Source organism: Sceloporus undulatus, chromosome 4 (assembly GCF_019175285.1).
Source record: "Sceloporus undulatus isolate JIND9_A2432 ecotype Alabama chromosome 4, SceUnd_v1.1, whole genome shotgun sequence".
NCBI classification, from domain to species: domain Eukaryota; kingdom Metazoa; phylum Chordata; class Lepidosauria; order Squamata; family Phrynosomatidae; genus Sceloporus; species Sceloporus undulatus.
The window spans coordinates 32,260,604-32,332,692 of record NC_056525.1 but is presented as its reverse complement, the minus strand read 5'-3'; the positions used below and the strand labels follow the sequence as shown (position 1 = coordinate 32,332,692).

At 41.7% G+C, this 72,089-nt stretch overlaps 1 protein-coding gene across 2 annotated transcripts; it reads left to right on the top strand.

Annotated features, from left to right (window-relative positions):
* Nucleotides 1-16,224: 16,224 nt before the first annotated feature.
* On the top strand, nucleotides 16,225-46,919 carry SDC4 (syndecan 4). 2 transcript variants are annotated; one of them, XM_042462963.1, is made up of 5 exons: nucleotides 16,225-16,479; nucleotides 39,208-39,343; nucleotides 40,774-40,823; nucleotides 41,729-41,918; nucleotides 44,104-46,919. In XM_042462963.1, exons 1-5 carry the CDS (start codon nucleotides 16,420-16,422, stop codon nucleotides 44,253-44,255), a joined length of 588 nt encoding a protein of 195 aa, XP_042318897.1. In that variant the 5' UTR covers nucleotides 16,225-16,419; the 3' UTR covers nucleotides 44,256-46,919. The 2 variants fall into 2 exon arrangements, with proteins under 2 accessions (XP_042318897.1, XP_042318898.1); XM_042462964.1 differs by lacking the exon at nucleotides 16,225-16,479 and adding an exon at nucleotides 18,884-18,989.
* The last annotated feature ends 25,170 nt before the right edge of the window (nucleotides 46,920-72,089 follow it).

Genomic DNA, 72,089 nt, shown 5'->3' with positions numbered 1-72,089 from the left:
AGGATATTTTCAGTAACAGGTGTCTGTAAAATAAGGGACACAGCTATCACCATAGCTGCAGGCTGTTCAACATAATAGCGACTAGCTTAAACACATAATGTGGTGTTTGTCTCTGAATTTGCATAATTTTAAATGTTTAACCAATAATAGGAGTTTTGAGAAGGGCCCAACATATTTGCTTCTATTTATTTTTCCAAACAGTAATCTATGGGCTTAATAGGATCAGTGTGATATATTTTTTGGATAGGAAGCTCCAGCATGAAGTGTGATTTTTTTTAAATGTACTGACATAACTCTTTTCTTTCTATACCCATTTATTATCTTGCTTTCTATGACATCCACAAAAGATTTCTACAGGAAGCAAAAATATTGAGGTTTTTGAGGGAACATTTCAAAAAACAGCTTCTCTGTGTGCCAGAAAAGTGGTAACTAGGCTGTGAATTTTGTAGCCACATGGTAGGAATCAACATAACCCTGACAGCTCTTGTTTTAGATCTAATCATGGTGAGAAAAAACCTGTTAGAGTATGTTCAGGAAATGTTACTTATTTCGTGCAAATATTTCAAGGGGGGAAAATACACCCAAACCAGTTGAATCCATTTTTCCTTTCATGTATTGCTCACTGACCTCAAGACAGGGATCTTTATTTATTTATTTATTTATTTATTTATTTATTTATTTTGGTAATAGACCTGATTTTGGTAATAAATGATTTACCTGCATTTTTCAAATGAAGGTTTTGTGAATGTATTCATGACAAAAATAAAGATATTACAATTCAAAGCTGACTATGGAATTGCAGTCATGCTGACTGGAAGATGTGGCCCATTTACCAACACTCCACTTTTAGTAGAGTTGTGGTTTTATTTCTATTTTATACTAACAATAATGCTGCCTTTCTAAGTGTCCTTAGCCAATCAGTCAGTCAGTCAACCTTTATTAGGCATAGAAAAACAACATGCATTTACAATAAAAAATTACAATAAAATTTACAGTAAACTTCAGGATCATTATTCAAATTTAAGCCATAGTCTTGTTGCCTCCACCAGAAAATTGGCCATTAACCTGGTTATATGTGGGTTCCAATTTTCCAATAGGTATTTCACTGATAACCCATTTAAAGAGATATTCCTTTCCAATAACCTTCTTAACAACTTTTCCCTCAGAATTATATACAGTGGACAAAGCAATATAATGTGACGGAGAACGTCTGGAGCTTGATCACAGTGACATACACGATTCAGAAATGGGGTCTGCAGATATCTGCCCCTGTTCACATTTGATGGGTGGACATTCAGTCTTGCAAACAAAAAGGCCTTCCTCGACACCAGCTGTGAACGGGTTTGAAAATAGTCCGGTATCTTACCCTGCAAGGGGGGGATACTGAGCATCGCTGGAGAACACACTCTGGGAGGAGCTGGATATGTCAGTTGATGTTCTCTCTCTGCAAGGCAGACCCTAATAGATTCAAGACATTCCCTTTCGGTTAATAAAAGGAGAGATTCCAAATTTAAACCTACAGAAATTAGTTTATTTTCATAAAATTTTGCCCATCTGCCATAGTAAACGTCAGATAGTAGGAACCATAAAAGACTGGATCTATTAGGCCTGAAATGTATCTTAAACCAAAACCTATAAGTCATCAACCAGGCTTCAGTTTCAAGAGCATTCAATCCCACTTCTGCATAGAGAGTCAGATGGTGTACACATGGCGGTACAGATTATAGTCTCCTGAAAAAATGTGTCTGCAAACGTTCAATCTCCTTATTAAAGGCTGGAATCCAGGTGAATATGCTGTAAAGTAATTGTGGTCTTAATTTGGCTTTGTAAATTTTTAAGGCTGCTAGAATATCCTGGCCCTTAGCAATACTGCTATTTGTCTCAGATCAAGCCTCAAGTCCCCTGTAACATTTTAACTTTATTACCTCTGGTTTACTGACTTGTTCAATACTATCTCAAAGCAGAAATGTAGACGTGAAGGCAACACTGTCACTTCTCTTCCATTTCCAATTGTTTTTTTTCCCCTTTCTTTCTCCTGCTTGGTTTGTAACATCTTGCCTGATGAAGAAACCCATGGAGCTTCAAAAGCTTGCAACAAGTATATGTTGCATTTTCGGTTGGCCAATAAAGATATCACTGATACTGATACTTTGTACTTCTCTTCCCTGAGTGTTATTTTACCATTTTGCCTGATGAAGAAGCTTGTTAGCTTCAAAAAGTAGCATAATGTATTTTGCTCCTTTTGGTAATGTTACTCAAAGAAAGGTGGGGGACTGGGTCGGGTCTCCGCCACATACGACAATATTACTTTAATTGTTGGAGAAATTAGCTTTGCAAGAGGCTGGGTAATCTTTAGGGCCATTTGCACATCTTTATATCAATAATAACTGAGGAGAACTCCAGGTTTTGGGAGTGAATTTAGATTTTATTTAGAAAATATACAGAATGCAATCACACACACACAATAGCAATTCATGCAGACACAACATTCAGAGCTAACAGAAATGGAAATATAGAAACAGATAGTAGAGTTTGAGGGATCTGCAGGAAGGTGATAATTACCTGTCCAGTGAGTAGACCATGGAAAGCTGGAATGGCTCAAACTGGGAGGTCTAAGGGCAGCACAGAACATACACAAAGTGCAGAAGTTCATGTCAGGTATGTGTGCAATGGTTTGGTTTGGGAGCCAATATTTACACCTAAAATATAGTTCTTGCCATGTAAAGAAGGCTGGATGTCCTTTTCCAGGAACTAACAATGAGATTCCGGACTGGTTTATGGCTTTAACTTTAGTGTGACAAAAACAGTACTGTAATTGGATTAAGATATGCCCAGGATAGATAGGCAGTGACGTTTGGCAGGGTACATAACAGAGGGTAGGCAGGAGGATTGGCTTACTGCTTTGGATGCAAGGAGGTCCTTTGTCCCATTACCTGGATGTACACATGCTCCTTTTCTCCTGAGAACCTGGCCAAGTGTTCCTGAAAGGTCATTGATCTCTCAAATACATGTCTCTAGATAGGAGATATGAAACATGAGGACCTCAAAATACAGCACAGGATAGACAGGGTGTGTGAACAGTATCGCCAATAATCTTTATTGAGAAATCTTTTTGAAACTGACACCTATGAGTTGGGCCCCTGTACCACACTCTTATAGGAAGACAAAGGCAAAACCTTTCAGAACAAATTTTGCCTTAGGGTTGCCATAATTTGTAAACAACTTGAAGAAATACCACCACAATGTTTTCTCTCTCCTTAGTATTTGCTGCTACCACACATATAGTGTAGTCACTTAAAAGGCATTTCTGTGTGAAACAAAACAGTATTTTCTTTACACTAAGCATAGGATTACAATGTACAGGTATACCTCAAAGCCTCTGACAAAGAAGCTCCCTTTTACAAATTATTTTTAGAATTAGATTCTACTCTCGGAGATCCTTCTGCAGCTGAGCTTATATGCAACAGGCAAGGTAAATTGCTTACTGAAAATGTGTGAAGAGCAAAACAAAATTGCTCCAGAATTGCTTACTGAACATGTGTGAAGAGCAAAACAAAAAAGGGTATGAAACTTAACCTTGGGCAAGTCACACTCTCTCAGCTTCAGAGGACAGCAGTGGCAAACTTCCTCTGACCCAATCTTGCCAAGAAAACCCCATGATATTAGGGTTGCCATAAGTTGGAGATGACTTGAAGGCACGCAACTACAACAAATAAAACATTAGTCTGCCTCACCAGCTACCCTGATGTTGAAAAAAACCTATAAATCTGTAAGTTTCTCAACCAAAATGGAAATCATAAGAAAAGTGGAAGCTGTCTGAAGAAAAAAATAATCCTGGAATATATTTTGGAAAAAGCTTTAATGTGTTCTTTAGAAGATTCAAAATGTTTTTGTTTGCTTATGCAAAGCTTCCTGACCTAGTTATTTCATTTCACATGTGAACAATATTATTATTTTTTTGGGGGGGCGGGGGAATCCTGAAAACATGTTGACCTCTGACTTGTTTTTTGTTTTTTTTTTTTTTTTTTTTTTGCATTATAGGAACCTATTTGTATTACCAAAGTTTTTGTTAAAGATATAAAGCCCAGGAACATATCTACTTTACTGCATTAACTGAAAGAGCCCATTACCTCAGTTAATCCTAACTCTGGTTTGTTGAAGTAAAACCAGCTTCATAAACAACAATTTGAAGTTGGCTTCTTTCAAAAATACCATATTTAAGATTAACCACAGTTTGCCATGTTTAAATGACACTCAACTCAGGGAGAGGAGAGGAAGGTAAGTTCGAGCAAGAGCAAACTGCTGCAGCCTTTCCTAGCTTGTCTGTTCTTCCTCATTAATAACTTTTGCCATCTTGACCATGCTCTGATGTTGTTTGGTCACATGGGTGGGATACAGACCACCAAAAAAGGGCGGTCTATCCGTGCCTTGTTTTGCTGCGCGAGGGAGCCACAGTGGACAAACCACGCAGCTCCCTCGCGCAGCAAAAACAACCCTTAAAAAGTGGGTTCTTCTTGCGGCACATTTGTGACACCTCAGTGCACCAATGGTGCACTTGCAGCGTCATGATGCCAGGACGTGCGGACGCTAAGCGTCCGTCATGTCAAAATGGTGGCGCCCATGTGTACATGGCACCGCCATTTTGATGCTCCCGTCACATGCTAGGGGTGAGACCAATATGGGCGGTGCGCCTTCGGCCAACCCCTAGCACGTGACAGGGGCACACTTTAGGCCCGTCTGGAGAGGGCCATGTGTCCCGTATTTTTGTCTGTGAATTGTTGGAGGGTATGAAATGAGGACCTTATTCCTCAAAACCACTGAATAATTAAGTTTTAACTTACTTAATAGTGACACGAGCACAGCAGATAAAAGGAATTCATTAGTGACAAGAGGAGGGTACAAGTATTACTACATTTCTGATAATGCATAAATGCTGCAAACCCTAAATAAGATTTGATTGCTAATATTTATTTAGCTTTTAATACTAGTAAAGATAAAAGCTCAGAGGTAGAACACGTCTGCATGCAGAAGATCTCAAGTTGAAACCATGGCATCACCAAGAAGGACTGGGAAACTTCTCTAAAATCCTGAAGAGCTAGTGCCAATCAGTGTTAGTAGTAATACTGGACTATATGGATCAAAGAGCTGACTCACCATCAAGGCAGCTTCCTGTGTTCCTGTGTTGCCTTTCAATATTTTTCACTTTTGAAATTTCATTGCAGATTACTCACTATTAGTTTAAAAGATGTATTGTGTTATTGTTCACTGTTTTATTGTAAATTTATTGTAAATTCCTTCGGTTATTAATTCAGTAGAAAAGTGAATTATAAGTAACCAATAAAGTAAAAGTAATCTAAACACCACAGCTGCTTTTAGTTATGAGCTGTGGTTTAGCTTTTGGTAAATGAGGCCATGTCCTTTAAAAAGGAAACAAAAAATGATTATCTCTGTCTCTCCTCATATCATCTTAAAGTAATTGGGCTCTCTTAGGAGATTACTACATGTGGTTTTTAAACTGCAATTAGAGATGGAAAAAAGTGGCTTTGACAATATTTATCGCACAACAACCTGTAATTGTGGTGTTCCCTCAGATACAGTTAAAGAATCCCTTTTCATTGACAGTGGAAACCCATCAATGACCTCCCAATTGCATTAGTCCCCAGGTGTGAAACACTGCTGCTGGGGCAGTTGCAATATTGACAGTCATGTGGTGTCAGTGTTTGCTCCTCTTCTCCTATCCTTCCTCCTCCTTGCTATTCCCAAACAGTCTGATTCCTTTAAAAAAATTTCAGTTTCTTCTTTTAAAGTTTTTTTTTAAAAAAACTTCACATTAACAGAGCTCCAGAATTGTCAGGAAAAGTTAAAATAAAAATTAAATTAAAAGACTGAAAGGCATGCTAGGTAGCATAGGGCAGAAAGGTGGATGTATGGAGGAGTCAGGAAGAAAGTGTGATGATGGCAGCAGCCCCAGTTATGTGATTGTGAAGATGTGCAATAATGGCTGCTCTGAAACTGCTGTTTCCAAAATTTTTTAATTGATGCAATTGCTACAAGAACAGGATTTGTGTGGTAATATGGTTAGCCATTGATGTCTGTTTCCCGTTATCTGTGACGTATTGATCCTATTTGGATCAATGAATTTGTATTCTGCATTTTGCTTTGTGCTGTAGTGATTTGCATGTTAGACTATGACCAGGGTTCGAATCCCCATTCAGCCATGGAAGCTCACTGGGTGACCTTGAGTAAGCCAGAGCCTCAGAGAAAGGCAAATGTAAACCCACTCTGAACAAATCTTGCAAAACAAACAAACAAACAAAAACCATGATAGGTTCAGAAATGACTTGAAGGCATACAGCAACAACAGTTTGGTTCATGTGATGGTGCATTGTAATTTTTCAAAGTGCTTTTTCGGTCTTTGGGTGAAAACACAGTATCAAATACGGAATTTACTTTGAATAATGTGCTCTTCTTTTTATTCAATGATCACATCACTGCTCCATGACTGGGACTGTAGCACAAGCAGAGAAATACAAGGTAAAAGTACTGCTGGACATTGCTTCTTTAAACAGAAATTTTGGTACCAGAGGCAGAAATAAAATGGAAACAGTAGGGATAGGTTCCTACACTACACAAAAAAGAGTAGTTCAACACTTTTCTGCAAACTTTTTATTCAAAACTAATAACATGCACACATGAAATGAAGCAGCAGGTATACCTTCCTATGCAACAAGAGATTTTTTTCGCTTTCTTACCAGCATTCACTTTGCTTCCATTTTGGGTGGCAAAATTTAAATATTTATATTTTTTTCAAATACGTATGCTGAGGGTAGTTGGTGAAGCAGGCTTATTTGCTTTCCCCTTTTCTCTGTTTTGCTGTTCACTCGCTGTCAGTAAGGTACTCTGGTGGTTGTTGCTGTTTTCCTTGCCTCTTCTAGGCAGATGCACACAGCTACTTTTGGATCAGTTAAAGTCCGGTTCTTTCTCAGCTCAAGCTTTATTACATTGTTTACTGTAGAAAGAATGCTGAATGTTTCTCCAGCCCTCTTTCACCATTCACCCACTGTTAATGTTGCTAAAAAATTTCAGCTAGACAGGAGAAGAAGGAGAGGTGATGGGCTGGGTATGCATAAGAAGTCTTTGTAAAGAGGAGTTTCTTTGTTAGAAGGTTTGTTAACTGTACTATGCCTGTTCCTCCTAGCATACTATATTTTACTCCATTGTTTGGAACATCCTTTGGGAAAGAAATGGCAGGAGACAAACTATTCGCAAGTAATGGCACAGTTAACCAGTTACCTCTGCTTTCTTGATGTCAGCGAAGTTTCCTATGACATTAAGCTCCAGATAAGAATCACAGCAGGGGAACTTTCAAGCCATTCTTTTATTTATTTAGTTTTCATTTGTGTTATCTTGAAAGGTCAGAGAAAATGTGTTTTTACTTAGGCTGCTGAAGATGCAACCCCCCCCCCATATGTGGATGTCAACTAGCTCTGCCAATAAGGCTTCTGCTTTTGTGTTATATATTTTTCTGATTCTTTTCTGCCTGTACTTACGATGTTTTGCCTGTGCCAGGGTTTTGGATGAGATGTATTTCATGTCCCCTTTCAGTTGGATTGTATTCTTTGCCAACCAGCTGGCTACTTGCAATGTGAAATGGTAGCTCCAGTTGCTTGATAACTTCAGTTGCATAGATTCCATGTGTCTAATCCTTTAGGGGTCATTCAGACACCATTTTTTTAGTGTGACTATGCAAACAATCTCATTCAGGCATTCCGGGTTTGTTGTTTACACTATGGAAGCATATCTATGATCATCTCTGCGAGTTCAGGGGCTGATATGTGCCAGTACTCTAATAAAGATGGAGTTGATGATGCAAATGTATTCAAAACATGTTCAAGGCCTGCAGAGTTTTATCCCAGTTTATCCTAATTCTATTCGCATCAGTTATTCATACTGCTGATGATACGAATCATTTAAAAAATACTCAGGAAAAAAACTGATATCGATTATACCCAGTGAAGTAGGTCATTTGGCAGCCCTCTCCCAATACTTAAATCGGATACATCAGAAATGCATTTGAACAACAAAGATTCAACCCAGATTATTTTCACTGTCTGGATAATCCCTTAGAGAGATGAATCAGGAACTTAGATCCAAAATTCTGCCACTGAGGGTGCATCTACATTGTAGAAATAATGCCGTTGGACACCACTTTAAGTGCTGCTATCAATGCTGTTACAATAATACCACAAAAAGTGCAAAGCTATCACTTCTTAAATTACAGTTATTATGTAAAGTAGCTATACCTTTGTGACTGGAGCAAGAAAGTAATTACAAGTAACATTTCCTAAATGACTTGCAAATAATTATTTCCAACTTCTTGTTAGTGACAAAACTGGAACTAATTATGGCATAGGATGCCATATTCTCTAAATAACTGGTCTATTAAGGGCCCAGTTCTAAACAGCTGCAATTTCCTGGCATTTTGGAGCTGAAATAGCCATGGGAAAGCCTTAAACACAACATGTTAGTGGAATTTATTAACATCTGCAGCACCAGGTGTCAATTCTCAATAGACATTGGAGCCATGCTGCAAAATATTAAAACAGCATCAACCAAAATAAGAAAGTAGAAAGAAGAAAGCAAAGTGAACCAATTCAGGGTGGAGGAGGAAACAAACAAACAAAAAGATGTAGCCAAAAAGACTAGAGAGGAACAAGAAAATAAAAGTGACAAGAGATAACATAACTTTTGAGTGAGATTTGCATGCCAATTATTGAACATGAGAGATTAACAAGACATGCCTCTGAAACTGGAAGCTTTCTGTCAGCACTGGCTGGCAATGATGGGGGTTGCAGACTGCATCCAAAGGGTGGTAGTCTGGAGAATGGTGCCCAAAATTTATAGATGAACAACAATAGCATTAATAAACAGCAGTGTACACTCTCAGTTATCTGGACTATATTGTGCAAAATTAAGTGCTTGAAGAGAGGCACTGTGCTGTGTTTTCTTCATTTTCTGGTTGTTGTTTTTCTTTATTGAGCTTCCCATTCCCTCTCAACTCCTATCTACATTAACTCCAGCTCACCATTTTCAGTATTACTTGATTATTACTTGTTTACTGGAAACAAACTGTGCAAAATACCACAAATACACTGACAGACTTAACATGGAAATAGTCACAGCAGGGAAGAAAGTAGAAAGGGTAGGCTTATGGAAATAAAGAGGAGGGGAGAGGAAGAGAGATAGGAGCATTTCGGTACAATTGGCCTTTTGACTGTAAGTATTCATTTGTTACTCATTTGGATATGCACCATTTGCATATCTTCTCTTGAGAATCTGCTTGTGAGGAAACTGCATTTTCCAAGCACAGGATTTTGTACTTCAGAAAAGATAACACTTCTATGAGATTACACTGTCATGGAATATGGTTCAGGAGGTGTCAGGCTGCATCTGCACTTCAGGAATAATCCAATTTGACAACACTTTAACTGCCATGGCTCAATGCTGTGGGATGTGTAGTTTGTTGTGGCACCAGAGCTCTTTGACAGGGAAGGCCAAATATCTCACAAAATTACAAATCCCAGAATTCCATAGCATTGAGCCATGGCAGTTAAAGTGGTTTAAAACTGCATGCAGCCATGGACACTGGATGATGCTTCCTCTAATGTGATTGACAATATTTAAGCTTCCTGCCACAGTGTCACGTACAGGAACACTTAAGTTCAAAAATCCTGGCTTTTAGTAGTGTTGTCTTGTGTTCTCAGGACTGAAAGCTCACCGTTATTACAGGAAAGTTAACGCATCATAATTCAAATTTTGATTGGGCTAGCATTTCATTTGGCCATAAATCCAAACCGTTGTCTTTCTTCTTCTTTCATCCAGTCCCATCTCATCTCATGGGACTGACCTTGGATCTCCAGACACAGTCCTTCCTCCCTTTTTCTCTTCTGCTCATTAACCACCAGAAGAATGTGAGTGATAGCCCTACTAATTAATTTAGGATTACTCTGTCCCATTATCCATATCAATACTGCATAACATGTTATAAACAAGCAAAGCAATGATAGCAAACATGACTCTATTGGTCCTGGCATGTAAGCTCCTGATATTCTACCATTTTGTGAACTTCCTTGCTTCTCCATTCAACTTTGTATTCTTTTAATTTTGAAATTTCCTATTGGTTGAGCCCACTGGTGTTGTAAAACTGCATTCCTGATATATGTGTTCAGGACCACGTTTTATGTGTTAAAAAGGAGCTCATTTTGTGAACCCTTTAAAAACTATTTTCTTCAAATGTGGGGAAGTACGTTTGTTCACCTTTATCATGTTTCTTTTACAGTGGTGGTTCTCCTCCTACACTCTTTGCTTTGCATATGGGAAATCCACCCATCCTTTGGAAACTTTCCCATGTACAGAGAAGTGTATATGTAGTAGTCACTTTCTCCCACAGAAAAGGGGATATTATTTAAAAATCAGGGTGAAAACACCATAGCTATCAGTAAGGTTATCTCACATTCAGTATTGTTTTTGGAAAAGCGGCAGACTGTGTTCATAATGGGTTATCCAAATCATGAAAGTATCTATTGTGAGTTGCAACCAGTGACAATTATTAGTCACTCTGGAGTTAGGGGTTCAGGACTCCCATGAAAGTGGAAAAACAAAAAACAAAACAAAACAAAAACCCACTATATTTTTACCTTACAGTACACTTATTTAGGAAACTCTAGATCCTCTAGTGCAACTCTGGGGTCAGCATCCACTGGAAATTCGAAATCAGCCCTGGTCCATGGACGACCACATTGAGTAGCACTGGTCAAAACATTTGGACCTCAATATACAGGACTACCAGCTGAGCCTCCATCTCTGCCACAGTCCTGACACAATCTATATCAATACAACCGTTGTTGTTGTTGTTGTTGTTGTTGTGTGCCTACCTGTTGCTTCTGATTTATGGCAACCCTATCATGGGACATACTTGGCAAGGTTTGTTCAGAAACATTCTGAACTCTTCCAACCTGCTACCTTTCCTCTTGATCCAATTCCTACTCGTCTTCTAATCTCTATAGCTCCCTCCTTTCTGCCTCGCTCCTCCATATCTTCAATCTCTCTCTCTCTACAGGCTCCTTCCCGGTCGGACTTCAAACATGCTCTCATTCCCCAATCTGAAAAAACCTTCTCTTGACCCCTCCTCTCTGTCTAGCTATCGTCCTATTCTCTTCTCCCCTTTCTTCTAAGGTTTTGAACGGGTTGTCTATTGCGCTGTCTTGAGTTTCTTGAAGCCAATTCCATCCTTGATCCCTTTCAGTCTGGCTTCCCCCAAGGCATTCTACAGAGACAGCTCTCACTAAGATCTCGAATGACCTTTTACAGGCCAAGGATAAGGCCTTACATCTGTTCTCATTCTTCTCGATCTGTCTGCAGCCTTTGACACTGTGATCACTGTCTTCTAGTTGACATACTCCCTGACCTTGGTTCTCAGGACTCTGTTCTCGACTGGTTTTTGCTCTACTTGTCTGGCAGCTCTTTGCAGTAGTTGCAGGGGGTCCGACTTCTTCTCCTTTCCCTTATCTGTTGGAGTTCCCCAGGGCTCTGTTCTGGGTCCCCTTCTGGTTTCTCTCTACACACTGTCTTAGGAAACTCATTCGCTCTTTTGGCTTTTCCTACCATCTGTATGCCGATGACACCCACGGATCTTTCTGCCCCTGACCTTTTCTCCAAGCTTGAACAGCAAGTCTCATCTTGCCTTACAGCTGTCTCGCCGTGGATGCACCATCGGCGTTTGAAGCTCCAACATGTTCAAGCGGAGCTTCTGTCTTTCCTCCTAAGCCCAACCTTACACTCCTTTTCTGTCTCTGTGGACAACTTTCCATTCAACCAGTCCAGCAAGCCCGCGTCTTGGCTTTATCTTTGTCTTTCTCTGTCGTGTATCCCTCAGATCCAGACCACAGCCAAGGCTTGTAGATTCTTTTTGTACACATATTGCCAAAATCCGACCATATCTCACTGCCTCTCTGCCAGATCTGGTCCATGCCTCGTGATCTACGACTTGATTACGGTAACGTCCTCCTGGCTGGGCTTCTCTTTCTCACCTCCATCCTTTAATCTCTGTCCAGCATTCCGCTGCACGCATTATCACTTTCCACCCACCGCTCTGACCACATTCTCCTGTGTTGGCATCCCTTCACTTGCTCCCTCCCCTTTCCGCATTCAGTATAAGCTCCTGCTGTTCGACATTCAAAGCCCTCCCTGGACTGGCCCCTCCTTACTTATCCGACTTCTTTCTCTTCACTTCCCCACCGGGCCTCCGTTCTTGTCGTAAGGGTTCCTGTCTCAGCCCAGGATTTCCTCTGCCCCATCCCGGATTCGCCCTTTTCACTTGCTGCCCCTCACTCCTGAACCTTCTCCCCACACGCAGAGCCATCACTTCTTTAACCAGCTTCAAAACGGAGCTGATGAAACCATCCTATTCAAGAGAAGCCTTCCCAGCATCGCATATTCGTGCTTACTATTGATGTTCTGTTGTTGGCTGTTTATCGATCCATTTCCTGTATTCTATGTTACTGTATATGTTATCCTACTTGTGATTATGTATTTTCCTGGATAATGATTAACCATCCATATGAAGCCTTTGCCCTCCCTCCAGTCCATCTGCCTTGGTCCAGGCTCGGAGGTGCGAGGAACTGCTGGACCTCTCTTACCCTTTCTCGGTCCCCACTCCTTCTCCTTCTGTATCATGTCTTTTTAGATTGTAGCCTGAGGGCAGGGAAACCGTCTAAACTAAAAAGATTGCATGTTCAGCGCTGTGTAAATTTACAGCGCTTCCTAAATAAAGATTATTATAATATAAATAGGTTTGGCCTTGTCTTCCCACAGGCTGAGAGCATATGAATTACCCCCGCTCACCAGTAGGTTTCATGGCCAAGCTGGGAATTGAACACTAGTCTCCAGAATCCTCATTCCAGCCACTCAAACCACTACACCACACGGCTGCCGATACAAGATTATGATATTTATTTCTTTTTAACTTTTGTCAAACTCATGTTTTTACTGGCCTTTTAACAATTATTGTAAGTTCCCTTGAATTTTGGCATTTGGTGGGAGGATATACCTTCAAATAAGGAAGGAAGAAAGAAAAAAAAAGGAAAGAAAGAAAGTCACTTTTCTCAAGATTTGGTCTCACTGCTGGGACAGCTACAGAAATCCATCCTAAGCATCTGCCAGGGATTATGGCACAGGAATGCGACCTGTTACAAATCCCAAACTGGAAAACTCTGGTTATGTCTTGCTTTACGTTCTAGATGAATTCAAAAAACACTGCAATTTGGACAGGCGTCCCAAAAGGGAAGCTGCCCTGTGAGCCGCCTGCAGCCAAGGCTACATTTGCATTAGGAGTCCTAATTCTCTCTTCTTCAATGTAGGGAGGCAGGGAGGCAGTGTGCAGCAGCAAAGCAGGTAGAAAGTAATAGTAAAGCTTTCCCCTAGCACTGCAGGGTGATGACTACATTAGTTAAAAATTCTGCTTGTTTCACAACTAAAGGCAGGCAAGGCTCACTGGAGTTCATCACAATCATACTGGAGAATTCCCCATGAGTCAAGCTGGGGAATCTCAACTGGCATGATGGAAAGTTGTATTTCATATTATATGTTTTATATTTATACATTTAATGTTGTACTGATTTTAAATTGTATTGTTTTTTAATTTGCTGTTAGCCGTTTTGATACCCCTATGTTGGGAGAAAGGCCGAATATGCAATGGTGTCACTTGGTTGGTGTCACCCAGTGCTGTAAATCATAGTGTCACCCCCCCCACCCATTAACCCCTCTCCATTTCACACCCTCCGAATCCTTAGTAAGCTTTTTTGTATTATGTTGCTCATTAAACTGTAATTCCCATGTTACCACTGATGTAATGCTATAGTTGTGATAAAACAACCAGACAAATTAAATTTACCTTCAAATTCAATCCATATGCATATGTACATATACGCCTAAATAATATTTTTACATATACACATGAAGATTTGTTAAAATGTGATGTTTTTAAAAACTATTTTAAAAGGATAAAAAATCCTTTTTTAATTAAAAATTGACATTTTGAAAATTTGAAATTTTAATTTTAAAAAAATCTGGGGCCTCTCCTTCTTCTCGCATTGGCTTTGCCCCTCCCCCCACTCTTAAAGCATTTATAGGGAGCAGATGAATACTACAGCCCGTTTGTGCCAAAGTAGGTGTCTGAGGAGCAGTCATCCCCTCTTAGGGTGTCCCCTTGGTGCGTCTGCATATCCCCGCCTCCCCTTAGCGATTGCCTCTGCCTATATCACTTGAGTCTAGGTTATTCAAAGGGCCGTGCTCCTCGTCACTCCAGATCAGGTAAATGCGATGGTCAGGAGTGTTCTTTTATCAGCTTCGGTTGATACGCCGCTGCGTCCTTTCCTGCAATCGGAGGACCTCGAAATACATCACTGGTAACCTCATGACTCAATTCTGTAATGCGCTTTACATGGGGTTTACCCTTGTACCTCTTCTGGAAACTTCATTAGTCCAAAATATGGCAGCCAGGCTAGTACTGGGATCAGTAGAGATGCCCATATAACACCTATCTTGAAATCTCTACACTGGCTGCCTATTAGTTTCTGGGCACAGTACAAGGTGTGTGTGATGACCTTTAAAGCCCTTCAGAGCTTGGGTTCCAACCTATTTTTGGGGCCTTCTTCCTATAATCCACCCCATGCATTTAGATCCTCTGGGAACAACCTACTACACCCATAAAGACAGATTGCCGTGGTCACCACAGAGGGCCTTTTCATCTGCAGCTCCCAAAACTATGGAACGCCTGTTGGAGAGATCCAGAAACATTACCAACCTTACAGCTCTAAAAAAGGCTGTCAGATGGGATCTCTTCTAACAGGCCTTCCCTGAGTAACTCACCTGGCTGCCCACTATTATGGACTGTCTCTCCCAGGATGCCCATCTCTTCAGCATTTTGATTGTTTAATTAATTTTTTATTAAGAACCTCCAAGGGCATCCAGTCTAACCTCATTCTGCCATGCAGGAACTCTCAATCAAAGCATCCCTGACAGATGGCCATCCAGCCCTCTGTTAAAGACCTCTAAGGAAGAGATTCCACTACACTCCGAGGGAGTTTGTTCCACTGTCAAACAGCTCTTACTGCAGGAAGTTTCTCCTAATGTTCAGGTGGAATCTCTCAGGGTGTAGCTAGGATATTTGGGAAGGGGGGGGGTCCAGACTAAGTGCCACCATTATAATGGGGCTGGGTGTGGCGGCGCGCCAGCACACCACCATTCATTTTTCTAATGGAAGGGGGCTTCTGGACCCCAAGAAACACCCCCCCCCCAACTTGGCTACGTCCCTGAATCTCTTTTCCTGGAGCTTGCATCCATTGCTCTGGGTCCTAGTCTCTGGAGCAGCTGAAAACAAGCTTGCTCCCTCCTCATGTGACATCCCTTCACTACTTAACCAGGGCTCTCCTTCAGCGGCCGGGTGAGTTACTCAGGGAAGGCCTGTTAGAAGAGATCCATCTTCACAACCTTTTTATAACTGTCAAGGTTGGTAATGTTCTGGATCTCCTCCGACAGGCCATTCCATAGTTTGGGAGCTGCAGATGAAAAGGCCCTCAGGGTGACCACTGCCAATCTTGTCTTTATTGGTTGTAATAGGTTCTTTCCAGAGGATCTAAATGCATGGGGTGGATTATAAGGAAGAAGGCAATCCCACAAATAGGTTGAACCCAAGCTCTTAACCTTCTCTTCTCCAGGCTAAACATCCCCAGCTCCCTAAGTCTCTCCTCGTATAAGGCATGGTTTCCAGACCCTTCACCATTTTGGTTGCCCTCCTTTGGACATGATCCAGCTTCTCAACGTCCTTTTTGAATAATATCTATTTTGTTATGGTTTGTGAATTCTGGGTTGTAGCTGGAGGGGGGGGGATAACGGCTTTTCATGGGTTGTTGCATTTCATTCCCTCTTATTTTTATTGCTGCATTTGACTGTTTTGGGGTCTTCTTGTGTCGTGTTGCAAGCCGCCTCGGTCCTGCGGGAGAGGCAGGGTACAAATAACATGTCTATCCTATTCCATTCTAAATAATAATAATAATAATAATAATACTAAAGGCATGCTAAGCTGTGTTCCCAAGGCCTTGGCAACCAGGGCCCTCCTTGGCCAGCTAGAGGGCGGTGGCGAGGAAGGAAGGGCCAGGGCCTCCTCTCTTTGGGAAGCGAAAGGCTGGCGGCCTCCCTCCTCTTTCTCTTTCCCCTCCTCCTCCTCCTCCTCCTCCGCTTCTTCTCCTTCTTCCAAGGGCCAGGCCTCTCTATAAGAAGCCTGGGCACCTCCAGCGGGAGAAACTCACTCTCCAGCCGGTGCTCCTGGTGCGCAATCCCCAGCTCTCCCCAAAAGTCGCCATGCAGCCCTCCTTCTGGCTCCTTCTCGTCCTCCTCGCCTCGGGCGTCGCTTCGGAGTCGGTGAGTAGTGGGTCCCAGCCTCGGGAGGGAAATGGGGGGAAGAAGGAGGAGGCACGGAAGGGTCAGGGGGAGCCTCTTCGCCTTGCCTTCTCAAGAAGAGGCGCTTTTGTGTTTCTCCCTTCCCTCAGGACAGGATTGGGGGAAACAGTGGCTTCCCTTCTTGGCTTCCTTGGCTTTGGGGAAAGGAGGAGGCTTGGGCTCCCCTAAAAACAGAACCCCCATTTTGGGGATCTGCCTGCCTGCTTCCCTGGCAGCTGCTTTTGGGGGGAACTCAGTAGGCATCTTAAGGGGGTTCCTCACACGGTCCTTTTGCACTTTTTTCATGGGCTTGTGCTGCAAGAGAGGGCCAGGCCAACACACACACACACACACACACACACACACACGGAGAGCAATAGTCCTGAGGGAAAAGGGACCCTCTTTCAGGGCATTGAGGGGAAGGAAGGAGGGGGAGAAACAACCTCTTGTCCTCCTCCTTTTTGTAACTTTGTACAACCCAGTGTAACTTCTCTGTAACTGTTGCCCCCTTTTCCCCCCCCCGAGAACTTGGGGGAGCGAGGATTATTATTGTTATTGTTAATTTTTCCCGCCCAAGCTGAGGGAGGCAAGGAAACGGAGTTGGAATTCGCCTTCCTGGCTGCATCCACACTGGAGAGATAACCCGGTTTGGTAGCACTTTAACTCTTTTTCTGGCTCAATGCTATGAAATTCTGGGAGTCGGAGCGGAGCTCTGGGCCCACAACAAACTCCCAGAATTCCATAGCAAAGAGTCAGACGAAGAGTTAAAGTGCTGCCAAACCGGGTTATCTCTGCAGTGTGGCTGGGACCTGAGCATCCACGGATTTTGGGCCTCCATGGGGACTCTTTGAGCCCAACCCCAGGGGAGATAGCAAGGGCCCCTCTGGCCTCCCCAAAGCCCTGCCCCAACACCAGCAGCGCCTTTGGCATCCCGAGCGAGGGCTGTGCAGGGGTGCTGCTGCTGCTGCCTTCTGGAGCAGCACTTCCTCCAGCTCATAGCTGTGGAATGAGTAACCGCTGACCTCCCAAAGCCTGGCTCTGTTGCAATTCCCGAACGTCACGGGGCATTGCGCTTGAAGTGAAATCCCCAGGGCTCTGGCACGTTCCAGTTCCGGGGCTTGTCCTGTAAGGCTGGGGTTGAGGGCTGGCTCAGGATCAAGTTCCCTCTCTTGCTCCTCAGATGCATACGGAGCTCAAGTAGGCTCAAGCCTGCAAAAACCTATGCTACCAGCCACTTTGTTGCAGCTCACCTCAAAGGGGCTACAATATCCCTTTGCATACTGATTTTCCACATTAACACAGACTAACGTATTTCTGAATTCTGCCTCTCTGAGAACAGGAATCCCTGGAAGTCCTTTGCCCTTCAGCTCCACCTCTTCCTCCCCCCTTTCCTCATACACCTTTGAGTTGTTTGTACAGGTAGTTATTTCGGTGGTAAACACCCTTTTGCCTTGACGACCTTTGACCATGCCAAACAGTTTTTCTTTGCCCGTGTTGTTGATCTACATGCCAAGAAAGACTGTTTGGCATGGGGTATTGTTGCTCTAAGAGAGCTGGTGTGGCGTGGTGCTTTGAGTGTTGGACTAGGACCCTGGGAGGCCAGGGTTCAAAGACAAGTCACACTCTCTCAGCCTCAGAGGAAGGCAAAAAGAAACCACCCCTCTGAACAAATATTGACAAGAAATCCCCATGATAGGTACACTATAAGCCAGAAAGGACTTGAAGGTGACAGTTGTCAATTGTGGAAAGCCAGGGGTGTGGGAGAGAGTGTGGCTTATGATTTTTTTTTAATATACTGGCAGCAGGGTCTGAGGTGCCAGTAGGAAGGGAAAAAGTTGAGAAAGTACATGGAGGATAAAGGAATACTGTAATGCTGGTAGAATTAGGATCCTCAGTAGCCTGCCCCAGGGAGGATGTTTTGATGTTCCAGAGGTTGTAATAAGAACTTTCTGTGCCCTTCTTGACTTGGCAGTTTGTTAAAAAGGGAGTATGCGGTGGTGGTAAGGTGTGACATTTAACTCATCCTCTCTGGTTTGTTTCACCTCTGCCCATGCTCTCTTCTTGCCAGTCCTTCTCATAGCTGAGGTTGCTCTTACCTGATTGTATTTGGATGTGGATGAGAGTAGTCAACAGGGAAGAGAACTGCCCTTAGTGTGTTGCTTTTGGTTGATGCTTCATATATTGATAAATGGTGTTGGAATGAACTTTCTTGTCGTTGATGGTGGCATGTATGAACTCATCTTCTTTCTATGAAGCAATATTGTATTGTTCCTTTGTCATAGATTGCGACAGAAGCTAGCTAACTAATGATTAAACAAACCCCCTTGGGATGCACATTCCTGATTTGATAGCCTTGAGTGAAGGAGTCTGAGGAAATCTCTAGAAATCTGGATAATTTTGAAACTAGCCTTTATCAGCAGCTCTTACATCAGGGACTGGTCCTATCCTCTTCGACATTCCTGAAATTCTGTCATCAGTCAGGAGTGCTGTTGGTGAGCTTGTTATCAACATATCTCTTTGTCTTCACGCTTTTTAGCAGAAGACCTATTAACCTGCTGTCCTGAAGTGGATGGTGTGACCAACTACATAGGAACATCTTTTCTTGAAGTTGCCCCATGTAGCCAGGATAGTCATACCACTCCAGTCATTTGGGGGCACATTTAGTAGCAGGTGGGAGCTTTTGAAATAGTCAAATACTTTCTTTGAGTTAACTACTTAGTATTTTTTAAAATGTCATACATTACAATATATTTAGCTCAGATATATGATTTCATAAGATATGAACTGAAATTGCTATAGTAGTACAAAGTAGTCTTTTTCAATTACGATACCCAGATTAACTTGGTGTCTGCTCTTGGCTCCTTCTCTCAACCTTCTATCATCTATTGAAGACTGTTTAATCTTGTCCTATTTATGTTGAGGTACTGGTATTCCATTTTTGTAAGCCACTCTGTAAGTAAAAAGGTGGAGTATAACTTTAAACATGTCTTAGTGTTGTTTCTATTGCTGTGCATAGATAAAGCCTTGCCATGGAGAATTAAATCAGTCTCCTATGTTGCAATAGCAAAGGAACCTGAGTGTAACATGCCAGTTTGGCTTTCCTCCTCAGTGTTCATGCAGTGTTAAAACAGTAGTAGAATTTCCCAAAATATAAGTATCTGGCTGACCTTATTGTTTTGAAAAGTGGTGGAGCATTATTAATGAACAAACCGGTTTGTCCTGTCCTGCAGCCATGAATCCCTCAGGCTTGTTCTTTCTACTCTTGCCTGGTTTTCTCTCCTGTCTCTCTCAATCAAATCATCATTGTTAACCTGAATATATAACTTTATTTTCAGTCTCTATCATATGATTTGGACAGGTTCAGACAAAGCTCAGGTGTGCCCTCATTTGGCTGATGTGATATAACTGCCTGTTCTGGAAAGACTAGGAATGGGCCTTAAATACTATTCAGGTGTTCTTCATGAGGTCATTACTTTCCTCCAAGTATCTACAGCTAATTTAGTCAGTAAATGACCAAGGTTCTGTGGTTCTTCTTTTATCTGTCTATCAAGTGGTTGCTAGTTAGAATCAAGATACCCTGAACTCCTCACTTCTAGAGTTTCTAGCCCTCATGGCAGGCAAGATGTTTAATAGATGGCTGAAAATGCTAAAGGACTGTAACTTGGTGTTAGGTCAACACCCAGTTTTGTTCTTAATTAATTATGGGATTATCCGACAACACTGGATGTATCTTCAACACTCAGGGGGAAAAACCTGGAATAAAGTTAATATGATTGTTTGAAATTACTGAACTTGTGGATGTATTACAAGCAATTAAGTGAACTGCAAGCCACATCCCTTGAGTAAATGACCATATTTCTCATAGAAACATAAAAAAGGCTTCTTTCTGTCATATCAAAATTCTATCTAGTCCCTCAATTTCCAACCAAACATCTATGGAAAAGCTACAACTAGGACACCTTTATAGAGATTTGCAGTAGAACCATGGTGGCAAATAAACTATCTGTTCTTGAGGAAGAGAACAAACTTCAGGTAGTGTAGATAAATCTGAGAAAAGGGTCCACAAGATTGTGAGGTTGAGAAAACATGGTCCAATTAGTCCATTAAAAAAAAATCCTGGGCTTACTGAACAGTATGCATACAGACCTCAAGCTATAGATGTTGTACCTGATGTCTCTGGTGCAACCCTTGCCCACAGTGCTAGGACACATTGTTGTGATGCACTAGGGAAGGGGCTAGTCCCACAGAACCCTCTCTCCTGGCCAGCTTCCACTATCAGCAGTGCATGTGAGCCATGCCTTGAACTAGATGGGATGTGCAGAATTTTTAAGGTCTAGACAAGAGAGACCCAAGCCTAATTCCAGTTAAGTTCTAGCTAGAATAGGCACACAAAATCAGTGGAGATTGCATAAGTATTAGAAACTTTCCACTGATTCCTTGAGTCTGCTTTATTGCATCCATTGCATTTAGACACAAGAGAAAAAGTTGTAGCTTAGCAGCCATCTCCTGGCATTCTTTAATGCCGTGGGCTACTTGGCTGTGAAACCCTTTCTCTTTCATAGCTGGGGGAAGAAAGTTTGGGTGGGGGGGTTGCTGGTTTTTTTTTTTTTAAGGATTAATGCCTTTAAGGACATGTTAGGCTTGAGGGTATATATCAAAACTGCAGAGCATCATAGGTATGATAAATTGTTTCAGAATATTAATATTGTGGTGTTCTAGGTCAGCGTTCCATTTGTTATCGGCTCCACCTGCTTTAAAAAAAAGGCTAACGAGAAACCTCATTTTTTGTATTAGCTAATCTAACTGAGAGGAAGGAGTTGAACGATTGTATTGCACAAGCCATGTCCTGCAGCATATTCTTAGTGTATCCAACTGTGGTATCAAGAATATGATGCTTTTATAAAATGCATCTTCAAAAAGGAATAGATAGAGGACTGAAATAATTACCATGCAGTCAGCTTGACATTAATACCAGGAAAGATTCAAGAGCAGATGATAAAACAGACAGCTGTAAGCAGTTAGAAAAGGATGCTATAACCACTAAAAATCAACATGGGTTTCTCAAAACCAAGTCATGCCAGACTAATCTTATCTCTTATTTGACAGAGTTTCAAGCTTTATAGATGAGGGGAAAGATGTGGATGTAATGTATCTTGATTTCAGTAAAGCCTTTGACAAGGCTCCCCATGATATTCTTGCAAAACAGCTAGTAAAAGGTGGGCTAGACAATGCTACTGTTAGGTGGATTTGTAATTGGTTAATTGATTGAATCCAAAGGGTGCTCAGCAATGGCTCCTCTTCATCCTGGAGAGAAGTGACCAGGGCCCTGTCCTGGGCCCTGCTATTCAACATCTTTATCAGTAACTTGGATGATGGAATAGGGGACTTGCCTATCAAATTTGAAGATGGCACAGGATAAAAATTCAGAATTACCATAACAGATAAGAGAGTTGGGCCAGAACTAACCAAATGTGTTTTAACAGGGAGAAAAGGTACCACACCGAGGCAGAAAAAAAATGAAGTACACAGATATAGAATGGGTGACAGACACCTGGATTGACAGCAGTATATGGAAAATGGATCTAGAAGTCTTACTAGACCACAAGCTAAGCATGAGTCAGTCAGTAGTGTGATGCGGTAGCTAAAAACCCCAATATGATTTTAGGCTGTATCAATAGGACTGTACTGTCAAGATTGATGGAAGTAATAGTACAGTGTGCCTGCATCATACGTGGACGCACCATACGCAGCTTTGGATCAGAACGGATTCCCACGTAAAAAAAAGGACACACTGTACCACTCTCTTCTGTTTTGGTCACACTTCACCTAGAATGCTGTGTCCAGTTCTGGGCACCACAATTCAAGAGGGACATTGACATGTTGGAGTGTGTCCAAAGGAAGCAACCCAAATGGTGAAAGATCTGGAAAGCATGCCCTATGAGGAGCAGCTTAGGATGCTTGGTATGTTTAACTTGGAGAAAAGGAGGATAAGAGGTGTCATGATAGCCATCTTCAATGATTTGAAGGGATGTCATATTGAGGATGGAACAAGCTTGTTTTCTGCTGCTCCAGAGAATAGGAAATGGACCAATGGATTCTACAGGAAAAGGGCTTCTACCTAAATATTAGGAAGAATTTCTTGATGTAAGAGCTGTTTGACAGTGGAACATGCTGCCGCTATGGTGAAGTCTACTTCTTTGGAGGCTTTTAAACAGAGGCTGGATGGACATATGTTGGAAGTGTTTTGAGTGTGTATTCCTGTGTGGCAGGGGGTTGGACTGGGTGGTTCTTGTGGTTTCTTTCAACTCTGTACAGCTGTTTATGGTCATCACTTATGGTGTGTGCTGCTATGGCACATCTTAAATTTAAATTAAATGTTCAGAGTTCCTGAGTCTACATGTGTAGTTGTGCTTTTGCAAAGCATAATGGCAGCTGGAATGGCAGCTTAAGCCAAAGTGGCTGGTTGCTGCGCAGGGAAAACTCCCTGGTTCAGTCCGATTATATCTGGCTGTCCTTGCCTTGTATGTCAAACCAAGCTGGGAAAGATTAAGCATGTGGAAACAGTATGACACACTACTGTGGCTTGGTACTTTTGGCAAGTTGTTACATGAGGTGGAAGATGAGCTAGTGGAAACTTACTCTTGGGGATGGAGACTACTGCCAAGCATTGTACTTATTTCACAGAGGTGTGTGTGTCTGGGGGTGGATGGAAGCACCACTGCAAAATCATTGGTAATGGGAACTGACAAAGAATACATACTGTGTTTGTAGTTCTTCTAGTCATTGTGGCGTGGAAGAGGAGGGCTAATCTATTTGGGCTAAAGCAACAAACTGTAGTAAGAAGACATTGTGAGTGATCAGGAAAGACTATATGCAGTCAGGATGTACCCAAGAAAACCTAAGGCTTCTTTACCTCTTTATTTCTTGAATTACTATGAATTGTAGCAAGTAAATTTTCCTGAGTGAGCCCAACCTATTAACATTTGTTGTTCCTCACATGTTACTTTCTTATGTGGACTTTGGAATAAAGCAAACCTTGGAGGCAGAAACTTTGAATGGTTTGGCCTAAAATGGGTGAGAGGAAGCCCGGTAGAGTTCAGCTTCTCTGAACAAAGCCAGGGGCATGCAGCCCCCACTAATAAGTAGCCATAGTTATTGTGTTCTTAAGGTTTATCATACAACTTGAAGGTATTACTGCACAGTTCAGAAAGCTAGTTCAAAATTATGTAGGTGATGAAATGACATTTTCTTCATGTTACAAATGGCCCAAATGTATTTTTAAGTCAAAAGCAAGTACCTAGGTTTGCTGTTTCATAACGAGTTGCATAAATATTTGTTGATATACTTGTTGGGGACTAGTAGAGTCTGAACATCATCAAGCAATTGGACAGTTAGATGTAGGTGCTAGTTACCTGTTGCCAGTAACTAGTAAATTTGGTAGTATAAAAATGTAAAATAAGCAAAGCTGGGTATAATAATATGCAGGTCCAGATCTACTGTGAACAGGAATAATGGAGGACAGAAGCATTTGGAATGTGTAGGACAAAATAGAGGGATGTGATCAGTGGAACAGAAGAAATACTTGTACAGGAATATTGGAAGGAGATATATTTGTGTCTGCAAGTGGACAGTGTGCATTTGGTAGATTTCCCCTCAGTAAACCTGTAAATTGCTAAGGATCACACAGTGCTCTCTTTTTCCAGGAATACTTAGTAATGGTAGCAGTTCTGAAGCTTGACTCAAACTTCTGAGAATGTGGAAAGGAAAAAAAATCTCTTTGATTCAGCAGTTACATTGAGCATGTGAATGAATGTACTTTTCACATGCAAGTGGCACTGATTCATCTTTCACTGGAATGGCAATTGTGGTTATAGTCAAAGAAGATGAATATATGCAAGAGGAAAAATGGCAGATGAAAGGTTACCAGATCTTTTACTGCATTGATCACAAGCTGCTTTATCCCATTTTGTATTCTGGCCATCCAGCCAATAAGATGCTAAGTCTTGTTGTCTGTCACTTCTGGCCTTGTTTGTATACTCTAAAATAATGCATACAGTATATTCCGAAATTAGACTCTTCTCCCATATCTCAACTCCATAGTGTCCTATTATTAATAAAATACTAAATAAAATAGCACTGTCAGTGTGCATAGAGCATGACAGAGCAACAGAAGCAAAATGTTAGGTATCTGTCCCAAAAAGCTTGCATTCTATACTGTTTAATACTGAAAACAGTGAAGCTCGATAGAGGGAGATATGCAAGTGCTTGAGTTTTGTTTTGGTCAGGGTGAAGATTGAATTAAGCCAGAGGCAAGAAACCTTAAAATTTTTTGGCCTACTGTTTGCATCAGCTCCACCAAACATGACTTATGGTAAAAGACAGGTGCTGTGGACCAAAACTTCTAGAGGGCCAAAGCTTTCCTATAGAAAAAAATAGATGGGGGACAACATGAGACATTTGGGTGCCTGAAAGTACAGTGTTACCCCGGGATACGAATGCGCCGCCTTACGAAATTTCCGGGTTACGAAAAAATCCAATTGAAAAAAACTGTTCCGGGTTACGAAGGTTATTTCGGGTTACGAAAGAAATTTTGGTGCTTTTCGGCGCTTTTTCGCACCAAATCGCGGCTTTTCCCCATTAGCGCCTTTGGGGTTTCGGCTTGCGAAAGCCTTTCGGGTTACGAAAGCGGCGGCGGAACGAATTATTTTCGTAACCCGGGGTAACACTGTACCCTACTTGAGAAAACATTGATCTGAAGTGTTTCAGTAAAAGCTGAAGTGTTCTGGGAGACCAGAAGAACTAGGCTGCTTGCTTCTGAAATAGTAAAATCCAAGGGGATTAATGCCATCACCTTTGGGAGTTGAAAGGGAGGGAAAGGAGGACTACTTTAGATGGTATCAGAAAAAAATGCTTGGCAGTTGTTCATGTTTTTTGTTGTTAATGTGCCTTCTACTCTGACTTAATAGATTTTCTTGATAAGATGTATTCAGAGGAGGTTTACCATTAGCCTTCCTCTAAGAATAAAAAAGTGTTATTTGCCCAAGGTCACCAGGTGGGTTTCCATGACTGAGTGTGAATCATACCCTGGTCTCTTGGAATTCTAGTTCAGCACTCAAACCACTACACTACAGTGGCTTTCTTTTCCTATTTGTGTGACTGTACATTCAGGTTGCCTGTTGACTTATGGTGACCCCATGGATTTATAAATTTTTCTTAGGCAAGGAATAATCAGGAGTGGTTTTGCCAGTTCCTTCCACTGGAATATAGCCTACAGCTAGATGGCCATCTCCCATCCAAGTTCTAATCAGGGCTGACCCTGCTTAGCTTTCAAGATTAGATGGAATCTGGTGCCTTTATGTATTTAGACCTTCCTATTCCTGTTTACCATAGATTAAACATCTATGCAATATCTTACTTAATGGTGCAGCTTTACTCATATGCAATAAAAAATTGGACATTAAAAATTTGCAGTTCCATGTCTCTAATGATACAAAATATGGAGAGAATGCATATTTACCAGTACAGTAGGAATGGATAGCTCTGGTGAGCTGGGAGCCAGTTCTCTGTTTCTAGAGGCCACAGAGACTGCCAGAAATACTAAAAAATCTGGAAATAGCAAGAATTGCTGGTTCTCAAATACATGTATACTTTTGTAATAGATTTTGCACAGTGGAGTCCCTACCACCTATTAAAAGGGTAACTTGCTGCTCCTCAAGACTTACAAAAGAGGCAGTTCACTCTTTTTGATTAGAAAAAGGATGTTATGAGGGGTTTGGACTGGTTAAGGGGCAAAAAAAAATGCGTTGAAGCCATTTGCAGCTCCACTTTTGCCCCACTCTGCAGTACAATGAAATATGAGACATTTTAATTCTTCACTCCAAAGTAGCTAACCAGGTGTGATGTGAGATAAATTTATTATTAGTATTATTAGTATTAGTATCCCACTCTTTCCCCAGAACTGGGACTCAGAGCGGCTCAGAGACATAGCCATGTTACTCTGGAAAACCAGTATGCAAGGGGATCTTGCAGCACCTTTGAGACTAACTGAAAGACAGAAGTTCTTTCATGAAAGCATGAACTTTCATTTAAGCTTACTTCCTCAGACACATGTGGTAGAGTGGAATGAGGTGTGACATGGGGTAACTGCTCCTCTTTGGGAAAGAGATAACTTGAGCATTATTTAAAAGTATTGTTTAAAAGTCTTAGGCTGAGATGGTCACTTTGCTTTTCCTTAATCAGCATTTTATGATTGCCCAACTGATATTATGGATGACTAACATTCTGACTCATTAAGTTTAGCTGCTGTTGCTACTTTTATGCAGACAAATAAGTCTAGGAAGAAGAGGCATATATAATATGTGATATGCTGAAGCATGTTAACATGGTGACTTTAGGTCAGGGTACGATTTTTCTTCACACTAGATGTCCTGAGCCGTTCTGAGAGTATTTGCTGTTGGTCAGCATCTCCCATCCAGCCTTCCAGTATAATTAATTTATTGTGATTACATTTCTGAAGTTACTGTGATTCCATTACTGAATGTAATGACAGGAAAGAGCTGTGCATACACAAATTGGCATAAGACAATATTGTGGATGAATATTGTGTGTATAGTGGCATAAAGTTCTTGATATGTTAGAGAAATTTGCCTATACTATTTTTATTATTGGCTATTGATTCTAACTAAAACAAGAGGGCCTGAACAGACAGGCCAAAATAAAGCTGCTTTGGGTCACTTTGGAGGTATGCTGTTTAAATGACACATGCATCTTAAGAGGCTAGAAGCGGCGCCAAAGCTGTGTTCAGTCCTTAGGACTGGAGTGTGGCTTTGGTGCGGTGTCTGGCCTCTTAGGACGCATACAACATTTAAACTGCATACCTCCAAAGTGACCCAAAGCAGCTTTATTTTGGCCTGTCTGTTCGGGCCCAAAAGAGTAACATTTGGTAATGCAGCAGTATAAGTGAATAAGATGACTCTTAGGAATTAATCTTGGAAACGTTTAGGTAAATTAAAAACTTCCAGGACTTTAGGAAGAGATGCAAATGACATTAGCCACTTTTGGTGGCCATTTTGACAAGTATTGCCAATCACGTATGTGTGTGCATGTTGTCTCTGTTAGCCTTAGTGGGGTTCTTCCATTACTCCCACATCAACCTGTCATTACTCTTAGATAATCCTGAGAATACCCTCCAGGTATCCTGACTGTCTGTGCTGAAGTGGACAGCAGCTCTGAAGGCTAGAACATATGTTCTTAAAATCAGTATAGTAGCTTCAATTCTTCTTAAATATATTTATGGCTTTGGTATGAACACTCCACAGTGCCCTCTTCCCCAGTTCAAATGCTTTTTACAATGTCTTTAAACAATTATATCTCATTTTATTCTTGATTACATGCTGCTGGTTAAGATGCTTTATTGGCTACTCACTGTGTTTAGTGCATTATTTATTGCACTGTTAGGGTACAATATTTGGATCTTTAAACTTCACCCATTTCCTTGTTTGGGCCATGAGGAGATGTTAACTTGTGTGATTGTGGCAAAGAGAATTGCCTGTAACAGTCAGTGGCTATATATTAATCTGCTCTAGATGAGGACGGCTGTACTAATCTGTTGGGCCTCCTGATTAGATTAAAATGTGTAGTACAGACACTTGTGCAAGATACTGTATATAACAGGAGCTCAATTGTATGAACAAACTTAGATTGCCTTCAGGTATAAAGAAAAAACTGTGCCTAAAATCTTTCCTGATCTCTTGCTTATCTGACTTTAAGTATGACCGGGCCAGACACATAAACAATTAAACCTAGCCATTTTGGCATTGGGAAATTGTTCAGAATACCTCAAGGTGGTAGTCAAAATAATAGAGCATAGAGATGGAAAACATATTTTCTCTTGGGGAGAATTTTATATTGTGGCCACAAGTAGATAGAATGATACTAGACATGGGAGTTATATCTTATTTCCAGGATGGGAGGCCTCAGACCTCTGCATAGACCTTGCCAGGGAACAACACCCAAGAGAAGGTTTTTGCTTGTGGGCGCCAAGGCATCTGACTAGCTGCTGTATGAAAACAGGATACTGGACAAGATGAATCTTTGGTCTGATCCAGCAAAGCTGCTATTATGTCCTCAGTCTTCTGTAATTTAGATAGAATTCTTGCACCCATTGACCAACCATTCTTGCAAAGGTCTCAAATCCAGCTGCCTCTGGGTAAGATGGATTTCTTGTCTTTCCACTAAGTGAAGTGTGTGTCAGCGTACTTCCTTCATCCTGTCCTAGATCATTTGAAAAAATTATTTTAGACTCCACTACCAGGATCTCCTAGCCAGTGGCTGTGTTGAGTTGGGTATTCTGCGATTCATAATCAAAAAAACAAAACAAAAAAACCCCACAAAAAACAAAAAAAAAAAAAACATTTCAGTGCTTTTCCCCACCCTGCACTCCATGTAATTGCTTAATATCTGGTGGATGGTGACATGAACACTTGGTGAGGGTGCATACTTAAATGGTTTTGTTTATATAAAGCAGATGAGAGATCCTTAACTTGTTCTCTTCTCAAACATGCTACTTGAAATGCAGCACACAAGTGCAGAACAAGTCCAGGTGTTCAAAATCTGACTTTCATGGCTCACAACATTGGGCTCCACTTTTTAAAGACCAGCATCTCAAATGTATGCTCTTTCTTTCTTAGTAACTTTTGAGGCCTTTTACACAGTAGGACCCTGCATTGGATACCTAATATGGTTGAAATAGTGATGACTGTAACTTCACCAGAGTGTCTGCTGACAGGAGGAATCCTTGAACTTCCTTGCATCTGAGCAGTCACAAGATTAGAAAGAAGTGATACTTCTGCTTTCCTCCTCTGTTGCTCTTGTATGATGTGACCTCTTACCACTTTACTCTCATCTCACAAGAGTTGCAGATCGTTTGAGAAATGTGTATTCAGGAAGACTAGAGCTGCATTTTTTCAAAGCGTAGGCTTTAAAATCCAATAACCTAGGAAGCACAGGGTTTATCTTGGCTGAGGCACCCTCAGGACCACATGGGCTGCCAAGTGGTTACGTGACACCCATTTGGCGGGGGAAGAGTGAGAGGGAGGAGAGAGAGAGGCCAGCTTTGGCCTGTAAGGGTTTGCATTTGCAGCTTTGTCAACAGAGTCCTGTCTAAACAGCACATTCTGTTTACTTAAGTCACGTTAGGTAAATCTTGCAAGCTTAGTGCAATTGTAGAGCTGAACTAAAGCCTGTTGAGATGGAATAATATATTTTGAATTCATAGAGAATGCTGGTCATGTTTTCATGCAGCCAGTTTGAAGGTCTCATACCTAAAGACAGAAGAAACTGGACTATTAGATACTTCTTCGCAATCTCTTCTAAATAAATTTGTGTAACTTCTTAAACTTGCAGGATGGGGAGGAGTTAGCAGCTATCTATCCATAGGTTTAACAGCTCACCTAATCTCTTTGGTCACTTGTTCCTGCTGCTGAGCAGGTTTAGATGTATAATGTCGTGTTGGCAGGAGCAAGTTGAGTTTCCTTTCTGCCTCCTCCTGTGTTGGTCAAACCATAGTTTTACATTCGAACTGGCAACCATAGGCTTGTGGGATTTTACAGCAAATTTGAAACGCACAATTACAAGTGGGTACTAAGAAATCTGTTAAATCTTTACCCTCTTTTACCATTTCCAGAAACTCCTTTGGAGAAGGAATTAGTTGGCAAACTGGACAGGTTGGGGAGATTGCAAATTGGATTTCCCATAGCTTTTTGAAAAGGGAAATCAGCTGTAGTAGTTAGTGATTCAAATCAGGATTGGGGAGATTTATGGTTGGTCTTAGGTTATTTGCTTATCTCTCAGCCTAGTGATCCTTCCCTCAGTTAATTATATTAATATAAGTTTTCATTGGTTGACTTCATACATAGCTTTGTGTATTTCTAATTTCAGAATTTATATTGGTGCCCTTAATCTGTAGTGGCTCTAGATTTGTACTATAGAACATTAGAGCAGATGAAAGCAGCTTTGAGATGTGCAGATTATCCCATGAGGTGCAGTAGATATTTTGTTATGTGCCCTGTGCCTTATTTTGCATCTAGCTCCAGTTGTTGGATTTTGGATTTTAAAAAGCCAAAAAAATTACATCTGCAAGTCCAAGTCTGCCTTCACTTGCTCTAGTGTACTACAGTTTCACTTTCTGTGAAACAAAGTGTTTTCATGAACTTTGTTAGAAACTTAAGTTATGTTACCTCACTATTTTTTGTCCATTGGAGCATTCTATTGTACGTTCTTGGTGCTTCATTGTGTTACTGTTTTCAACTTATTGTTAGCCCTTCCTCATGGTATTTAATATCTGGGCAGTTAGTTTGAGAGTGTCGTAAATCTACACACAACTAGGAGCATATGTACATTTCCTTGGCACTGCAACCTTTGCCATGATGGTGTTACAATCTTTAAAAAGGAAAAGAAAAAGACCTGTTTTAAAATTAAAACTGTGTGCTGTTAGTGGTTAAAATGTTGCAGTAAACAACAGATGTGTGGCTATGGTCCCATGAATATATACTTTCCCACCCCTGATATATTTTGTGGTTGTTTTAATTGGGAAATATGTTTAACTGTATAGTAATGTTACACTTTAATTGTGTTTTCAGTTATATCTCTTCTTTAACCATGTAGTAAGCTTCTTGTATCCCAGGATTGAGCAAAAAGATAAAAAAAATTTCAGCAAAACCGGCTGAGGTTCCTACATATGGAAGTGAGAGGTGGTATTTTTACCTCCTGCACAACTTCCCAAAGATGCCCCAGTCTCCAGAACAGATTTTCAGGCCATTAGAAAAGAGAAGTGAAATTGTTAAAAGCCTCTTCCACCCCATCCCTCCCCTACCAACTGAAGCATTTGATCTGAGATCCAATCCTATCTGTGTAGCATAGGCTAACTTAAAGTTGGGAAGGAACTAGCCAACGTGTCTGTGAAATAGTAGTCATTTGCCTGATCAGATCATAATGTTAAGAGGGGGTAGTAGGGAAGCTGTGATGGAAGCACAGGGAGTGAACCATGGCCAGGGTGGAAGAAATAGGGAAATACTTGCCAGACCATTCATTGTGTTAATGGCTCCTCTGGTAAGCGAAGTATATAGTGAAGTACTAGTATTTTCAGAGCTACTTCCACACAACCCAGAAATTGAGCAAATAGGCCAAGAGGAAGCATTATGTGTAGATAGAACAACCTAAGAGCAATATTTACTAGCACAGCTCATAACAGAGATTGCACACATAAGCAAATACTTGGAGCACACCATCAGGGGAAGAGTGAGCATATGAGACCTTGGAAAAGCTTGTGTGTCAGGGTCTGGGAGTGGGCAGGAGTGTTGTCTCAAATCAGTATGTGCCACTCCACTCCTCATCCTGTGCTCTAACTTAGAATTTAGAAATCAAGAACAAGCACACTTAGAAAAGGCATGACAGGCAAGAATCATAGCACCATTGAAGCTGGTATTTTATTGACTTTGGAATAGTCTCTAAACCCACGCATGTGTGCATGAATGCATGTATTACAAACATACACACTTAAAAATGTTTATGATTAGCTTCATGTCCAGTGGTTTTTGTATATTACATGGTACATATTTGCACACTATATGTTGTAAGAATGCTTAGATGTTTGTAAGAATCTCTGTACCTCTGTTTATTCCCAGCTTGTACCCAAGTACAAGAATCCTCTTAATTCCAGTGGTAAGATCAAGGACAGAATCCTTTTCATGACTCACAGTACCTCTTTGTGTAAAACTTTTGCACCAGCTGTGGAGCAGCAACTATACAGTACCTAGATGCAGCTCCACCCCCTGGCCAGTGGTTGGCCATAGTGGTGTATCTGGGTGCCACTGAGCTGCACACAGCCAGGTAGATGGGGAAACTGATGGGCTCTTGCTTTGATCTGTCAGGGCTCTTGCAGTATTTTGGTGCAAGCATACAGCTGTATGTGGATAAAGTACAGAGGTGTCTGTTTAGTGACATAATTAAAACGTACAGTATTAACTTTATGTAAGCATGTAAAGTCTAACTCGCTATTGCAGGAAACTGTGGAAGACAGGAGAAGTGTTCATTAGCCATCCAGCAAACCTTGGGGTTGTACCCCAACACTGTAACTGCACCCACTAAAACAATATTTTTCTTGTACTTGCCCTCAGATACCCTCTCTCTAGGGGTCACTGAGGCATGTTTTGGGCCTTCCTGAGCCGCTAGAGGACATTTTGGGGCAAACGTGTGATTGGTTTTTTAAAAAATTCATTTAGGCCACTGGGGCCCCAGGGGCCCCAGACATGGTGCTGGAAAGCCCTCCACATCCCCTAGATATAATTTTTGGGCATTTTGGAGCACAAGAAATATTTTTGTAGTCCTGGTCCCAGGACAGCACTGAGGGGCTGCTTGTGCATTTTGCCCATCCCTACCCCCATAGTTTGTACGGTGCCCAGCTCTTTCTGGCTTTTAACAAGCTGGTGTAGGAAACTTAGAGAAGGATATTTTATGTGTGTTTGAAGCATTTTGGGGGGGGGGGGGGAGTGGATGAACAGAGAGGAAGAGACCAGGGAGAACACAGAGAATGTGCATGTGAATAAAAAGCACCAAGCAGAGGACAGAACTGCAGCTAATACTGTCAACAAAGCCTTCACCTAATAGTAGTATTTTGCTCAGAGAGTGGCAGGATCAGGCTTGCAGCTGCATTCCAGCCATACCTTCATAGAGATAGGGTTTTTTTCCCCACTGGCATTTCAATATGATTTTCAGAATGTTATAATAGTTTTTTTTGTTCAGTAGATAAGCTAAACAAAATCAATGCAGTTAAACTACTTTTATTTACAATGCAAAGGGATCTTGTTGTTGTGGCTTTACTTCGCAAACAAAGATTCAGGAAGGACCCATCCGTGCTTTCTACAAGCGCGTTGATGACATTGGATGTATCCTTCCAGGCTGTGCAATGGATTTTTCTGGTGGAGCGCAGCGTGCACAGAACTGGCCTCAATCTTGTACTTTTGATATTAACTGAAAGAAGTTGATAGCATGAGCTTTCATAGACTTGAGCCTACTTCCTCACATGCATGCAAGATCCCTTTGCATACTGATTTTCCAGACTAACACAGCTATGACTTTGAGTATTTAAAATGGTTTAGGAAGAAACAATAGCTTTTCTAGAGATTGCAATAGTGCTCAAGCCCCATGGAACATGGTAGAATGTATGTCTTTGCAGATTAGCAGCAGAATTCTTAGCAACTTTTATTTTAATTTTAAAACAAATCCTCAAATTTCTTATTTTGATTGTTTATTCAAGATTCCCTAATTCTCTTTATTTTTATCAAGAAGCTTGAATAATTGGACAGCAGTGTAAATACAGAAACTGCTCTATAATAAACACATGTGAATAAACTTTACAGGTGTACAAACCAGCAGTGACTACATGTGACAAACTGTTAACAGTGTACTCTGTACAACCTGTGTGCATGTGTACCGATTACCTCTACACAGGTATGCAGTGTGTGAACACCCTTTGCTTCACAGTTTGAAGCTTTTTGCACTTTTATCTGGCCACTATTAGGATTCCAAAGGGATGTGATACATGAAGCAGTTTTGTTTCTGTTCATATTCTCACTTTGCCTAATTTGAGGCCTCAATAAAGAAGCTGGATAGGGATGTTACAAGTGTGGCCTGGATATTTACCAGATGATTTGGGTAGCTTCTATGAAGGACAGTGAATTGCACACATTTTTGGAGGATACACACCAGATAAGAGATCCTATCCACCTGCACCTGTAACATGCAAATCATTAACAGACATGAAGCGCTACCTCATTCATGGCTTGGTCTTTGTTTTATGTGGTAACAGCTTTGTTAGCTGTAGCTGTTTTACTTTCTTTTATCCACACAGTCCTGGAAAGTGCAAATTAAATGAGGTTATGAGGTTTAATTGTCTGACTCTTTAGAAATTGTGTGGGGCAATATCCTGTGTTTCTCTCAGTATGTACTTAGCAGTTTGGACTCTATTGGTGTTCAGGGAAACTTTGAGGAAGTGTAGATCCTGAGGCTTGGCTTTGCAGGAATAGCTAACTCTGAAAGCTTATCATGTACAGTTGGCCCACTGTATTAGCAGGCTAGCTATGCATGCATTGGAATATCCGTGGCTTGCCATGCCCCATATTATTCAATAGTGGTGCATGCTTGTGGATGCACTGACAGAAATGCACACACATTGCCGACCATTGAACAATACAGTATGTGGCTTGAGTGTCTTTGTTTTCCCCATCTGCAAGGGGACCCAGAACTGAACCCCCCCACAGAGGGGAAGAGTCCATTGTATCTTCCTTTGCTGGGAGGCAAGAGTTACCAGATAATTTGGCTGATAGTCTCTGGTGCCCCCGCGGAGGAAATTTGCCAAGAAAACTCTGTGGGAGGTTTGCCTTAGGGTCACTATAAGTCACAAAATGATTTGAAGGCACACAACAACAATGGTATGCTGTCGAGTTCTGTTTTCTGGACTCTTAGTGGTACAATATTTGGGAGCTCAGCTGGAAAAGCAACAAATGGTAGTCAATCTGAAACTATCATGGAGCTAAAAATATTCTCCAGCTGCAATAAAGGAAGCATTTGTAAGTTTTGCTAGTCTTCTAAGGGCCATATCAATTAGATGTAGCTTTCTCCCAACCACTCCTGCCCTAACAATCATGCCTGTGAATCTCCAGGCATGTCTTAGTGCAGTTAATTGTCACAGTGCTTAAATACTTGAGTGTCTTGCTGCATTAGCACTTGTGGCTACCAGTGCCAAAGTGTGCGTGTATGCCTGCACACAGTCTGTGGCTGGCAGCTGAGAAATAAATCTTTCAGCAATTTGTAGGTTAGAAAAGCTGCTTCACCACCCCTTTGCTCCTCCCAGTGATGTTTGTTAATCTCACTTGGCACTCAGTATGGGTAAAAGCTGCTTAATGCTCAGATACACTGCAACTGGATTAAATGCAGAAGTGATGGGCTTCTGTAGTTAAAGGATTCAGCTAGAGAACATATTAATAGCAGGACTTGTGTATGCTGCCAGAGCTTTATGGAAATGCGTAGCATTTTTAGTATAAATAAACTTTATTATTAATAAAGTAAACACATTATCAAATCTGTGGTGTTGCTTCAATGGTGTTGCAAAAGCAGGAGTGTGTGGAGCCTGTGTAGAACATAGAATACATGAGATCTCAGTACATAAGAAAACACTTGGATACCAGCTAAATAAGAGTGCTAAATGGGCTGCTTATGTCTCTGGCAGACAACGCAAAGTGTTTTCTAAAAAAGGCACAGATCTACTTTAAACTCAACTTTCCAAAACCACGATAACTGAAACTCGGTGGAAATCTAAAGGTGCCTCAGAATTGCCTTCTAACTTCTCAAAGACAAAATTTGGAAGGCCCTGTTTGGGCAAAACATTTTTAGAACTGTAAATAATTCTTTAAGCAGGATTAGCAAAATAACTTGAGATAGGAGTCAGCATTTTTTGAGGTTCATATGTATACAGGTCTATGTATAGGTAGTTATATGTGAGCTACCTTGGTGTAGCTACGCATCCCATCTTGGAAGAAAGGTGAAGTATAAATTCCATAAACAAATACATTGTGAAAACAACAGCAAGGGCTAAGAAAGACAAACATACAATTCTGTAGAATTTTAGTCTCTCCTGCTGAAGTTATAAAGTTCCTGCTAGGATAGAAAAATACCTGATTTCAAGCCTATCTACATAGACTGCATATTCAGGAAGGACCGTGGCCTATTTGCCATTGATGACTTTGGATTAGAGTTAGGGAAAGTTACCATTTTGAATTACAGCTCTCAGAATCCCTTAGCTGGCATGGCCAATTCTGGCAATTGAAGTCAAAAAAGTAACTTTTAAAAGTCTGTCTGAAGCTTACTTTTATCATGCTGCATATGCTCTTTCACAAGGTCTGATGCTCAAAGTGAGCCAGTTCTGCTCCGTTTAAAGGGACTTGGAAGGATCCAAACTAGGATAACTTAACCTGGGCTATGCAAGATGCGCTGTCTGGAAGCTAATCTGAATAAAGAACAGGCTGTGCTTCAAGCTAGCAAAGAAATTAGGCTGCTCAACAAGGTTAGACTTGCACCTCCCTGAGGGCATGGCAGAGCTTGTTCTCCTTGGGAGCTGTGACAGAGGCCTCTATTGGGAGAGAGCTTCAGAATGAACTCAGGATCTGTAAATAGTGGAGGATGGAGTCAACCAGTCTTATGTGAGGCCAGTGGTCATATGTATTGTGTTCCTGTGGATGGTTGTCTTTTGATGAAGCTTCTATTACTGAATGAAGTAGCCTTTGCACATTTTCTTAGTTTTGTTTGTTTAAGATCTCTGTCAGTATTCAACATTTACAGAACATTTGGTCTTATTAGTTGCTTACACAGAAATCAAGTGATTGGTTCATGACAGGGCTGTGGAGAACAAGGTTCCCAGTAGATAATAAAGGTATGATGATCCTGTTATTGTATCTTTTGAGTGAATATAGGTATAAAATGTGCCATTCTTCATTCTTACAAATGAACTTCAGAATAACCAATCAAAGTATACATGTGACTGTATACAGTCTACCTCTTGTCTTATTCATCCTGGTAAAAAATCCAAAACATGAACAACACCCCCCTTCCCCCATGCACTCCACCTATTCTTTTCGATAATTTTCTAGTCAGATCTGCTTGGTCTTTCAAGACTCTTGGGGACAAAGGAATAGTTTTGCCAGTGATTCATCACAATGAATGCAGTCTGAGTTGGCATATAGGTGTGTCCCAGCAGTCAGCACCTGCTTGTTACTGTCTACTCTGTAAAGAGCACAAAAGCTGGTCACATTGTATGAGGTCATGAGTCACTTTCTCTCCATCTCTTACGCACTCACACGCATACATTTTGGCATCAAGGAACAAATTCTGAAAGCAGAATATATCCTGTTTTGCAGACATTTTCTTCAGTTCCATCCTGCTGCACAGTTCTATTGACAGAGGTTTATTGTGGCTGGATGAAACTACAAGGTACCACCATTCTTGATCTGTTTGGAACTTCTGCAGCTATTGTGACTTACTGGCATCTGACTGATTGATTTATTGATTGGAGTTATGCCCCCACAGTTCTCTCACAATGGGATCCAAGGCAGCTAGTATGTGCCAGGCAATGGTAATCTTCCAGAGAACAGCTCATGGACAAGACTGTTTTTTGAAATGAAAGTCTTGTCAAAGGATTTTTCTGGTTTGGTCTTCCTTCTTTATTAATGCCTTTCCCTGATCTGACCACTGCTGCAGTGTCTTGTGGATGTGTTGCTTTGAATTTTTAGTGCACCATATATGTTCTTATGATCATTCTAGTTCCCAGCTTTCCCTCAATGGAGTTGGACTACGATTTTCCTTGTGTTCATAGAAAGTTCTCATTAATAGATAGTTGATGCTGTTCAGTTTGTGCATATAAATATATTTTGAAACAGGGAAATTCAAACACCTTGATCTATTTGGATGATGATCATACTCCCAGGTGCAAACAGGAACATTAAGTTCCAAAATCAACAAACAACCTCATGATTCTGGAATTGAGTTACCTGTAAATCTAGCTTGCCATACCCAAGGTGCAGTGAACTGCAGGGGGCGGCTGTCTTCTCTTAGATCAGCAATGAAGCTTGCCTATGGTTCTTCAAAGGCACAGGGTAACTGGCCTCTGATAAAATCATGTAGTTTAACATCTGAACCTCAGCAAAGTCACTTTGGCTTTTATGTACTATGCAGTGGCTTATCTGTTACTGCTGCTGCTGTGCTAATGCCATATCTGTGGCTGTATTAGGTCCCAGCAATGTGGTCTCATTTTATTTCCAAAGGGCAGCTGCTGAGATTGCTTTTTAAATTATATTTTCTTGGTGGAACACTTAATTCATGTACGTTAATATTTATTACCCTAAAACCCTTTGATCCTCTTCCAGCAGAATTTTCAGTGGTGAAAACAAACAAATTTATCAGTTTTAACTCTTGTATGAGAATGGTATTTGAATTCTGAGGCTTTACAGAAGCAAATAATACCATTTTAAATATATGACACATAAACACTACCAGAGGAGCAGAAATTCATGTTGCCCATGAACATCATAGAGCAATATGGAAGATGGTGCCAAAAGCTTTTTTTTTTTTTTTAAGGTTACTATTGCTAGTTTCTCTCCTGGAATAGGCATTATCTCTTTAAAAGTTCACATAGGAGAAGAGACAGATGTACTACATACACACCCTGGACAAAAGGACACAGGTAGAAGAACAAGTCCGTAAATGAAATGCCCTTTCTTACTGTCCCAGCTTTTATATGAATTCTGTGCCATGGCCTGGTACTCCTATTCTGAAATGGCATTTGGAGCATTGTTTTCAAATTACCAGTAGAGCAAAATCTGCTTTATTGGTTAGATGGACTGCTGTTGTTACTGTACCTGGTGTCTTCTTTCCAAATGGTATATCGTAACAACTCTGTTTGACACAGAAATTTCCTCATTCTGCAGGATGGATGCATGAAGACAATAAAGAAAACAATGCCAGTGTCATTCATTCATATTCTTCTGAGTCAGTTGATCAGCTGCACATTGATCTTGCAACTCTACCTGGCTCCAGAACAACTTTGTCTGGTTTCTGGTCCTTCAACACTGTTCCTTTCTAATACTGTTTCTCCTTTCTTAGGTGAGAGAAACTGAGACTATGGACCCACAACTGTATACTGAGGAATTTCCTTCTGGTGACTTGCCAGATGATGAGGACTCAAGAACTGACTTCATCATCGATGAAGAAGATAGTTCAGGTTCAGGAGATGGAGAAGGTATGATTTTCTTCTTGGTCAAAACCATAAGGCTTCTCCATGTAGTGGTGTTGCTGAGTTTATACTCAGCTACAGATGATTATCTTGTGGCCACATCTCTGCTAACTTCCATTGTGTTCCTATTTACTTTGTTGAGCAACAAATAGTTGATGTAGGCTTGAGGTACAAATGTTGAATTCCTTGACTTTGGTCCTGAAGCTGTATGAATGCAAAAAATCTAGGTTATATGGATGGATGGAAAGAGGTAATAGTTACTTCTGTGCCTCTTTTTGCAAATCTGAATGCCTATTGACATGGTTTATATAGCTGACTTATTTTACTTCTAAATTGCCTTCTTTCACACAAGTCCAAGCAACAGAGGAAAGAATTTCTATATTATGTAGATGAACTAAATATAGGCCTGAAATTCCTAGTATCTCTCTCCATTGGCTATGCTAGCTAGGGATAATAGGAACTGCAGTTCTAAAACTTCTGGAGAATTATAGTTGCTCATCCCGTAATAGGAAAATTTGCTACCTTGTAAGTTAAGTTTAGTGACTCATTACAACCAGGGACAAAAATTTGGACATCTCGAATTCCTTACTCATCCATAGACTATAAGATATTTTATTTATTTATTTGATTTTTATTCTGCCTTTCTCCCAAAATGGGACTTAAAGTGGCTTACAATATAAGTTTAAACAAAATAACTAAAACAATATGTAATTTTAAAGTTGAAAAATACTAAACAATCATTTCCATTAAACCACGTTTTTAATTTAATTTTAAAAAAATTCAAAAGCATAAAAACATATTATATATTAAGAACAGTTTAGCTAATGCATGTCCCTACTGCTAGGTGAAGAAATAAAGGTTGAAGAAGAAATAGGAAGATCTTTGCCTGCCAATAAAAAGAGAACAGGGGAGAGCCAACATGCCTCCCTTGTAAGGGAGTTCCATTGCCTGGGAGCAGCCACCAAGAAGGCTCTCCCCCGTGCCCTTACCAGATGAGCATGGGAGATTGGTGCTCTTTGCTTTTTCCTAACTCTAAACACAGACTCATTCCAATTTCTTGCCCTCATGCACACTGTGTTCTCAAGAAAAACAAGCTCTGAAACTAATGCACAAGTTGAGGCAGATCGGATGGTTTCCATGAGCCAATTAGCCTCAAGGAATAGGTGTTCAAAAAAGAGGCACCTTCTTCAAGGCAATACACATTGTATAGAATTGTAATGCTATGAACTGGCTAATGGGTGTGAGAGCCAGTGGCTGAAAGAAACAGTGGTGGTTGATATGAGGAAGAGGAGTGTCTGTGATATGCCTGTATATTTTGTGATGCAGTCTCACCAAAGCAGTCCAGAAAAAACAGATGAAGATAATGACTCTATAAAACTCTTACTATTGTTCATTTTGGTAAAAATGACTAAATATTATCCTTCTTTGTTATATAGGTTTTACAGATACTGAGGATGATTTGAGTTCAATCACTGACAGTCCTTCAGTAAGTATTTACAACTGCTTTTGGTGTGAAGTTTATTCTTTGTAGTCGTTCAACTGGTGATGTGCCATTGAGGACTTACTGTCTGCATGCAGATTTATTTTACTTCTAAGAAGAAGCCAGAAGCAAATAGTACCTACCAAAATGTGCTAGCAAGTTTTGAAAAACTGGAAATATGACAGTAGTTAGATACATACTTGTGCATATTCTTAACACAAGCAAACCAGTACATAGTTTTTTGTGGGTTTTTTGGGCTATGTGGCCATATTCTAGCAGAGTTTCTTCCTGACGTTTTGCCAGCATCTGTGGCTGGCATCTTCAGGATTCTTCATTCTCTGAAGATGCCAGCCACAGATGCTGGTGAAATGTCAGGAAGAAACTCTGCTAGAACATGGCCACATAGCCCGAAAAACCCACAAAAAACTATGGATGCCAGCCGCGAAAGCCTTCGACTTTACAAAACAGTACATGTCAGAGATTTCTGTTTTTCAAAAAATGTGTGTTCCACAAAACCAGAAGAAGTGTGTATTGACAGTGCTACCTGTTTCTAACATGCTATACGATGGAATATGGCAAGGATATCCCTGCCATATAAATCTCAGGTGCTACAAGCCTGTTCATTTTGCTGTAGATACATTTGTCAAAATCTAGTTTTGTGAGTTTGTGTTGATATATTGCTTTGAGATGCACTGACCCCAAGATAAGATCACTTGTAACAAAGTGGAGAGACTGGCTCCTGAAATTTTACAGGGTGATTAAAAAAGAATGGTGCAAAACCAAATAAGAGCAGCTTTAATTTTTCACAATTCTTTTTAAATCTCCCTGCATTGGTAGTTCTGTATTATTTTAATTTTGGTGGATTACTCCCAGTTGTGTACTAAAGGAATAATTCTTATCCCTTTGTTTAGGTCTTCATGGACAATTATATCCCTGATTCCAAAACAGAAACCAAGGATAGGAGTGAATCTGCTGTGATAGACAATGAGATTATAATTCCTAAAAAAGATACACCCCCTGAAGGAGAAGACTTGCCTAACAAGATCTCTTTGGCCAGCACAGCCAGTGGCAGCGTTCTTGAGAGAACAGAAGTTCTTGCAGGTAATCACCTTTTTGATAGAAAAGTAAACTTGAAATTCTCTAAAATCAGAGAAGGTCATGCTGTTTTGAAGAGAACCTTTTATCAGTAACGTAAGAGAACTGACAAAATATCACATATGTGTACACTCAGGCCCAATATCCATGGGGGACACACTCTGCCCCCCCCCCTCGTGGATACCAAAATCCACAGATGCTCAAGTCCCATTGACCCCAATGGTGGTGTGGCCACATGGCCATGCTGCCATTAGGAACAATGGATTAAAGTCCATCCGTCCACCCTCCCTCTCCCTCCAAGGCTTCTGCCCTGGGCTTGTTTTCAGGGGTGGAGGCTGGAGCCCCATCAACTGGAGGGACCGGCGCAGCAGCTTGGGGTGTTGGGGCTGGGGACTTTGAGACTCAAGCCTCAGTCTCGGCTCTGGTTCCAGCTTCCTCCGGCCAATGGGGCTCCAGCCTCTGCCCCCTATAGCCAAGCCTGGGGCAGAAGCCTTGGAGGGGGAGGAAAGAAGGAAGGAGGGAAGGAGGGAGGAAAGGAGGAAAGGAGGGAAGGACAAGGAGGAAGGGGGGGGGAGACTTCAGTCCCATTTCCCCCAATGGCTGTGCGGCTGTGTGGATGCACCAACATTGGGGACAGCATGGACTTGCTGTCTGCAGATGCTCATATCTGCAGATGGCAAATCTGTGGATACCAAGGTCCACTGTACTGTATGCATTAAAAGAAAAACAAAAGATGCAGGATGCTTTGATTTAGATTTCCTGCATGGCAGGGGGTTGGACTGGATGGCCCTTGCGGTCTCTTCCAACTCTATGATTCTATGATTCTAGGAGTGGTTAATTGTTAAAACAGCATTGTTAAACTTGAAAAAAGTAGGCTGTATACATTTAACCTAAAATGACATCTCCTAATTATGCTTTTCCCTGACCTGTTACACTCCCTCTCACATTTGTAACAGTGGATATGAGGAACTGTTTTTAAAGACAGAAGCTCTTTGTTATTGGGGTGAGGCATATGTCTACAAATGGAGGTTGCAGCATCTTAGATCTTCTCCTTCCATGTACCTAACCTCCATGCATTGATAGAAATGCCTCCATGCTGTCCTGTGTTCTGAATGTATAGTCCATACACATTCTTGCTAGGCATGTAAATTATACATATGGAACCTATGCATTTCATAGTATTTGTACCTAAACTACAATGAAGATACCATAAGCTATCCATGGCATTTTGGGGGGGGGGGTAGTCCCAATAGACATGATCACACCATCTGTTGCTCCACCTCCCAAGTACTCTGGCTCTTGAATTTGTGTCTCATAATATCATGACTGATCATCTTGTCTACAGGAAATGAGGTACCACCTTCCCCCAAGTGTTTGCTATGTTTAGCTCATAAGTTATGGAAAAGGTTACATCTGTGTCCCATTGCTTTCTAAAAACTTCATCAAGAGCAATGCTTCTCAGGTATCTGATGTGGAGAACCAGCAGCTATCCCCTCCTCCCCCCCCCCCCAAGTGTGCCCCGGACCAGAATTATACTTGTACTCATTGGGTACAATTGTCATTCTCCCCCCACCCCCCGCGCAACTTCCAGGGGCTACCACTTTGAATAGCACTGGCCTAGAAATTTTAGCTTTTTCAATAAGAGTGCCTTAAATAGTTATTGGAAAATACATAGAAGAACTTTGCTTAAGTCTCTAGTGCCAATTTTCATCTAAAGAAGGATATGGGAAGGTGTGAACTTCTAGATAGTAGTCAGGCCGCCATTTATTTCACAATTGGCTATGCTGCATCTAGTAAGGCACATTTTCTCCAGCCCTCATCTAAAGGGTTGTCTGGAAAACACTGAGGTCTTGTAACTTCCACTTAGAGAGAAGAAAAAGCAACTGGCATGGGGAATATCCCTGCATTCCCTGCCAATGTCTAGTAATGCTAACATCTGTCTGAAAAACAAGGGAATATTTTAAACTTTTCTTCTAACTAAAGTCCTTCCAACCCATTTTATATAGACAATATTTAATATAGAATATGAATTAGAATTAAAGCTGGATGGAAAGTTGCTCTAGTGGTTATTGCCAAGTTAGCAATGGAAAGTGAAGATGAAGTTGTAGGGCATGAGATGTGCTGGAATTATGTGCAAAGCTTTCTGTTTCCAGAGTATTTACTCAGTGTAACTTTCCCACTCCCCTTCCAGCTCTCATTGCAGGTGGAGCAGTTGGGTTGTTGTTTGCTGTCTTCCTGATTCTCCTCCTGGTTTATCGCATGAAGAAAAAGGACGAGGGCAGTTACGACCTTGGCAAGAAGCCAATCTACAAGAAAGCGCCTACAAATGAATTCTATGCCTAAGACTTGCCAATACCACAATAATCCACTTGGGAGTCAGAAGCATACTTTGTTTTTTGTTTTGTTTTGGGTTTGTTTTTTTAAAAGCATTTGGACCATGGACAAGAAGCTCTGAAACAAATGCACTCTTGGATCTAATGTCAAAGTGATTTTTAAAAAATCTTTCTTTGTGACTCTTCCCAATAACTAATGAGGATGCAGAGTAAAAAGGCATAGTTGTGGGGGGACCCCATGTGGGGGTATGCCTGTCTTCTAAAATGCAAAGCAAACTTGCCAAATTGTATATTTGGTTGGATAGGGGGGGGGGGTTGTATGTTTGCTTCGGTTGTAGTGCTCCAGCTTGCCTTGTTTTGTTGAAGGTTTAAATTCTGACTATAAGACTGTCCTGTAACAGGCCAGCCAATGTAAGGCATTTAAAATAATAATAATAATTAAGAGCTTATTTATGAAATGCCCTACATGACAGTGTAAATTAGTCTTAGAGGCTCTGTGGACCTCTGGGCCTTAGTCTGAGGAATGTAAAGAACTGATTGCTACAAAAAGAAAACATTGTGGGAAGAGGAGAATCTCTCCCATATTTGGATGGAGTTTTCATTGAAGAAACACCTTTTTTGTTGTTTAAATGAAACCCTCTTCTGAAAATTAAAAGTTAAACATAGCCTGCCTATACAAGTTTGTAGAAAAGAGTCCTAAATTTATATTTTCTCATAAGGCTAAATTTTTTAATTCCTTATTTCCTCTTGTCAGATTTCTCTGTAGATGACTGGCATTTCATATCACCCATTGCCTGAACTACAGCAGCAATTACAATATGTTACAGCTTTCTAAGCTCATATCATAGCTTATTCTAGGGAACTGAGAAGAAAATATTTATATGTTTTTCCAGAATAAAAAGCAAAGATGTGTTTGATTTTTTAAAAAATAGAACTATTTATAGTTTCTAAGATGGCTGCTCTGTTTTTTGTAACTCTTCTTTTTATATGTAAAACACTAATATAATGAAACCTCCTAATGATTGTGAAAACTATTTAAGCTTTATACTGTGTATTATACCCCTAAGGCAATAACCTCTGTTAGAATTAATGTTTATATGCAAGATCAGATTTCATTGAACATGACTAAAATATAAGGGGGGAGGGGGAATGTTTTTTAGCTTTGTAATATATTATCAATGCTATAGAGCTTTATTTTTTCAGTAAAGTGCACAATTTTTATAAACATACTGGAATGGGTTTTGTGCAGCCTTCCTACATGGGTGATGGTTTACTTTCTTTGACCTGGGGAGTTATTTGAGTGTCTTCTGAATGGAGTAATCCCTCCTCATTTAGTGCTAACTAATGGCAGTTGAGTATTCAGTTAGATGAGTTGAGATCTAAGCTTTTGCTCTTGGATTTCTTGCACACACAGCATCAGTTCTGCTGCTGGGAACTTGGATGCTACTTGCCCTCACACTTTGTTTAGCTGAATCCCAGCTGTAACTCTTCTGGCCAGTTCAAGGGTAACACAGAGAACATACTTTGAAAGCACCTGGTACAAACAATGTCTTCTCTGCAAGTTGTCTTTCCATTTAAGGCAAACACTAAGAGATTCTGGTATTATAGCAAGCCCTAAACAAGATTGTTTAGAATATGAGTTTTTTGGAATTTTGAATATCATGTTCCTTTTTCTCTTCTAGAGAAGATGTCCTTTGGGAATATATCCCCTCTCCCAAGAGAGCCTGCTGAATTTATTTGATGTGCTGATATTGGCATGTTCAGGGGAGGGTTCTTAATCTATCCATGCCTGTAGCAGAATATTACAGAATAGCATTGATGGCATTGTATATGAGAATAGAAGGAAGTGGAAAACTGGTACATCAGATCTGAGTTCATGTCCTCATTCACAGGGTGTTGATGTAGTTTGGTGCTATAACTAGACTATCATGTGAACTGCTTTCTCAGTGCAGTGTTAGAGGATCAGGTTGTATATATTTGTGAATTTCAGTCATTTCAAAAGTTACTTTTGAATACCCCACTAGGTTTTTTGATGTAATCAGATTGTATCAGAACTGATATCTTATCCTTTTAATTTTTTTTCTCTTTGAAGGGAATAGCCCATACAACAGAGCATGTGAATGCTTTGTATTTTAACTTGCCATGCATAGGAGTAAGCACTGCATTGCACAAGCCATCTCTAATCACACAAAACCTGACATAACCTTGCACTTTTATCCATTTGCAGCTTTTGAGCTGTAGCTTTTAAAAACCTTAAATATTCTTACGCCTGAGTTCCTCACCCTTATGTTAATAAAAGTGATCCATCAATGCTCTCTTCCAATACTTAGAGCACCATAGAATTGGTCTTCCAGTTTTTCTTTTGACAACAAATTCATTTTATGATTTTTATCACATCCTTCTGGGATTGCTACAATGAACATATGGGTAAAGTTATGTCTCTGCAAAATTCTACTCTGGTATAAGCACAAGTCCTTTAAAACCTTGCTTCTGCAATTTGTTTAGTTTGGCACAGGGGAACTGGGAGGAGTATGTATTTAACACCTTTCTATAACTATTGCTTGGAAAACATGAATCCCATGACTGCCTCTGATTGCTTGGATTATATTTCTTGTATAGTTGCTTTTGTTTTCACTGTCACTGATTTGATAAAATAAACTGGTAATTTCTAAAACACTGCTCTCACGTAACTGAACTCTCTTAGAGAATATGAAACAACAGTTCCTGCTACCCCCTTTATGTAGGGTGGTCCTAAAAGCATTAAGTTTTTACTCCAAAGGCAGCCTTTTGACATAGAACCTACTCCTGCACTTACGGGAAGAACAACTTCTTTAATTAAGGCCTAAATAATATCCCCTAGAAAAACCAGCTTACTGTAAGCAATACAAAACCACTGAAGTAGCTGATTTTACAGGTAAAAGCTTGCCTCACATGGCCCAATAGTTTGTCACTGTTAAGCTGTGCCTAAATCCTTGGTTCTGTTAAACAGGTGTAATAAAATCAGTCCATTCGGTTAGCTGTGAGGAACATGATGCTCTACAGATGTGCTAAACCAAAACTCACAATCCTTGACCATTGATCATACACAAGGTACTGTGCTGGTGCTCAATTCTGTTCATGTAGGCCTATTCTTAATGCAAGGAGATACAGCTTGGAAGTGGGACAGAAGTATTGCATGTAAATAATGCCGGTCTCAGTCTGTGGCATCTCCAGGTTGGATTTGTCTGAAACCCTATAGGCTTTTTGCTAGTCCTTTATAAATGATGTTAACTAGAGGGGCACTGATTTGACTCGATATAAGGGAATCTCATATGTTCCTTTGTAATGGGAACAAAAATAGTCCCTGGGCCCATTCACATTCAGAAATAACCCAGTGTAGAAGCTGGGTTATTTCATTCATTTGCCCAGATTGAATCTGTCTGTGGCATTGATTTGCTATGATTGAATTTCTCCATGGCATTTTATCCTGGATTCACGTTCTCACTTGGGAATGTGGTAAAATGCCATGGAGGATTCGATCCTGGCAGTTGGCAGATGAGGAGGAGGAGGAAGAGGAGACCCAGGGTGATGAAGGCTCCAAGGCAGGGGCAGTGGGAGACAGAGGAAGAGGAGGAAGAGGAAATCGAGGGGGAGGAAGTCTCCAAGGCAGGGGCAGATGAGGAGGAGAAAGAGATCAAGGGGGAGGAAGGCTCCATGGCAGGGCAGCAGGAAACCGAGGAAGAGGAGGGAAAGGAAGCCTCCAAGGCAGGGGCAGAGGAAGAGGAGATCGAGGGAGAGGAAGGCTCCAAGGCAGGGGCGGAGGAGGTAGAGGAGGACGCTGTCGAGGAAGGCTGATCCAGGGCAGGTGTGGGAGACAGAGGAAGAGGAGGGACAAGAGACGCCGCAGCAAGGGCAAGAGAAGCAGCAAGAGCAGGTGGGGGAGAGGAGGAGGAGAAAAGAGGAGGGAGGAAGAGCATGGCGAATGTGATTGATTTGTAAGTCCCCATTGGCGGCTCCCGCAAAAACCCCGGTTCTTTTAAAAAGAACCTCTTTTCCCCAGTCTTAAAAAAAAACTGGATTAAGCGGGATTTGCACTGGGCCCCCCTGAATTCGGGTCAGGCAAATGTGAACTACTCCCAGGAAAAACTGGCACAAGTGTGAACTTCCCCAATTTACACCGGTTTGGAAACCAGTTTATTTTTCAGTGTGAATGGGCCCCCTGGATGAATAATAAATAAAAGGTATGTGGAACTGGGATGTACAGTCCCGTATAGTCAGAATGCTCTACGCAATCTGTGCATGGTGGGTCTAATTTAGTTCTGTTGGTGATGCAGTTTTGTAGTGTGATTTGACTATCAAGTTGAATGGAATGTGTTGAATATGGTCAGAATTTAAGGATGTTTTGTGAAGTCATATATATTTGTCAGGAGGCATGAAACGTATTGGAAGCAAACTAATTCAGGGGTGTGGAGACCTTATGAGAAGTCCCCACAGCCCCAGCAAGCACAGCCAATAGTAAGGGATTATGAAAAGTTGCAACCCAAAACATCAGAACTGACAAGAGGTTCATACCTGCATTAAGTGACTAATGTCTTCGTATACCACTTGTAAGTTTCCCAATGGTGCTTCCCCAAGGAAAAAGGGTAACCTGTTGTAGCAAAGCCAATTATGGCTCCCCATACTCCTTCCTCCACTGTGAAGAAATGTGTGTGGAATGGAATGGTGTTCCTACCTAGTTTAATTTTGGTTTAACTCAGTGGTATCTTTTATGTTGACACGAGAGTACATTTACCATAAAATGCAGTTGTAGAGTGCCCCCATCCCATTCTCATGACTTCATTCTAATGTACTCATGAGTTGTCTCTTAGTTTCTAAAATGGCACAGCTGCCCAATGTGAGCTTTGTTTGGGCTAAGTTAGTGTGAAATACTCGCATGTCCCACATCTGCAAATAATCAACAAGTCCACCAGTGATATAAACCAGGTGCTTTTGCTGAAAGGGCACAGTTCACTGAGAAAAGCTGAGCTACATTGTTACCCTCCATCTCCCCCCATCATTTAGAGAGGGACCTTCAGATTTTGGGTAGAAGCAACTCATAAATGACACATGGGCTGATTTGTACTTTAGGAGGTCTGGGAATGCTAAGACCTTGTTTTTAAGAGCCCCTCTCCCTTTGCATAAAGAAGCTTCCTGTTCAGTCTTGGCTCTGCTTTAGAACTAAGAAAATTGTCTTAATGCTCCAGAGCCCTTGGAGAGGCAATGAAACAGCAGCACAATGGCATGTTGCTTTATGAAGAAAGCCCTGGATATCTTGGCCTGCTGTGGAGGCATTTCAGTGGGCTGAGACAAACTTGAGCTGCCTTGCCATAATCCAAAGAGCAAATCTCTTTCAGCTCCTGCTGCTTTCCAAACTGTATAGTGTAAGCTAAATGCATATAAAGGGCTACTTGTGCTACTGTTCTGCAAGGCTGGTCTCTTCTTCCCCCAACTCCCAAGATTTTAAGGTAACTTGGTAATTTTTACTAGCTGGCACTTGAAGTAGCATCATTCAGCTGTGTTAGGAAAAAAGAAAACACTGCAAAATTCCACTCAGCAGAAATTGGTCCAAGCCCTTATAGGTTCCAGCTCATCAGTTATACAGCCGCAGGTACCAGTCTTAAGGAATCATAGCTAGTGCAAAACAAGTCACTGGTTCATATCAGAACTTAGGGGAAAGTTATTTTGCGGGAACTATACGTTCCAGAATCCCCCAGTGGTCTATACTAGCTGGAGGTTATCTTAAGAGGTGTAGTTTAAAAAGTTAACTATTAAGCAGCAGTATCACTATGGGACCATTCACACTACCTTTTACACCGGTTTTGAAATAGATTCTTCTACGTGAAGTTCATACTGGGCCTGATTCTGTCACAATCCATGTCGAGGCTTGCACAAGGAAATGCCCCTTACCCCAGGGTATCCAGAATCGGGCTAAAATCCATCTTTTCTCAAAAGACCCGGGTTCTGCGAAATATGAACTTGCCCTCGATCATGATCAGGGCAAATTCAGGGAAGGATTAAGGTCAGAGGGCGGGCAGAGGTCAGAGCATTCCCTCCCCTCATCTGAGGGGAGGAGGAGGAGGAGGAGGGGGAGGAGGAGAGAGCCGAAGGAAAAGGGAATCTGGAGGCAAAGGGTGAAGAGGATAAAAGGGGAAATCAGGGTGACTTTTGGGGTTCAAAGGGCTGTCAGAGGGAGGTGGGGGGGAGTGGAGAAAGTGATGGAGGAGGAGGAGCCGTGGGAAGAAGGGAACCATGGAGGGCATCCTATAATGGAGCAGGAGGAGGAGGATGAAGGAGCCAGGGCAGCTCAGAGGGAGGTGAGGGTCAGAAGGAAAGAGGAGGAGGAGGAGGATTGCCCAGGGAAATAGGGCTGTGGGGCCAAGCTGGAGGATGTAGGGAAATGGATGCAGCAGAAGCAGCCTCTTTTGACAATTTATGCACATGATTTTTTGGGTGCTTGCTTGTTCTACTTTCATTTCCTCTTCCTCCTGGATTATTATTATTATATGTGGATTCTATTCTATTCTATTATATTATATGTGTTATATGCGGATTCTACAGTCAGAATGCATGCACTGCATTTCCCTTTTATTCCCAATTGATTCCATGGGTCAGTTGGAACTGACTGGTCACTCTCTCTCAGCCTCAGTGGAAGGCAATGGCAAAGCTCCTCTAGCAGGAGGAAAAGGGTCAGGTCAGGTCAGGTCAAAGGCAGGGCACGAACGGAGCTCCCATCAGGCACCTTCCCCCCTTTTTTATTTTTTAAAATTATTTTTGACAAAATATGCACATGTTTTTTTTCTTGAGGCAGATATATAGATAGATAGAACATGGCTAGCTGCTTGTTCACTTTCCCTTCTATTTGCTGGCTTCCAGCAAAGGGGAAATGTTGCAAATGGGCTAGACTTTTTTCCTTTGCGAATCAATCCTACAATTCGAATGTTACATTTGTTGCTCTTGTAAATTAGGCAATTGGCAAAACAATACATGCTTTTGCTACTGTCTCTTCAGGGGTAGCCCTGAATTGCTTTTAAAAGCAAAAAAGAATGCATGACAATCGCATCCTTTTCTGGCATTTCCGAGGTGAGAAATTTATTATTGTTGTTGTTGTTATTATTATTACATGTGTAAGAGGCATTCTGGGGTGGCAAGGAGTGGGGGATACAGGATGCATTAACTTGCATTTTGGGGTTGAAAATGGGGCCAAGAGCAGATCATAACCTGCACTGACCCAAATGCCCACAACACACACACGCACACACACACAAAAGAGATTTTAAATTTTGACAAAATGTGCGCACTTTGGGGCATTTTGTGCATGGCTCTTTAAAAAAAAGGATGGGGGAAGCACACTTCCGATGCCCCTGCAAATGTCACCTATGATGATCGCTTGATTGACAGCAGGCGCCTTCAAGTTAAACCCGATAAGGTATTCGGGTTAAAATGCCCCTCAAATCTAGTGGGCACTTGCTAACGGAGAGATTCGGGGGAGGGGCATCTGGATCTACCCAGTTCCACCCACGTTAAATGGGCCAGTGGGAATGGAGCCTATGTAAGAAAGTTGGGCATGATGGATAACCTACAAACTGATTGTAAAGTGGCAGTTTGTTGTTCTAGCTTTGGGACAGGTGGTAGAATGCTGCAGTGGTAGCAATGCTGGCTTGGTTACAGGAAAATCAAATATTGGCTGATGAAACATTGAGGATGGAACAAGCTTAGGTTTTTTTCTGCTCCAGAGACTAGGGCACAGAGCAATGGATTCAAGCTACATTAAAAGATATTCCACCTAACATCTTCCTAAACATTAGGAAGATTTCCTGATGGTAAGAACTATTCAATAATGGAATGCATTGCCTTGGGGTATGGTGGAGTCTCCTTCTTTGGAGATTTATAAACAGGCTGGATGCCATGTGCCTGGAGTGCTTTGTGTATTCTTGCATGGCAGGGGGTTGAACTGAATGGGGATTTGAATGTGGGTCCCCCATCATCCACACATTATTTTCTAGCCATGCCTATTTCGCAGGATTGTTGAGAAGAGGAAAATCAGAAGACTGAGCTAGAAAATATCTGATGCTCACCAGGCATTAAAATATATAGCTAGAAATGTATGGGATATTTTGCCAGCCAGTGAAGCTTTCTAAATGCTAATCCAACATAATCACTACAGCTGCAATCCTTTGTATATTTGGAGTAAATCCTGCTGAAAACAAATCAAATGTCATGTGCCATTACTGGAAGAAAACTTAACAACATTTGCTTAAAGTAGCTTTACCACTTTGGGGTTTATTAAATGGTTCTGGTTTTAGGGTTCATGTTGAGATTTACCATGCATGGATCATCATAATATAGACCCCCCCCCTGCAATATTCACAGAAGCCAACTGGAATGGCAGTTGAGTCTTACTTCATCACTAGTGATGTTACAACTTTGTCCATCACACTGAGAGGAGTAGGCTGATGAGAGGGAGCCAGGGAGGCTAATGAGCCTATTTAGCACTGTCCATCAACAATGGTCAAAGGGCTGCTACCATTACCTCACCCTCCATGCCTGAGGTTCTGTTCCCTCTTCCCTCTATAACCTGAGGTTCTATTTCCTCAGTCTACCTAATGGTAGGGCTGGCCTTCAAGGTTAATCTAACTGCATGATTAGGCAATACATTTTGCAACAATAGGGCCCAATCCATACTGTAGAAATAATCCAGTGTGACACCACTTTAACTGCCCCGGATCAATGCTAGGGAATTCTGGGAACTGCAGTTTTGTGAGACATTGAGCCTTCCCTGTCAGAGCTCTGGTGCCACAATATTCCTAGGATTCTCTATCGTTGAGGCAGGTCAGTTAAAGTGGCCTCATGTATGTCATAAGTGTCTTTTTAAAAGGGTTCTCTGATTATTTTCCTCAACTGCTAAAACCTAAAATTTAAAGTGTTAACACACACGTGGACTATTTCTGCAGTGGGCTCATTTCTGAGTGAGCATGCCTAGGACTGGTTGTAAGAACAGGAGCTAGAAAACCTGGAGTTCACATCTCACCTCAGATCTGGGTGCCACCTGATGCTGTTAGGTTAGCCACTGTCTGTTCAAATATAGCCCCTTCCCCCAAGTAGCATGGCGTATTGCACATTGAAATGTGTAAGGATCTGTTGTTTCTTTTGGATGCTAACTGCTATCCTAAATGCTTCATTCTTCAAAAGTTAAACCCCACAGTCCAGTTAAAATGCTTCTGAGGACTAAGTTATTGTTTTCATCCAAAAGTGCTGAGTATCTACAAAAGAAGCAGGATTTTTTGCATAGCTTAACACCCACTTAAAGAGCTATTTACAGAAATTAAGATATAGAACTAGTTGAAATTTCTGAGGTTTACAAGTATGTATCAAAAATTGCAGATGGTCCAGACCATGAGTGGGAAATCCCCCCCCCCCCCCCGCCGCCATTATTGAGTTGCAGCCTCCAGCATTTCTCATTATTGGCTATGAAGGCCAGAGCTGCTTGGAGTTGCAGTACAACAATGGGAGGACCATGTGATTCTCAACCCTGGTCTAGAATAGTGCTTAAAACTTTATCCCTCTACATCTTCTTTCAGTTTCATTTCCTTATGTATGTGTCCCAATCTGGCCAAGTTAATGTTTCCCTTTGCTGTCCATATATACCATAATTCCTTAGCCAGCCTAACCAGAGGCCATTCTGAGTGGGACATTTGGGGAACTGCAGTCCAAAAAGTAGCCTTTCTACGTTTTGGACGTAGAGAGCCTGAAAAGTAGCAAGATGCAATGGTTACCATTTTCATTTCCATGCTGCCTCTGCTCCAACATATTGGAAAAGAGGAATGAAGTGTGCAAGTCTCCTGCAATTATTTCCACCAATGAAGGAAGATAGGTGGCTGTCAGAAGAAGGGCTTTCTTGGTGGTGCCACCCTAGTTATGGAAAGTTCTCCCAAGAGAGGCTCATCTGGCACCCACGTTGTAATCTTTTCAGTGCCCGGCAATCTCCATTTTTCATTTTTCCTTAAACTTTTATGGGTTTTTACTCTTCAAGTTGCTTGTATTTTATTGCTTTCTTACTTATTGTATTCTTATGAATGTTACTGCAAATTGCTTAAGAATTCAGCTATATGATTATGTACTTACTACATATCCATAATAAGTACATGCATGCCATAAGTATCTTTTTAAAAGGGTTATCTGATTATTTTCCTCAACTGCTAAAACCTAAAATTTAAAGTGTTAACACACACATGTGCACAAAGTAGTGTGATCACTAGGGTTGGTGTCACCCTAGTGCAGTAACTCATGCTGTCACCCCCAGGCTCGGAGCTGCCAGATCAATGATCCTACAGGAGCAGATTGAAGAGAAAGGCTCTAATATACTTGCTGTGGACAGCTGGGGCATACGAATGGACTGCCCGTGTCCCAGGTTGTCCTGGTCTACTTGCTTGTTGCAGGCATGTGAACCTGATCCTTCCCAAGACATTTGGTCTCTGGTCTTTCTACAAAAAGGTGTGGTAGTGCCATCATATGTGGTGGACATGTCATAAAATTTTAAAAAATTGGAATAGAATACATGAAGCAGTCCAAAAAATAATTGATTTAGAATTTTCATGTACCCCTGAATTTTATCTTCTTAATATGACCTCGGTTCTGGGCACAGATAAAGAAAAAAAAATTGGAGAATGGCATTATATTTAACAACAGCAGCCAGAATGATTCTGGCTAGATATTGGAAATCTGAAAAAATACCCAATATAAAGGAATGGTTAGGGAAAATAGTAGAATTGAAAGAGATGGACAAAATAATGGTGTGCAATAATAAAAAATCAACAGATTATTGGGAAAAGGAACTGAAACCTTTGACAAGATATTTGAATAATTTATGAGGAGTAAAAGAAAAAGATATCAGGATATTGGATGTAATGCGATGGAGGTGGATAATACCTTATTTTGGTTAAAGCTTAAGGAAAGAGGGAATAGATAGAAGGGAATGAAAGAAAGAAATGGAAGTTCATGAAAAATGATGTACAGTTAATAAGAATTAATAAGAATTGGTATTGAGATAATTTGTAAATGTTGTGTATATGTGTACATGTGGGGAAATAAAAAAGGTGTGGTAGTGCACTCCACACCAGAAGGCAGACACCCCCCTCTGAAATGTCACACAGTGTCATCTGCACACCCTAGAAATGCCCCTAGCACACAGAAACATGAATGAATGAATGAATGAATGAATGAATGAATGAATGAATTTATTACAGCACTTGGCCAGCACAGAAACATATATGTAACCAAGTCCGATGACCTTTTTCCAGCTTCAGGAGGTGCGCTGGAGCATTGTCCTCCATATAAGAACTCTGCCCTCCCCCAGTTAAATTTTCCTTAATTCCTCAAATTTCTAACATTGCAGAGTGTGAAAAATTGAAATTTGTTCATGCCTTATGTTGGTTGTGTTCACATTCTGTTAGTGCCTTTGCTTTTACTTTGGCTGCCTAAACTGTATTTCTAGATGGTGAACCAACATTTTAACCAACATTTTAAGTTACTGCCATATTAGAAATGTGGGGTTCAAAATATTATGTGTGTGTGTGGGGGTAGAATTCTTTTTGGGAGGCAATGCCCCTGTTTTGCCCCTTATAGCTACACACCTGAGAGCCACTGTGTTTCAATGGTTTGGACTATGACTCTGGAGACGAAGGCTCAAATCCCTGCTCAACCATAGAAACCACTGGGTAACCTTGGGCATGTCACACTCTCTCAGCCTCAGAGGAAGGCAAGGCAATTCCCATTGAACAAATCTCGTCAAGAAAACCCAGTGATAGGTTCGCCTTAGAATTGCCATAAGTTGAAAATGACTTGAAGGCACACAACAACAAGTTACATCCTTGGCTCTGGTTAGAGTTATGAAGAAACCTAGCCCCATTCTATTTCATGATATGCACAACTGGCCCTATTATGAGGCAACCTCAGGAAACCAATATTAGCTGTCCTGAAAGGACAGCAAATTGTTGGCTATATAATTTATTATGATTGTATTTTTTTCTGCCAGGAAGGGGAAGAAGAACTTCCAAGGTTTTTCTGGCTCAGGTGCCAAATTAACTTGGCTGGAATGGGCTACTATGCATTTTGAATCTGGGAGTGCCAATGTCTGAATGTGAAGGGGTACTATTTGCTGTTCTGTCTCAGGCAGAAAAATGTATTGGGAGTTGCAACATTTCTGAAATGACACTTGAACTCTGCTGTGGTTCTATGGGATACTGATAGCCAAGGGATAAAGAGAATAGGAGCACTGTCTCCAAATCAGTCTAAGGATGTATCTGTATCATAGGTGTCCACACCTGTGGATATACATTTGAAACAAAGCATCTTAGTTAAAAATTACACAATTTCAGACATAGCTCTCTGTCTTCCATTGAACTCAGACTTATTTGGTGAGTACCTGAGATGAGACTATATTCCTGAAATGTAGCCTAGAATTACAGAGCCAGTGCAGTGGTTAGAGTGTTAGCACAGGACTTTGAGAGATCAGGATTCAAATGTCCACTCAGACCTGGAAATCCGCTCAGTGACCTTGGGCACATTACACTTTCTCAGCCTGAGAGGATGACAATGGCAAACCTTTGAATAAATCTTACCAAGCAAAAACTTAGGAGAGGATCAACATAAGTCAGAGTTGACTTGGGCAACTAGAACTGCATTACTCATGTGAGAAGATTTTTTAAAAGTTGAATTATACATCCATCAATAAAATAAAAGTAAACCAAGGCTCAGCCAATTAACAACCTCCCAAGTAGGAGAGAAGGGATTTGCATCCAGAAAGTCCCAGGTTCATTTCCTGAATTTCTTTTTTTAAATTGAAAGATATAGCCATGTTAGTCAGTAGAATTAGTATGGAGAGAGACTTCTTGTAGCACCTTTGAGACTAACTCAAAGAAAAAAGTGGGTAGCATGAGCTTTCATAGACTAAAGTCTATTTCCTCAGTTGCAATTGGTCACCATATACATCTGAGGAAGTAGACTTTAGTCTACGAAAGCTCATGCTGCCCACTTCTTTCTTTCAGTGAGTCTCAAAGGTTCTGTTTTAAAAGGTATTGATAAACCAGAGAGACCTTTCCAGGCACTACTTTCAGTCATAGCTTTGGAAGGGGAGCTTTAGGCCATTGTCCAGTTCCCCATTTGAGACAGGAAACCCACAGATTAGACACTCAAAGAAATGGCCACACTTGCTCAAAAGTCTCTAGTGAGAGTATGCACCATCACTCTCAGTTAGAAGTGGACAACCTAGAGGCCTGAACTGTGGAGTTCTAGCCACTTTTGCCTAGACTGTATGGAAGAGGCTTTTACCTCCCACCACACTTTTATTTTGGTGGGGATCATTCACATCTTGGAAATGTTACTTCCTTTGAACAACAGTTCCCAGAATCCCCCGGCCAGCATGACTACTAGTTCATTGTGTGGCTTCTGTGGGGAATTACTATGTGTCAGACAGACTTTCCCCATAGTAATGCTGTGAAAAAACAAAAGAAACACCAAAGAGAGTAAACTAATAGTCTTTTGTTAGCTGCGTGGGACAATAAAAACAGGGTCAATATCACCATCAAAGATCAGAATTAGGTAAACAAAGTTCTTTTACTGGAATCCTCATTTTTAGTGAGCAGAAGAGTAACAAAGTACCAGTACAGGAAATAAAAAGAAGAAGAAACCTCAGAGGTGTACAGCAATCAGTTTTAGATTACTTTATTAGATTATATTAAGGGAGACTGTTCATGTCATTGCTCTGAAGAAACATGTCCAGTTTTGTCCTCAGGGAAACCTGAGTCAGTCCATCTGTGATGTGGTTTTGCTCTTGATTGTTGATGATCAGGGCTTGTGGCAAATAATAATAACAAAACAAAACCTCTCAGAACCCAAGCCTGAATGACTGGATGTCTGCCATTTGTATTTGTCAGAATCTCTTGGAGCAATGCTACCATTCAGAGGCAGGGTAGAAGTTTAAAATGGTATCCACATGAAATGGATCAAAGGAGTATCACCAGATAAGGCCATTGGGACAGAGCACTAGCTTTGAAGCTCCTCCACATTGGAGGCTGCCAGTTATCCCAAACCGAGGTGATGCCAAATGTTCTCTCAAGCCTAGACCTAATAAATCAGTGCTTGTAAGCGCCTTTGAGGTTTCTCCTTATCTTCCCCCTCCATTTATCTTCACACTCTTCCATTTATCAGGACAGATAACTGATCATGCTTGATAGTTACTGTCACTAAAATTTTGCTGATGATTGTGCTCTACTGTCTACTGCTAACATAAAGGGGTGCAGATCACAAGGATTATCTGGCTCCCCAGGTTACTTTTGGGTCCTATAACTATATGAAACAGTGTGGTGTAGTGGTTTGAGTGTTGGACTATGATTCTGGAGACCAGGGTTTGAATCCCCCTTGGCCATGTAAACCCACTGGGTCACCCATTCCCTCAGCTCAGAAGATGACACTGGCAAAGACCCTCTGAAGAAACTTGCTAAGAAAACCCTGTGATAGGGTTGCCTTAGGATTGCCATAAGTCAGAAACTACTTGAAGACACCCACAGCCATATGAGTCTCAGCTACCTATGTAATCAGAGTTTCTATGAATTACCATTGTGATGTGGAGTCTATTATATATGGGGTAACTTATTTGTAGACATGTGTAATTTCAAATCAGGATTATATAAACCAGTTTATGGAAAGCCTTTTTTCCCCCTCCTAATGAAAGTCCTTTTTCTGAAATTCCTTTTTCTGGAGATTACATAAAAGCAACTCTAAATGCAGCATCTCAGATGGATTCAAATGAGAACTCCTCCTTATTTGCCCAAGATTGTATGGCTTGAGATGGCTGTGTGCACTTCTTAATATTAGTCTTTGTAGAAAAATCATTAAATGTCTTGAGTACTGAGACAGACTTCTAGCACTGAACTAGACATCTCATGGAAAAAGAAGAACCTGTACATGACTGTTCTGGAGCAAACAGTTTCAGTCTGAGATATCTTGATGTCTGAGGCAAAGGTCAAAATGGTGTGTAGAAACACAACCACCAGTTTCTCCTACAGAAGCAGATGAGATGACTGCTAGATCTATACTGGTCATAGGATAAAAACAGCAGGGTAGTAAAAACAGAAAAGAAAAGAAAAAGAAATAGCAGGATAGCTTAGGGGATGGAGAGCTGAGCAGGACATATGAAATATACAGGCCAGTGCAAGACTACAGCTCAGTGGCAGAGCACATGTTTTGTACATAAATGGTTCCAGATTCAGTTCCCAGAATCTCCAGGCAAAAGTTTTAGGGAGGAGGCCGTACAAATTATCCCTGCTAGTGGACCTGGAGAAGTGCTACCAATCAGAATAGGCAATTCTAGGCTCGATGGCCAAACATCTTTCTATAACTTTGCAGCCTGGGATACAAGTGCTAGGAGGTGAACTGGATCAGAGCCACAATGGGTTGTAGCTGCAAATACATTTGTATCCTGCTTGTGAGCTTCTCTAAGACAACTGTTTGGCTGGTTGTGTGTTAACAGAATGATGGACTAGAAAGGTTTCTTGTTTCATTCAGCAAGGCTCTTCTGATGTTCTTAGCTGTTTCCCTCCTGTTCCCCCCACCCCGAAACCTGTACCCCCAAAGCTGTTAGCCATAGAGAATAAAACTGGGAGAAGACCAGACCGCTCTCATTTTTTACTATAAGTCAAAATAAACAAAACAAAAGTTTGTTCAAGTGTGACCTACACATGGTGAGGCTGAGGGGCTTTGGGAACTTTCAGAATTTGTTCAGTCCTGATGGCATGTTGAGAAAAAGATCAATCTGATTTCCTTTGGGATTGCCTTGGTAGCTTTGGGGGGAGGAAGTTGAACCATTTGTCCAGAGAGGGTAAAGGAGTGTGCCAACTAGCATTTTTGCAAAGACGGAATTTTCCTATGGGTTGAGCCAGTGACACTGGAGATAAACAAACACGTAATTTGTAACAGTCTGAACGGAAACCACTCCCCTACCTTGCCATGGGTCATGTTTCAGTGTTGCAATTCTTTTGTTTCTTCCTTCAGGGGTAAAACTGAAAAAGAAGGGGAATGTAAATCAGACTTTTCTAATGAGGAAAAGGTGGTGGCAAGGTGGGGAGGGGGCGAGGAATGACATCAGTTACACTTCAGCTGTCCTCTCAGTTATTTAGGGTTGACCAATTGTAAGTGATAGACATCTTGTACAATACAGTTTTAATAGTGAGACTGTAGCAGGTCGGTTGTCAGCAGTCAAACTTTGTGTATATATTTAAATACATATAAGGTTCACAATGAAGTCACTACCATTTTCTGTAGAGAGGGGGATACAACTGACGAACTACAATACTTTTGTATCGCTGTGGTGAGGGTTAGCTCAAATATTTTGACAAATATCCCCAGGGCTGAGGAAGCACAAACAGAAGATATAGTTTGGTCCAACCACTGTTAGTCTTGCAACATCAGCAGTTGGCCAAAACCTGAGTGCAGGAGGCAGATGTGTGCGATGTCACAGGAGCAAGCCCTTAAGATGTCACAAGATGGGTCCTTGTAATTAGGCAGAAGTGCTTTTAGACCAGCTGACTAGGGATGGGAATGAGGGCAAGCTGGGTAAATGGGTGTAGAATTTGGGTAAAACCATTCAAACAGGTTAATATGGCAACCATGAGGTGTGGGGGGCACCTCAGCAGGAGGTAAAATGTGCCCAGTAGGTGCACCAATTGCTTTTTTCCCCAGTAGGGCTTGCACCCCATGTGGTCTCAAATATATATGACACATGGGGAGTTTCCTCTAAGTGCTAAGCTTTTCTAGGGCTTATGAAAGGCTCACCACCAGCTCTTCTTTCCGGAATGTGCCCCATTGCTGCCAGGACTTGAACAATAAGAAGGCTCATCAGTTGCAACACTGGCACTCCACTATGTGCCTTGCTACAAACAGAATACTGTAATGCTCCAAAGTTTCTGACCTATAATCACTTTCTGGATTCCATCTGCATTTTGATGCAATTTGAATTGCCATGGCTGAATGCTATGGAATTTTTGTAGTTTAGGAAAATACAGTCGGCCCTTCTTATATATTGATTTTTTATACACGGATTCAAGCATCCACAGTTTGAAAATGTTCAAAAAAAGTATAAATTTCAAGTATCAAACCTTGATTTTCCATTTTTTATAAGAAGGCCATAAAGACGGATCTCTAATAATAATAATATGATTTATTTATAGCCTACCTTTTCTCAAGGGATCAAGGCAGGTTACAACATCTTAAAACCCATACAATACAATATCATACAATATCAGTTACCATTAAAAGGAGTTCTCCCCTAACCCCCCAACCCAATTAAAAAATTACAATTAAAAAAACTACAATAAATAAGCACAAATATAATAAAGGACAAAGCGGGGAGGGATAGTCTATGTTTGCAGGGCAAAGAAGTTACTTGCTCGGGGTGTGTGTGTGTGTGCGCGTGACTAATTAGGAAAGGCCTGCCGGAAGAGATCCGTCTTTACAGCCTTCTTACAGGTGATAATATGGCAGATCTCCTCTGGCAGGTCATTCCATAGTCTAGGAGCAGCTAACACCACTACCCTCCAAAACCTGGTACCGGTTTGTGGCAAAGTACTAAGCCTAGGTCCTAAAATTGTTTTCCCATTGTACTAGATACATGGAGTCTGTGCACCTCAAGCTACTATTCAACATTACTACTACCCAGCTGGCAACTAGTAACATCTCCCAAGCCATTCTGACCATAGTTCAATCTCCTATGCTGATCACTATGGAATCAATCCAATTTCAGTGGAAATGCTGTGGCACCCACTTTTGTATGACTCCTGGTTATAATGGCAGACTGTGGTTCATTTGACACTTATGACACATATCATCTGCATGGGTCCATATATTCCTCAGAGGCATCATGGGAAAGAACCCTTTCTTATTATTGCTAGAATGGGTGGTTGTAGTTAGAAGCTCTAGGCCGCAAACCTATTTTGTACTGAAAGAAACAGTACATTAATTTGTAAAAGCTGTGTTGGTTCTTAGTGGAAGTGAGAAAGTATTACTGAATAAGATATTCATAAGAGGTTTTCATTTAGATTCATTTATCTAACTGTGAAGACACACCCGACTAATGGTGGTGGCAGGTTTGGGTGTGCAACGCCGGTACCCTGGTGAGATCAAACTCTTTACCCAAAAAAGGCTCTGAAGCTGAATGTAAAGTTCAAAAGGGGGAAAATTTAATTTAAAGGACAAAATAAAGAGTTTTTTCCTCCCCAGCTCTAAACAAAAGGTACTTTACAGTTTCAGCAATCTTCCGGATGTCATCTTTCTGGGTCTGATGTTAGTTTGCTCTCCTCATTCAATGGAGCTGGTGCAGGGTCTTTCAGCTCCTGAATTCCTTTATTCACTTCTTGTTGATGGTAACTAATTTGGCTGAGATGGTAACTAAAATGGCTAACTTGGTAACTAAAATGGCTAAAGTTGTTTTGGTAACTGAGCAAAGTCTGCCCCCCCCATCCCCACTTATGGTTCCTTTCACAAATGTTTCTTCATAGGAATCAAAGTTCTTTGCCTTTAAGAGATGTGTCACTGTCAGAAATCAGCAAGTAACATTTTTCTTTGGCATTCTATCCCCATGCCAGGAAATAATTCATCCATTGTTTTCTTCTTGTGTTAAGGCATGTAACCTCTTGCAAGGGGAAATGGTGGCCCTTCTAGTAAATCAAAACGACTTATTCCTGTTTTCTAGAACTGCCATAATTTTCCCCACCTTCTTTTTACATAATTAAAGCCCTATTTCTTAGAACTTGCCACAAACTCTCCATTACATCCTTCACTGTCACATTGTACATATTCTACTGTGATCTGCCAGCCATGCAATCTCACCCCCCCCCCCCCAAGCCAGGATGTGAAAAAATGATGTTCACGGCGCAAGATTGTTGTGGAAAGTTAGGAAACTGTACCAAAGATATTTTGTTGCCTGAGGCCTTGTCCACACTGGTCAGGATACTCCAGAGCAGCCTTGCAGATGCCCTGACCTGTTCCCATTACCAAAACCACCATTTCTGCACTGCACTCACTCACTTCTGAGGTCAGAACAAGGCATCCAGCAATGGTCACATGGTGGGTGCCTTGTTCTGACCTCAGAACAAGTGATCCCCAGTGATGGTGGGCATGCGGGGTGGACCAGTGGGAATCATTGCAGACACCTGTGGTGGTGAAGAAATGGAGTGTAAGGTTAGATTTTTTACTCCATGTTAACGTTGTTATACCTCAGATCTGGCATGGAATGTGCAATCAGGACTACCCACACCAGAACTGGGCCATGCGTCATCCAAACAGGAAGATACCTGCATAGAAAGGAAGCAAGGCCCAAAGCCCAAGATGACATCCTTTACCACTGCCCTACTTTCTGCCTGCCGAAGCTGATCAGACTGACTTCTACCCTGGTGATAGGTTAGTATCTTCCACCTCACCTGAGAGACAGCAGGATAATTTAGGGGTGGACACCAGCACATATGCAATACAGAATATCTTCCATCTGTCCTGATCAATCTTTTGTCGTCCCACCTTTTTAGTTGCTTTTAAAATGTCCCAGTTTCACTCTCTCCCTCTCACTTATTATTATTATTATTATTATTATTATATGATCTTAGTTAGAAGCACCATAAATGTACACGGCGCTGTACAAAACCAATAAAATCAAGAACATAAAAAAGCCTGCCTATGGCGTACAATCTAGAAGTTAAAACAAAAAGTTAGAAACATCATAAGAAAACAATGTAAAACAGCAAATATCCAATATTGAGTCAAGCACAACAACCAGGGTCACAATCACAGACTCCCTGGGAATCTTTCCTAAACATATGGTTCTTAACTCAGTTTTAAAGCTGGTTAGAGACGTGTTGAGTTGTGCTTGTTAAGGTGAGGATGTTCCAGGAGTGAAGGGCAGCAAGCGAGAAGGGACGAATCTGGGATGGGGCCGTGGAATCCGGGGCTGGGACAGGAGACCTTGGCTACCAAACGGAGGGAATGAGTGGGACATAGGGAGAAAGAAGATCAGAGAGATAGGGAGGGGCCAGCCCATGCAGGCTTTAAAAGTGAGCAGGAGAAGCTTGTACTGATGCGGAAGGGAAAGAGAGCCTGTGAAGGGATGACAATAGAGGGGAGACATGGTCATACTGGTGAGCGAGTGAGATAATAGAGCAGCTGAATTCTGAACAGAAATCAGTGGTGGAGGTGAGAGAGAGGAAGCCCTGCCAAGAGAAGGTTGGCAGTAATCAAATTGCGAAACCACTAGGGCATGGACAAATCTTTGCAGTAGAAGCAGAGAGAGATGATGGATTTTGGAAATATTATAGAGAAAAAAAATCTATAGACCTGGGCTGTGGCCTGGATCTGAGGGATAAATGATAGAGAGGAGTCGAAAATGAAACCAAGACTGCGGGCTTCCTGAACCGGCTGAATAGAGTGTGTTGACAGAGATAGAAAAGGAATATTGAAAGGTGGGCTTTGGAGGGAAAACAAGAAGCTCCGTCTTGGACAGTTGAGCTTCCAAGCACTGATGGCGCATCCAGTGGGAGACAGCTGTCAGACAAGATGAAACTTGCTGTTCAAGCCCTGGCGAAGGGTCAGGGGTGGAAAGATACAGCGGGGTATCATCGGCATACGATGATAAGAGAAACCAAAAGAACTGATAAGTTTACCAAGAGACGGAGAGAACAAGAGGGGACCTAAAACAGAACCCTGAGGAACTCCAACAGATAGGGGAACAGAGGACAAAGTCTGGCCACCAAGACCACTGCAAAAGATCTATCTGACAGGTAAGATTTAAACCAATCGAGAACGGAGCCTGAGAAGCCAGGGTCAGAAAATAAGTCAACTAAAAGACAGTGGTCCACAGTGTTGAAGGCCGCAGACAGATCGAGGAGGATAAGGATAGAGTAAAGGCCATTCACCTTGGCCCGCAGGAGATCATTCAAGATCTTGGTGAGTCTCTGTGGAGTGCCGTGGGAAAACCAGACTAGAAAGGTCCAAAATGGAGTTGGTTTCAAGAAACTCAAGACAGCGAGAGTAGACAACTGTTCCAGAACCTTAGAAAGAAAAGGAAGAAGAGAAATTGGGCGATAGCTAGACAAGGAAGAAGGGTCGAGAGAAGGTTTTTTCAGAATAGGGGAAACTAGAGCATTTAAAGACCAAGGGAAGAAGCCTGTAGAAAGAGAGAGGTTAAAGATGTAGGGGAGGGAGGGCAAAAAAAGGAGGCTATGGAGATTAGAAGACGAGAAGGAATTGGGTCAAGAGAACAGGTTGTGGGTTTGGAAGAGTTCAGCAACGTAGAGAGTTCATCCAGAGAAACAGGAGAAAACGCAGAGAATTTGTTAGTGAGGAGTCAGGAGATTAATGGGTGGAAACCAAATCAGAAAGAGTCAACTCCGACCGAATAGTAGTGATTTTGTAATGAAATGATGGCAAAATCGGAAGGAGAAAATAATGAAGAAACAGGGGGAGCAGAAGGTTTAGTAGTGTGTTGAAACAAGAGAACAAAAGCTGCAGGCACCTCTCGTTGGCGCAGAACAGTAGTTTATATAATATCTGTTTTGCCATAGCTAAGACACGTGAAAAGGAAGAGAGAATGACTTATAAGGAGCAAAGTCGGCCCACCCCTGACTTTCTCCAGAGATGTTCAGCCGCTCGAGAGCAGGACCAGAGGAACCTAACGATGGGAGTTATCCAGGGATGAGGCCTAGTCATAGAAGAAGAGGAGGACACGCTGTAGATACAGGGGCAAAGCTGTCAAGAGTTGAGGAAAGAGTGGAATTAAGCAAGGACATAGCTGAATCTGCAGTGTCCCCCAAGAGTAGAAAGCAAGAGAGAATCCAAGAACTGAGTGAGAAGATTAGAGTTGAGTTAGAGTGAGATTGGAGGTTACGAAATTGGCGGAAGGCAGTATGGCGAGGGGGTGGGATAAAGTGAGAGTAAAAGAGAAATGATGATCAGAGAGAGGAAATCAGATGCCAAGTAGTCAGAGATGACACACTTAGCAAACAAGAACAAGGTCAGACAGTGACTGAGAGAGTGAGTTGAAGAGTTGGAGTGAAGAAAGATCGAAGGAAGCTAAGAGGGAATTGAAGTGAGAGGTTGAAGAATTTGTAGGATCATCAATATCGATATTGAAGTCACCGAGAAGCAAGAGGAAACAGAATCTGAAAGAAAAAATGTTAAGCCCAGACTCAAAATCAGAAAGAAATTGGTTGGCAAACCAGGGGGGCAATAAATGACAGCAACACACGTCCTACATTTTGACAGATGATGAATAACTGGTGGAATGGTGGCACAAGTGTAAAGGGGTTCAGTGATTTGGGGAATAACATGCTGTCATCCCATCACAAAATAGGTGACAGCGGGTGAAGTAATTGAGCAAGCCATCACAGAAGGTAATAGCATTCTGTGCAGTCACGCTGGCCACATGACCCACAGAGTAGTCTGGACAATGCTGGCTCTTCGCGTTAGTAACAGAGATGATCACCACCCCTTACAGATGGCAAACTTGACGACCTTGTCAAAGGTGAAGGCTTTACCTTTGTAGCTTCACCAAGCCTAACCAAGAGACAGAAGAGAGCCCTCCATTCCGTCTGCATGGCCATGGTCTCAGAGGGAGAGAAGAACCTCTGAACTTGATTCCGTCTCCACTGCCCATTCCCTTCCCCATTTGTGTCATGTCTTTTTGGGAAGGGGATTGGGAAGGGACTAAATTTGGCTTTTATTGTATTCTATGGCACGTTACAAACTGCCCCTTTGGGGTGGCCTGTAGGCGCGTGCTTTCCCCGGTGTATCAGGGCCTCAGCTGCCAGACCGGCAGCCTCCGAGGCCCCAATCCGCCACTTTTCAGGCTGCGGGGAAGCGGCAAAAGGCCGCTTCCCGCAGCCTGGAAAGGGGTGTCCTTGGGCTTCAAGTCCCAAGGACACCCCGCGCGGCGGGGAGGAGGAGAAAGGGGCCGCTTGGCCCCTTCTCCCTTGCGTTGCTAGGCGTAGCTGTCTAAAGGCTGCACCCAGTGACGCAAACCAGGAAGTAGCTCCGAAACGGAGCTCCTCCTGCTCTGTGGAAAGGGCGCACTAAGCACCCTGGTGCGGAGCGACGACGTCACGTCTGCGCCGCCCCGTATAGGAGGCGCCGTGGTCGTGATGTCGTCATGGCAGCCCCCATGTGGAAGGGGTGCCCCCATTTTGTACGGACTCAGTCCGTACTAGGGTTAGGGGCATCCGGAAGGTGACGCCCCTTTTTAACCCTAGTACGGACTGAGTCTGTACTTAAAGGCCCGTCTGTAACGGGCCAATGTATTTTTATTGTTATAACCCGTCCAGATTCCTCGTGATTGGGCAGCTATAAATAAATAAGTATTATAATAAGCTATTTAGATTGTAAGCTTAATGACAGGGAACGTCCAATTAACAATTTGTAAGCTGATGTGAGAGCATTTTTAAGAGTGGGGTATAAATACAAGAAATAATAATAATAATAATAATAATAATAATAATAATAATAATAATAATGCACAACTCAAGCTATCCCACTGTGTGATGGGGCCTCCACTTGCATAATGGGTCTCATGGTATAGTTATGTCTCCCTTCCCCTTCTAAGAATACAACATTACACTTTGGTGCAATTCAACTTTACACAATTGTAGGTCAGTTTACAATAATGTAACTCCTAAGCACAATGCCAGCCATAAATTTCCGCTTCTCCCTCAACACACACTATTGTACAGTTTAGAATTCACTGTTCTAGGAGGCAGGCCCAAAGTAATCATTATGTAAACAGAGTTTTATTACATATCTGCTTGGGTAAAACAGGATAATTGCAGATATTCTCAGGATGAAAGCATCAGTACATTCTAAAAGCAAGCAGTCTCTCTCTGATTATCTAGGATGGGGTTGATTGAATTATCTCTTTTTGACAGTGCTATAAGCCTGGAACAATTCCAGTGATGGGGATTAGGTGAGGCCTAACACTCTGTGGGTTTAACTCCTACTCAAGGAAGGAATTGGGCAAACTGCCTTTGGGTGTGATAAAGCCATAAATCACAGGAGGCAAACTTTTGTTTCTATAATCTTTTGTTATCCAAGGGTGCCATTAAACCTTAGACTACCCCCCCCCCCCCCAGCAATCCAGTTGTCTAGCTACCCTGCAGATTTGCTTCTGTCTCTGTCTCTGCAGAATTCTTTGTTCCCTTATGCTTTAGCCCTGCCTCTGACCTTCTCTTATTACCCTCCCACCTTGTCATTGTGGTGACTGAATTAATGCAGACTCAAAAAGAGGGAGGCGGTTGCCAAAATGGACAAGTGCTCAGCTTCAGGATCACATGGATATCAAAGATGGGCAATTATTCTTTTCCAATTGGGACCAGTAGTTAGGCTTTTATGAGCAGCCTGATTTTAAACAGATCAGTGGTAGGATTCAAACAGAAGCCTAGGAGCTCAAAAAGTTACCTCTTTTTACTACAACTCCCAGAATTCACCCAAGAGCAAGATGACTTTAAGGCATCCTGCAATATCTGGATGTTAAAGATTGCTTGACAAGATCAGCCAAGGAGGGTGAGGCTGAGAAATGTACATATGCACCACTATACACAGGCATGTGTGAGAGATGGTGTATGTGTGTGAGAGAGTGTGTGTAAATGAATCATAGAATCCTAGAGCTGAAAGAGACCCCAAGGGCCATCAAGTCAACCCACAGCCAAGCACAATCCAAGCACTCTGGACACATGGCCATCTACCCTCTGTTTAAAAATCTGCAAAGAAGGAGGCAATGTGTTCCACTGTTGAACGACTCATACTGTCAGGATATTATTTCTAATGTTTAGATGGAATCTGTTTTCCTGTAGTTTGAATCCATTGCTTTGCACCCTAGTCTCTGGAACAGCAGAAAGTAAGGTTGCCCCATCCTCAACATGACATCCCTTCAAATATTGAAACATGGCTATCATGTCACCCATTAACCTTCTCTTCTCCAGGCTAATCATCCCCAACTCCCTATCTGTTCCTCATAGGGCATGGTTTCCAGACCTTTCACCATTTTGGTCACCTTCCTTTGGACATGCTCCAGCTTGTCAACATTCTTCTTGAATTGTGGTGTCCACATCTGGGCCTCTGCAGACCTGCATTAAGGCCGGCCTGGGGGCAGAGTCAGGGCTTGGTGTCCATGTGTGCATCATATGGCGCACAGCATCATGGCGCTCCTCTGGCATTGCATTTAGATGACACAATACTAAAGGAGCACTGTAAAGCCATGGCGCAGCAGCTACAAGTCTCTTTCCAGGACACAAAAATGAGCCACTTTTTGCAGCTCCTTTTTGCACCCTGGAAAGGCCAGATCAGGGCCGCAGCATGCAGTTGCTGTGGCCCTGATCTGACAAAGATGGAAGCGGCTGAAGGCCACCCTTTAGGGGTAGTTTGCACAGCCCCATTTGTACACAATATTCCAGGTGAGGAATCAAAGCACAATTGAGTGGCACTGTTACTGTGGTTTGAGTGAGAATCATTTTAAGCTTTGGGCACACCCACTGCTGGCAGATAACCTCCTCACTCCCAAAGATTTTCAAAAGGCAGTTTGGTCCAGAGGTCTAGAGGCAGAGAAGCTGGAAAAGCTTCTCTGCCTCTAAGCAAGTTGAACTCTGGCAGCAAAACTAATACAGTACATTTACAGATCTGTATAGAAAACCTTATATTGTTAATAGATTTTCATTTTCTGCAAATACTCTAGGAAACATATGTACAAATACAAATTCTAATCACTAGCTCAGAAGTCCACATTCCAAGATGTATATGTATATCCACCAAGTGTATATAGCTGATTAAAAAGCATACCAACATCACTTCTCCCAGGTTTGTCCTGGGTCCCAGGAGCAAGCAATTAATCACTACTCTCTCTCTCTCAACAAATAGAAAAATGTAACAGAAGAAAAATGCTTTGGAATTGCCCTTCTTCAGCTGGTAAAGATGAAACTGAGCTACATTGGGGTTGGCAGTATACAAAACACTATTTTCAGCATTCTTCTGGGGATGGTGGTACTATCGTTTAAGCTGTGGCCATGTGGGGTTAGGGTCTCAAGTCTATAAATCCAAAAGCTCTCCCTTTTGTCCAAAATGTTTGAAAGGAAGGCACCTCAGTACCAAATAATAAGAAATCAGAGAAGCTTTGATGTTCTGACTTGAAATGCTTGGCTAGTGGTTGCTCTAACTTCCTGGTCTTGCAGACTTATGGTTCCTCAAGTTTGTATGCAGGTTTGTAGTTGTTTTGCCTACTGCAGGTAGGATCCAGTAGGTTTGCATTCCATCATGATTGCAGGACCGGCAGGTGGTGTGTTGTTTGATATAGTAGGTCCTGCCAATGGGCTGGAAGAGATGGAAAACCCAGTAATTTTATTTAATTAATTGCCCTTTCTCTAAGGTACTGAAGATCATATATATGGTTCTCCTGCTCATATTACCATCATAATCACCTTGTAAGGCAGGTCAGATGTTGAGATGATGACTGGCCCAAGGCTTTTCAGTGAGCTACAGGGCTGAATGGAGTCAGAATGAGGTCTTCCTTCTTCTGTTTTTGACAGTACACCACTATAGATTTCTTAGTCAAAAAACAAATGTATGCAAAAGTAAATTATGGACTTGGCTATTGTTCTTATGTGCCATCATTTCAGGTTTGATTTATAGTGATCTTATGAATGAGAAACCTCCATGAGCTGAGGTCATTAACTGTCTTCCTCAGGTCTTGCAAAGTGAGGGCCATGGGTTCTTTTACTGAAGCAATTTATCTGTAATGCAGTCTTTCACTTTCCTGCTGCCTTTGAGTTTGCTGAAAGGTTTTCCCCCACTAAATGATTCCTCCCACTGGATCCCCAGTGATCAGTTATAGTCCCCCCCCCAATGATTCATGTAAGCTCATTATAAAGTATATCCAAAGTACAACAGCCTCAGTTTAGTAATCTTGGGCGGTTTACAGACCGCCCGTTTGGGGCGGCCTGTACCCGCCCCTTTCCCTGCCGGATCGGGGCCTCAGGTGCCACAGCGGCAGCCTCTGAGGCCCCGATCCTCTGCTTTCCAGGCCGCGGGGAAGCACCAAAAGGCCACTTCCCCATGGCCTGGAAAGGGATGTCCTTGGGGCTTGCCCAAGGACACCCGACGGCGGCGGGGACAAAAAGAAAGGGGCTGCTTGGCCCCTTTCTGCTTTGCGTCACTGGCGCAGCCATCTAAAGGCTGCGCCCAGCGACCCAAAGCTGGAAAGAGCTCCGAAACGGAGCTCCTTCCGGTGCCGCAGAAAGGGCGCCCCAGGCGCCCTCGTGCAGTGCCAGGACGTCACTTCCACACCACTCCATTTGGAGATGGCGCGGTCGTGATGTCACAATGGCAGCGCCCATGTAGAATGGGCGCCACCATTTTGTACGTGCTCGGCACGTACTAGGGTTAGGACGTCCGGAAGGGATGCCCTTTCCAACCCTAGTACATGCCGAGTACGTACTTTTGGCACATGTGGAACGTGCCATAGCTTCTTGTGAAAATTCAGGCTTAATCTGGTCTGGGACAGTATTTATTTGTGGATCTGTTTGTTTGTTTTGGAACTCCATGGTGTCCACAGAACTTTCTTTCAGCACCGTATTGGATAAGGACGGATTTTCCTGTCAGCTTTTTCCACTGTCCAGCTTTCACATAGAAAGCTTTCACATACACTGAACCTGGAAATGCTATGGGCTGGATGATTCTGACTTTGGTAGTTAATGATATATCTTTATATGTGATCTATATCAGAGACATCTGTTGAAGCCCCATAAGTTTCAGG

Bases quoted from the DNA above. Each gene is read 5' to 3' on its own strand.
- SDC4 (XM_042462963.1), top strand. From the start codon at position 16,420: ATGCAGCCCTCCTTCTGGCTCCTTCTCGTCCTCCTCGCCTCGGGCGTC. The intron at 39,344-40,773 runs GTATGATTTTCT...TTTGTTATATAG, and splicing joins AGGTTCAGGAGATGGAGAAG to GTTTTACAGATACTGAGGAT. The intron at 40,824-41,728 runs GTAAGTATTTAC...CCCTTTGTTTAG, and splicing joins CAATCACTGACAGTCCTTCA to GTCTTCATGGACAATTATAT.